Source organism: Misgurnus anguillicaudatus, chromosome 15 (genome assembly GCF_027580225.2).
Source record: "Misgurnus anguillicaudatus chromosome 15, ASM2758022v2, whole genome shotgun sequence".
Taxonomy (NCBI): domain Eukaryota; kingdom Metazoa; phylum Chordata; class Actinopteri; order Cypriniformes; family Cobitidae; genus Misgurnus; species Misgurnus anguillicaudatus.
In genome coordinates, this window is record NC_073351.2 from 16,379,885 (window position 1) to 16,449,983 (window position 70,099).

Here is a 70,099-nt window from a genome sequence, read left to right on the forward strand (position 1 = left end):
AGGGGACACAAAGACATTTTCAAATTGAGAAGTAATAAGTGGTACTAAGACAACAACAGGAGGTACATTTGGCCAACACCAGACATCCAGCCAAATCATTACTAAATATGAATGATATATCGGGAATTGGAAGTGACGGATGAACGCTGACTATTACATCACCAGACACCAATTCAGATTTTAGACGTAACTGGTGTAATGGAACTTTCCTTATGCTCATTTCAATTCCTTGGACAAGGACGGCACTACCGGTTGCCGTTTCATCGGATAATAGCAGCACTCCTTCCAGAATGAATGAGCAAGCTGCACCAGTGTCTCGCAAAATGCGAACAGGTACAGGATCTGAGAGACCAAGATTGGAGATTGAGCCATTATGCATAAAAGGCTCATAACTGGTTTTGCTAGAATGAAGAGAAACCTCAAAAAATCTAAGTAAGTTGAGCCGACACTAAACCAACAGGCTTGGCATTATACTTCTTTCTCAGAATGGGACAATTTGCAATCATACAGTATGGCCCGAGGCTTTACAATAGTAACAGACCCAGTTACAAGTCGGATTGCCACAATACAATAAGATTAAAGAATAGCATTACATCAAATGTAACAAGGTCATTTGGTAAATTGCACCTAAACTTTGCCTTGGCACAATGTAAGTGTAATATCAGGCTTTTATCTATCTGTATTAGTGTTAAATTTTTTGGCTTATAAAAATGTTTATTACCATAAAAATATTTTTTATGGGGGAGATTCACAAATAGTGGACTGCAGCTGGAGTCAGTGGTTCAAGAACCACTACGCATAGACATATGCAGGACATGGGATTCAGCTGTCGCATTCCTTGTGTCAAGCCACTCTTAAACAACAGACAGCGTCAGAAGCGTCTTGCTTCTGGACTGCTGCTGAGTGGTCCAAAGTTATTTTCTCTGAAAATACATTTTGCATTTCCTTTGGAAATTAGGGATCTAGAGTCTAGAGGAAGATATGAGAGGCACATAATCCATGTTGCTTGAGGTCCAGTGTAAAGTTTCCACAGTCATTGAGGGTTTGGGGTGCCATGTCATCTGCTGGTGTTTGTCCACTGTGTTTTCTGAGCTCCAAGAGCAACGCAGCTGTATACTAGGAAGTGCTGCTGACCAACTTTATGAAGATGCAGATATCATTTTCCAACAGAAATAACACCTGAGCAGTGCCATAGACTGATCGACTACATTGCCACGCCACATTGCTACAGTACTTCTGGCAAAATTAGCCCCAACTGTCATGGTCTTCAATTGACAGAGAGTTAGAGCCCAGATGCAGGCAGCAGATGGACACAAACAAAGTTTATTGAATACAAAAAAAAAAAAACCCACGAGGGGGCAAACAACATAAGGCTAGATAACTAAAAAACAGACTAGACAGGAACAAACATTAACTAGACAGGAACTTGACTTTAAATACAACTAGACATACAGACTTGACAGTAATACAAAACACACCAGCACAGGACAGCAAACACAGGGCATTAAATAAGGGAGCAAATCAAGAGGGGAACAGGTGACATGAATAAAACAATAACAATGTGATTAACGAGGAGACAGAGGGTGGGGTTAGGAGATGATACAAGGAAGCACACATGTGGGACTGTTATGATCCTGACTCAAGACTAAAAAGCATGAACAAGAAACCCAGGATCATGACACCAACTAAGTATTTGTCACGGGGTGACAAAAGACAGGCGGAACTATCTTTTGAAGAGGATGTTTCCATGAGAAATCTAATGAATCTATATTGAATTAGCCTGTTGTTGCCTGCATTCTTCCGACAGGGATTGTGTATGTGGAGATTAACCCTTTTGATGCTCTATTCCTTCAGCCCAGTTATGTCTATGGTTGACCATCTCCTCTGTTGTGATTGAGGGGAAAAGTGTGGAAGACGGAACCTCAACCTTGTGAATACAGCGCTGTTTGTGCTTACTCCACTTATAGCTGCCCACGAGTCGCTCTGACGCTCATTCGCCTTCTTCCATTCCCCTACTGCTGTTCTAACTTGGCGGGAAAAGAGTGACTTACCTGCATACTCACCATCACCTGATTTGAAGTCGGCCGGTTGAGAACTTGGTCTAGAAAGAGCATTTTCCTTGCATACGTTTCACAATCAGGATTAGAGGTGATCCCTCGAGAATGTAATTTGACCCCTTCTTGCTGTGTTCATTCGTCTGGGCAGAGAGCTGTATTCAATTACTCACCTTTATCTGCCCTGAAAGAAGAAGTGTTGTTACCTGTATTCTTACCATTACCTGGTCTAAGGTTGATCTATTACAGGCACAAGGTGTCTCCCGTTTTTCCATGTCTTTTAGTTTGGAAAGAGAGCCATACTCGTCCACTCACCTTTTCCCGCCCGAAAGTGTCACGGTTGGTATAAACCGGATTGTGGGGAAAATAATAGAAGAACCCAAACGCAAAGGATGTATAAAATAACTAAGATTTATTTACAAATAAACTGAAACACCCACAAGGGGGTAAAACGGAAGGAAACAAAAACACTGTGCTGGAACACAAAATAAAACAGAACACGAGAAGAACTCGGATAAGCACTGGTGAACATAAACACAGTATCTACAACAAACAACGCACGCACACCACACAGAGAACACAAGGGCATTAAATAGACAGCACATCAATGGGGAACAGGTGAACATAATTAATCACTTAAGACATGATTACATAAGGGAGTAGGGTAAAAGTGACAAGACACTGGGAACACGTGTTACACATACATGATGTGAAACAACACGTATTCCCACATAAAACAATGCTGCCCTGGTCCTGCCCTCCGGATAATAACCAAGATCAGGCAAGACCATGACAGCCACAAAACACTGGGAACACGTGTCACACAGATATAATGTGAACACACGTGTTCCCACGTACACACACTGCTGCCTTGACCTTGCCCACAGAACATAGACCTGAACCTATACTAAGGTCTGGCAAGATCACGACAGCAACAAGACACCGGGAACATGTGGAAGCCACACACAGAATGTGATCCCACATGTCCCCACACCGAACATGATACTGCCACGGTCCTGTCAGATGCACTCAGACCTACATCTAGGGTCTAGACAGGACCGTGACAGTACCCCCCACTTAAAAGACGGATACAAGACGTCACAAACAAAAACAAACAAAAACATTAAACACGAGGAACGATAGACTTCACAACAGAAGACAACCACGACAACAATACCACAAACAACAAGGGTAAACAAACATAGGTAACAAACGGATTGGGGTGATGTAACAAAAATAATACATGATGAAGGGGAGGTGGGGAAAAAACAGGGGGAACAAAATGTCCATGGGGAACATGATTATTAAAGTCCCGCGGCTGAAAAGCCGACTGATGACGTGTCCCCGGCTGCGCCGGCGAATGATGTGTCCCCGGCTGCGCCGGCGAATGACGTGTCACCGGCTGCGCCGGCTAGTGACGGGTCTCCGGCTGCGCCGGCGGGTGACGTGTCTCCGGCTGCGCCGGCGGGTGACGGGTCTCCGGCTGCGCCGGCGGGTGACGGGTCTCCGGCTGCGCCGGCTGGTGACGGGTCTCCGGCTGCGCCGGCTGGTGACGGGTCTCCGGCTGCGCCGGCTGGTGACGGGTCTCCGGCTGCGCCGGCTGGTGACGGGTCTCCGGCTGCGCCGGCTGGTGACGGGTCTCCGGCTGCGCCGGCGGATGACGTGTCCCCGGCTGCGCCGGCGGGTGACGAGTCCCCGGCTGCGCCGGCGGGTGACGTGTCTCCGGCTGCGCCGGCGGGTGACGTGTCTCCGGCTGCGCCGGCTGGTGACGTCTCTCCGGCTGCACCGGCGGGTGACGTGTCTCCGGCTGTACCGGCGGGTGACGTGTCTCCGGCTGCACCGGCGGGTGACGTGTCTCCGGGTGTGTCGGCGAATAACGAGTCTCCGACTGCGCCGGTTCCGAGGCCCTCTTCGTCCTTCTCCTCCTCCCTTTCGACACAGGGAGTGCCGGTCCGAGACTGGCCCCGGGAGTAGTATCCAGCACCGGGGAGATGGGAGTCGATCTCCCCATCCTGACAGCTCGGGTCATCATGTCCCTCATAATGGACTGAGTCTGGCGGGATCCAACCGATCCGATTGGTCGCCGCCTGGCATTACCCTCGGGCCCGCATACGAGTAAGTCATAACACTCGTAACCCGACTCATATGCGGGGCGGGATCTCCTTCCCCGTATCGCCAGGCGGCTGCCAGCAAACATCCCTGCTGGGTTCAGTTTGGTGCGTGCGTTCTGTCACGGTTGGTATAAACCGGATTGTGGGGAAAATAATAGAAGAACCCAAACGCAAAGGATGTATAAAATAACTAAGATTTATTTACAAATAAACTGAAACACCCACAAGGGGGTAAAACGGAAGGAAACAAAAACACTGTGCTGGAACACAAAATAAAACAGAACACGAGAAGAACTCGGATAAGCACTGGTGAACATAAACACAGTATCTACAAACAACGCACGCACACCACACAGAGAACACAAGGGCATTAAATAGACAGCACATCAATGGGGAACAGGTGAACATAATTAATCACTTAAGACATGATTACATAAGGGAGTAGGGCAAAAGTGACAAGACACTGGGAACACGTGTTACACATACATGATGTGAAACAACACGTATTCCCACATAAAACAATGCTGCCCTGGTCCTGCCCTCCGGATAATAACCAAGATCAGGCAAGACCATGACAGCCACAAAACACTGGGAACACGTGTCACACAGATATGATGTGAACACACGTGTTCCCACGTACACACACTGCTGCCCTGACCTTGCCCACAGAACATAGACCTGAACCTATACTAAGGTCTGGCAAGATCACGACAGCAACAAGACACCGGGAACATGTGGAAGCCACACACAGAATGTGATCCCACATGTCCCCACACCGAACATGATACTGCCACGGTCCTGTCAGATGCACTCAGACCTACATCTAGCACGGATGTCCGACAGGACCGTGACAGTAAGAAGTATTATCATTACCGGTATCCTTACCATTGGCTGGTCTAAAGTTGATTTATTACAGGTGTAAGCTGTGTTTATTGGTTGGAAAGGAGAGCCACACTCGCTTACCAACCTTTGTCTGCCTGAAAGAGCTGTCATTACCAGTATTCTCACTATCACCTGATCTAAACGTTGATTCATTACAGGCGTAAGCTGTCCCCTCCTTGCTGTGTCATTAACTGTATCCTTACCATTAACTGGTCTAAAGTTGATCTATTACAGGCGTAAGCTGTCTCCCTTTTGCTGTGTCTAGTTGTTTGGAAGGAGAGCCATACTCGTCTTCTCACCTTTGTCTGCCCAAAGGAAGTGTCATTACCTGCATTCTCACTATCACCTGATCTAAACGTTGATCCATTACAGGTGTAAGCTGATCCACTGGAAACATGAGTTGTCCCTCTCTTGCTGATCTCTCTGTTGGGAAAGAGACTCATACATATCTCTGTTGGAACTGACTGGATGGCCTTCTACATATTTACCCTTGTTTGGTTTGGAGTCTATCCACTGAAAACGTGAGTTGTCTCTCTCTTGCTGATCTCTGTTGGGAAAGAGCCTCATACTTACCTCTGTTGGAACTGACTGGATGGCTTTGCTTGGTTTGGAGTCGATCCACTTGAAACGTGAGTTGTCCCTCCCTTGCTGATCTTTCTGTTGGTAAAGAGCCTCATACCTACCTCTATCATAGATAAAGAGCTGCCCCCCCCCCCCCCCCCTTACTCGCTGTTCTATCTGGCTGGAAGGAGAGACATACAGGTACCCGTCTACTTACCTTTATCTGCCTGCATGAAGTGTCCTCAACTGAGTTGTTGGCTCTTTTGTTGAGTGGCTCCAAAGGAAGGCTTCCCGGCCCTATCCCTACCTCATTCGACACACCTTGGCTCGAGAAGTGACCTGTCAGGGTGCTGAAGAGGAGAAATCAATGTAAAGGATTTTATTTAGAAAACATTGCTTTTAACTAAATAAAGATGAGTTTTGTACTTTTAATTACTTGTTTGTCTGGTCTTTGTGTACTCTGGGAACTTCTCAAGGTGGTGCAGGAGCTAGGAGCAGGATATAAGGTGTTGGTTGTCTGCCCCGACCTGTGACATATTGAGTGCTGTAGATGCTCATACTTTTCAAGTTCATACTTTTTAGTTGGCCAAGATTTCTAAAAATCCTTTCGTTGTATTGGTTTTAAGCAATATTCCAATTTTCTGAGATACTAAATTTGGGATTTTCCTTAGTTGTCAGTAATAATCATCAAAATTAAAAGAAATAAACATTTGAAATATATCAGTATGTGTGTAATGAATGAATATAATATACAAGTTTCACTTTTTGAATGGAATTAGTGGAATAAATCTACTTTTTGATGATATTCTAATTATATGACCAGTACCTGTATACACTCACCTAAAGGCTTATTAGAACCTGTTCAACTTCTCATTGATGCAATTATCTTATCAACCAATTACATGGCAGTTCAATGCATTTAGGGGTGTGGTACTGATCAAGACAATCTCCTGAACTCCAAACTGAATGTCAGAATGGGAAAGAAAGGTGATTTAAGCAATTTTGAGCGTGGCATGGTTGTTGGTGCCAGACGGGTATTTCACAATCTGCTCAGTTACTTGGATTTTCACACACAACCATTTCTAGGGTTTACAAAGAATGGTGTGAAAAGGGAAAAACATCCAGTATGCGGAAGTCCTGTGGGCGAAAATTCCTTGTTGATGCTAGAGATCAGAGGAGAATGGGCTGACTGAATGAAGCTGATAGAAGAGCAACTTTGACTGAAATAACCACTCATTACAACCGAGGTATGTAGCAAAGCATTTTTAAAGCCACATCATGCACAACCTTGAGGTGGATGGGCTACAACAGCAGAAGACCCCACCGGTTACCACTCATCTCCACTAAAAATAGGAAAAAGAGGCTACAAATTGCATGAGCTCACCAAAATTGGACAGTTGAAGACTGGAAAAATGTTGCCTGGTCTGATGAGTCTCGATTTCTGTTGAAACATTCAGATGGTAGAGTCAGAATTTGGCGTAAACAGAATGAGAACATGGATTCATTATGCCTTGTTACCACTGTGCAGGCTGCTGGTGGTGGGGGGGATGTTTTCTTGGCACACGTTTGGCTCCTTAGTGCCAATAGGCCATTGTTTAAATGCCACGGCCTACCTGAGCATTGTTTCTGAACATGTCCATCCCTTTATGACACCATGTACCCATCCTCTGATGGCTACTTCCAGCAGGATAATGCACCATGTCACAAAACTTGAATAATTTCAAATTGGTTTCTTGAACATGACAATGAGTTTACTGTACTAAAATGACCACCACAGTCACCAGATCTCAACCCAATAGAGCATCTTTGGGATGTGGTGGAATGGGAGCTTCGTGCCCTGAATGTGCATCCCACAAATCTCCATCAACTGCAAGATGCTATCAATATGGGCCAACATTTCTAAAGAATGCTCTCAACACCTTGTTTAAATCATTGCCATGTAGAATTAAGGCAGTTCTGAAGGCGAAAGTGGGTCAAACATAGTATTAGTACGGTGTTCCTAATAATCCTTTAGGTGAGTGTATATATGAAATATGTCACAACACAGGACTGTTTAGCTGGTAAGTTTAGCATATAGTACAAACTAAAACGATTATATATACTGTATACAGAGGTTAAGGAAGGGTCAGAACTCAGTGACCACATTTGGCCTTTTATATAGTAGTACACTTTTTAATAAATAACCTGATAAGATATAGTGGTAATAATGTTGGCAAGTAAAAATAATGTACTGTTTCTACTGTAACATAAAACAACAGGTACATTATACAGATAAATCAAGTGGCTTTTATGCAATTCATAAACATAAAACAGATATTAAGATAAATATAGATTCCATACAGTAGCATAATTATTTATTAATTATGACCTTTCAAACACAAACAAAATAGCAACCAAATTGTAATCACAGTGTAAACTGATTTATTAAGGTTATTTTAAATGTAATTTAAATTTGCATTATTCTAAGTTTGACAATTTACAATACAGTTATATGCTAGTATGAAAAAAAAAACAGACTAACTCTTGCTTCTGCCTCATGCCCTGCCCTATGATGTCACAGGCTATGTTAGCAACAATTCATCCATAACAATTATGTCTATAAAAGTGCACACACTATATCAGGTCTACTGCAATTGGTAGCTGGATGTAAATTCTGTCTTTGGGATGCTTATCTTTCTGTACACACTGCTTATCCATCACCTTCATGCAAAGGCGGAAAACACACTTTGTCAAATGATAGGAGATCCTAAATACCCGCTGCTGTCTAAGGATGGAGACATAACTATTGGAGCACTTTTTTCAATTCACAGTAAAGAAATATTACCTTCGTTTGAATTTACACAAAAACCCCAGCTTATATCATGCTCCAGGTTTGTTATATTGAAAATATTTGAGAAATATTAGAAGAGAGTATATGTATACAAAGTGGTGTGGGTTTTTTCTTTCTTTTTTTTTAAGAAACTACATTGCTGTTATACATAAATAATCCTTTTACTAACTACCGAATAATTAGAAAAAGCACAAATGCAATTATCCTGTTCTTTTACATAGTATTTATTTGATTGTTTATTAATTAATATTCAGCTTGTTGATTTAATGTTTCACAGTGTGAATTTAAGAGATTTTCGGATTGCACAGACTATGACCTTTGCAATCGAGGAGATTAACAGAAGTGAAACTTTACTTCCAAATGTTTCTATTGGCTATAGAATATATGACAGCTGTGGTGCAAGACTGTCTACTATGGGTGCAATTACGACATTAATGAATGGTCAGGAGTTTGCAGCAGGAGACAGATGTAATGGACAACCTCCTATACATGTTATTATAGGGGAAACAGAGTCTACCAACACAATGATTGTGTCCAGAACCACGGGACCTTTCAAAATTCCAGTGGTAAGAGGTAATGACATCAAATATTTAATATAAATCCCAGACTGATGACTCTTTCATTCTTTCCTGTGCTTTGTGTTTCAGATAAGTCACTCATCCTCATGTGAGTGTCTTGGTAACAGGAAAGATTTCCCCTCTTTCTTCAGGACTATTGGTAGTGATTATTACTACAGTGAAGCACTTGCACTCTTGGTCAAGCAGTTAGGCTGGTCTTGGATTGGAACTGTCAACAGTGACAATGATTATGGGAACTTTGGGATGGCCAAATTTTTAAAAACAGCCCAGGAAGAGGGGATTTGTGTAGAGTACTCTGTGAAATACTATCGAACAGAGCCTGAAAAACTCAAAAAAGCAGTAGAGGTTATAAAAAAGGGGACTGCAAAAGTGATTGTTGCATATATTTCATTTCTTGATATGGGATTACTGATTGAGCAGTTAAGCATTCAGAACATTACAGGCCTTCAAATAATTGGTTCAGAAGCTTGGATAACGGCAAAGGATTACATCAATCCAAACAGTTTTCGTGTACTGGGAGGGTCACTGGGGTTTGCAGTAAGAAAAATCTATATTGAAGGACTTGCAGATTATGTTTTAAAAGCATTTTGGGACACAGCTTTTCCATGCTCAGGAAGAGTTGACAATTCATCTCAATATGCATTGAGTTGCAGCAAATATCAGCATCTACTCGTGCTGAAAAATTACAATGAAGATGTGCCTGACCAAAGATATGCAAGTAATGTTTACAAAGCAGTGTATGCTGTGGCTCATGCACTACACAGTCTGCTGAAGTGCAAAGAACAAGAAGGTTGTGAAAAAGGTCTAACATTAAAACCACAACAGGTAAAACAATTAATAGAAGAGAGACACAGATATAAAATATGTTTTCTCTATGTAAAGCACTTTGAATTACCTCTGTGTAAATGTGCCATGCACAAAAAACACAGATCCAGTAAATAGATGTTAAATATCTCAACTTGCCTAATAATAATGTTCATATCTGTCTTTTCACTAGGTGGTTGAGGCTTTAAAAATAGTAAATTTCACAGTAAAATTTGGAGATCGTGTGTGGTTTGACAGGTTTGGAGGTATAGTGCCCCTGTATGAAATTGTAAACTGGCAAAAAGACTCAAATGGTTCAGGACAGTTTAAACCAGTGGGTTACTATGATGCCTCATTGTCCCCTGACCAGCGCTTTGTACTTAACACTAAAAACATAATCTGGGCTGGAGGACAGCTGGAGGTAAATGTCCTTAAATAATCTGTTTATTTAAACTAAAAGAATGCAAAATGTAACCAAGACTAAGTTAGTGATTGCATTGTTTTATACTTAAATGATAATTTGGTTTATTATAGTTTACTATTATGTAAATTTTCACCAAACATCTGACCACTATTCATTTGAATAACCTGTTTTATTTGTTTAAACTGGGAGAAAAATCTCACCGGGTTAAAGCGTTCGACTTACAGTATACAGTATATACTTAAAGTAAAAAAGGATTATTTTTAAGTGTAAAATTTTATAAACCTTTTTTTATTCAGACAAGAACATGTAATTTCCACACACAAAACCATAATTGATTTGAAAGATGCTAATGTGGCATGAATTTTTATAAACAAATACTTTCATGAAGTTAAGATTACAATTAACAGATAACAGTTCTGTCATGGTATCTCTCTCCAATATTTTTGTCTAAGTAAAATCTTTATTTAGCTTTAAGATCAAACAGCCCAAATAACAAAGGTTTAAAAAAACATATGAACAGTTTCGTTGCAAAACGAGATAAATCCATTTTTTAACATTTTTGTCAAAACATGTTTAATATTATGTTATCATGTTATTATTTTGTTTTATGGTGCTACTTAGCTGTATTTGTTAAGTTATGAAGGTTTAAATCGAAACAAACCAACTGCAGTTGAATTGAAATTAATTGGAATGCACAACCAAAAAAACGAGATTTCTGAACAATTAAAAAACGATGGTTATCTCGTTTTGCAACGAAACTCTTCATTTTTAAAATTAAATGAAATCCAAATGACTGCTTACCTGAAGGTTAATTTTTTTAATCTTTAATTAAAAATTTTCCCTTAGAAACCAAAGTCTGTGTGCAGTGAGAGTTGTCATCCAGGCACTAGGAAGGCTGTACAGAAAGGAAGACCTGTCTGCTGTTATGACTGTATTACATGTGCAGATGGAGAAATCAGTAATGAGACAGGTAAACGTCTGCTCATATTAAAATCCCAAACACAACAGTGTTTCCTTATACTGTATATAATGCAGTTTGTTATTAAAGAAGATTAAAGAGACATTCATTTCTAACTACAGTGATCACAACTTCCTTTCCAGATTCAAATAACTGCCAGCAGTGTCCAGGGGAATACTGGTCTAATACTGAGAACACTGAATGTGTGTTAAAGGCTGTAGAGTTTCTGTCATTCACAGAAGTTATGGGTATAGTGTTAGTTTTTTTCTCTCTGTTTGGAGTAGGAATAACTGTACTGGTGGCCATCCTGTTTTACAGTAAGAAGGACACTCCCATAGTAAAAGCCAACAACTCAGAGCTGAGCTTCCTGTTGCTCTTCTCATTGTCTTTGTGTTTTCTCTGTTCACTTACTTTCATTGGTCGCCCCACTGAGTGGTCCTGTATGTTGCGTCACACAGCGTTTGGGATCACTTTTGTTCTTTGTATCTCCTGTGTTCTGGGGAAAACAATAGTGGTGTTAATGGCATTCAAGGCCACACTTCCAGGAAGTAATGTCATGAAATGGTTTGGGCCTGTACAACAGAGACTCAGTGTTCTTGTTTTTACACTTATACAAGTTCTTATCTGTGTGCTTTGGCTAACAATATCTCCTCCTTTTCCCTATAAAAATATGAAACATTATAAGGAGAAAATCATTCTTGAATGCAGTCTGGGTTCTACTATAGGTTTCTGGGCTGTGTTGGGTTATATTGGCCTACTGGCTGTCTTGTGCTTCCTTCTGGCTTTTCTGGCTCGGACGCTGCCTGATAATTTTAATGAAGCTAAATTCATCACATTCAGTATTCTCATATTCTGTGCTGTATGGATCACATTCATCCCATCATATGTCAGCTCTCCTGGAAAATTTACTGTAGCTGTGGAGATTTTTGCTATTTTAGCATCAAGCTTTGGTTTACTATTCTGCATATTTGTACCTAAATGTTATGTCATTGTGTTTAAGCCTGAGAAAAATACTAAACAACATTTGTTGGGAAAACACAAACTAAATCTTACTGAGAAATAAAATAACAAGGAAATAGTGTGGTTGTTATTATATGTGCACATATACAATAAAAACAATAAACAGCATAGAGTGAGTCTATGTGTTGGTTGTATTTCATTAACTAAAAGAGGTATCATGATAATTGACTAGTGTATAAGGAATCATAAATACTGTTAATACTAATACTATTTAAGATAATGAAAGAATCATTCTACGAAACGTGTATCAAGTGTAACAGGGTGGTTGGTTTGAGCCCTGCCTAACAAGAAAAAAGCAACAAACAATGTACTTTAATAATACATTACATTTATATAGTGCTTTTCTGCAGACCGTCTAATCTGAAAGACGGTGCTTTTTTTGACAGTATAGTGTCCCCACCACTATATTAGGGTGTTAGGACCCACACAGACCACAGGGTGAGCACACCCTGCTGGTCTAACTAACAACTCTACCAGCATCAACCTGGCTTCCCCAGGTGGTCTCCCATCCAAGTACTGGGCAGGCTCAACCCTGCTTAGCTTCAATGGACAAGCTGTCTTGGGCTACAGGGTGATATGGCATGCCTACTTTTGTTTTGGGTGGCTACAAGGCTCCAATGTCACTTCCAATTAGTGATGTAATTTTAAGCAGCAGTACATTATTTATAGATAAAAGTTATTGTGACCGGGTGGAAAGTCAAACTAAGGGACACAATCACACATTATTTAAACAGAAACACATATAATCCTAAAAAAATGTCTATTTTGTCATATTTTTAGATGCAAATGTCACCAAACACATATTTTGACACGACAAGCCACACACATGACAGGCGACATACATGTTTTGATGAGCTTTGAATTCGTGCCTCCCCAGAAGAGAAGTCACCGCAAGCCACTGAATTACCTATAATAAACCAAAAACAAGGAAGACAGTAAACAAACAAAAGGAACACAATGGCAAAACAGAATATAGACTAAATGAATTATGAACAACACAAAGGTGTATCTCTACAAACTTGGTATTGTTTCCAGATGCATGCTCTGAATGTACCTCCAAAATATGGAGCTGGTGTCATCTAGTGGTCAAAATTTTCATAACAAAATCACATCTATACCTCAGAAGTATTTGGGTCAATGACATATAAGGATTTTTATCAGGCCAATTCTACAATACAACAAATAATATTTGTTGCACTTGCTTAAACATTAAGAATGTTGTGTAGACATAAATCTAAACATAAATAGAATTTTTAATACTTTCAGTTTGATAATTTACAATTGTCTATATAAATAAATCAGACTCTCACTCTAGCTTGTTCTGCCTCATGCCCTACCCTGTGAGGTCATTGCCTACGTTAGCAACAATTCACCCATAACAATTGTGTCTATAAAAGTGCAGGATCAGGTCTACTGCATTTTGTAGCTGAATTTAAACTCAGTCTTTGGGATGCTTATCTTTCTGTACACACTGCTTTTCCATCACCTTCATTTAAAGGTGGAAAACACACTTTGCCGAATGATGGGAGACCCTAAATATCCGCTGCTGTCAAAGAATGGAGACATAATTATTGGAGGACTTTTTGCAATTCATAGCAGAGAAACTTTACCTTCATTTGAATTTATACAAAAACCACAGCTTTTGTCATGTTCTAGGTTTGTTATATTGACAATTTTGAGAGGCAATAGAGCAGATACTGTAACTATTACAAATGTCACATTTCAGACCTCAACTCAAAATGTTCAAGTGAATGGTAACATAAAAATTGTTCAATTAGCACATCTGTTGATTATCATATGTGACAACATTATTTTCCCTTAAATTTACTTTTTATGTGCCAAATGAAAAAATTAGATGCAACTAAAAAAGTCACTAAAGAATTTTATGTGAGGTCTGAATTTTAAAAAATGTATAAATTAATTTATTATCCTAGCATAACATCTGGAATATATGAGGTTTGGATTGTGAAAACGTTAAAAAGCATAAATGGGCACATTTTGTACTTTTTCACATTATGTATTTTTATTCATTAAGTTTCTACTGTATATATACCTTACTGGTTTTATGTTTCACAGTGTGAATCTAAGAGATTTTCGGATTGCGCAAACTATGATTTTTGCCATTGAGGAGATTAATCGAAGTGAAACATTGCTCCCAAACATTTCGATTGGCTATAAAATCTATGATAGCTGTGGATCGAGACTGTCCTCTATGAGTGCAATTATTGCATTGATGAATGGTCCAGAGTTTGCAACAGAAGACAGCTCATATGGACAGTCTCCTATACATGCTATTATAGGGGAAACAGAGTCTGCCACCACAGTTATTCTGACCAGAACTACAGGACCTTTCAAAATTCCAGTGGTAAGAGACAATAACAGTAAATGTTTGACACAAATAACACACTTATGATATGACTGTTTTACTATTCTCTGTGCTTTCTTTTTCAGATTAGTTACTCTGCATCATGTGAGTGTCTCAGTAACAGGAAAAATTTTCCTACTTTCTTCAGGACCGTTGCTAGTGATTATCACCAGAGCAGAGCACTTGCATACATAGTCAAACACTTTGGCTGGACTTGGGTTGGAGCTGTGAACAGTGACAATGATTACGGGAATAATGGAATGGCCATATTTCTGAATACAGCACATGAGGAGGGGATTTGTGTAGAGTACACTGTCAAATTTTACAGAACAGAGCCTGAAAAACTCCAAAAAGTGGTAAACATCATAAAACAAAGCACTGCAAAAGTCATTGTGGTATTTATTTCACTTATTGAGATGGGTTTGCTAACTGAGCAGCTAAGTATGCAGAACATTACAGGCCTCCAAATGATATCTGGTGAGGGATGGATAACTGCAAAGAGTTTGATTACACCAAACAACTTTCGTGTGCTGGGAGGATCACTGGGGTTTGCATTTAAAAAAAACAATATTGAAGGTTTTTCAGATTATGTTATAAAAGCATTCTGGGACACAGCTTTTCCATGCTCACGTGGAGATCAAGCTGATTTAAATTGCAGCAGATATCAGGATCTACTTGTACTAAAGAATTATAATGAAGATGTGCCTGAACAAAGATATACAAGCAAAGCTTACAAATCAGTGTATGCTGTGGCTTATGCACTACATAGTCTACTGAAGTGCAAGGAAAAAGAAGGTTGTGAGAAAGGCCTAACAATACAACCACAGCAGGTAAAACTATTTAAAGTAAAAAGGACAAACTGTATAGCATCCTCTTTAGATACAGACAGATGTGTTAAATATGTTACTTTACCTTACTGATAATGTTCCAATACTATCTTTCCAATAGGTTGTTGAGGCATTAAAATTTGTGAATTTCACAGTAAAGTTTGGAGATCAGGTGTGGTTTGACAGCACTGGGGGTGCTGTTCCCCAGTATGAAGTTGTAAACTGGCAGTTGGACTCTGATGGGTCAATTCAGTTTAAACCAGTGGGGTATTATGATGCCGCTCTGCCTTCTCACCAACGGTTTTTGCTTGACACTAAAAGCATAATCTGGGCTGGAGGACAACTAGAGGTAAATAGCAATAACCTGTTTGATTTCTTTAAAGTGGATGTAATGCAAAACAAAGTACGCAAAGTATTGTACATTGACCTACACAAAAGGTGCCCTTCATCAACTGCTCAATCTTCTGCACCTACAGTTCAAATAAGAACATTTGATTTCTACACACAAAGCAACATCTGGTTTGAAAGAAGCTAATATGAGATCTCTAAAAACAGTATATTTTCTTTTCTCAGAGATTAAATTTTGAGAATGACATCATGTCATCTGCACTATATTTACTGGGCAATGCAAAGTGGCAAAGAGGTTTAAACAAGCACATGAAAGAAACAAAAGATGGCAAATCTGTTTAGAGGAAAAACACAGTACTACAGATTAGCAAATAGTGAACCATTTATTTATTTACAGTAACATTTTTTAGTTTATATTATTATAAAAAATATTTTTTGTTATTGTTGTTGCTCAAAATACATTTGTATAAATAAATACACTGTATAAATAATTTTTTTTATTTAAATGTAGAAGCCAAGGTCTGTGTGCAGTGAGAGTTGTCCTCCAGGCACAAGAAAGGCAGCACAGAAAGGAAGACCTGTCTGCTGTTATGACTGTATTACATGTGCAGATGGAGAAATCAGTAATGAGACAGGTAAACGTCAGACAAAATCAAGCTTCCAAACACAATGGGTTAACTGCTCTATTTGTGTTCTCCTCCTGCTGTTTAAGATGCAGTTTGTTATCAAAGGAGTTCAGAAATAATTTATGTTTCTTTCTAACTCGTGGTTGCAACTTCCTTTCCAGATTCAAATAACTGCCAGCAGTGTCCAGGGGAATACTGGTCTAATACTGAGAACACTGAATGTGTGTTAAAGGCTGTAGAATTTCTGTCATTCACAGAAGTTATGGGTATAGTGTTAGTCTTTTTCTCTCTGTTTGGAGTAGGAATAACTGTACTGGTGGCCATCCTGTTTTACAGTAAGAAGGACACTCCCATAGTAAAAGCCAACAACTCTGAGCTGAGCTTTCTGTTGCTCTTCTCATTGACTCTTTGTTTTCTCTGTTCACTTACTTTCATTGGTCTCCCCACTAAGTGGTCCTGTATGTTGCGTCACACAGCGTTTGGGATCACATTTGTCCTCTGTATCTCCTGTGTTCTGGGGAAAACAATAGTGGTGTTAATGGCATTCAAGGCCACACTTCCAGGAAGTAATGTCATGAAATGGTTTGGGCCTGCACAACAGAGACTCAGTGTTTTTGCTTTTACACTTATACAAGTTCTTATCTGTGTGCTTTGGCTAACAATATCTCCTCCTTTTCCCAATAAAAATACAAAATACTATAAGGAGAAGATTATTCTTGAATGCAGTCTGGGTTCTACTGTTGGTTTCTGGGCTGTGTTGGGTTATATTGGTCTTCTGGCCGTCTTGTGCTTCATTTTGGCTTTTCTGGCTCGGACGCTGCCTGATAACTTCAATGAGGCTAAATTCATCACATTCAGTATGCTCATATTCTGTGCTGTATGGATCACATTTATTCCAGCTTATGTCAGTTCACCTGGAAAATTTACTGTAGCTGTGGAGATTTTTGCCATTTTAGCATCAAGCTTTGGTTTACTTTTCTGCATTTTTGTACCTAAATGTTACATTATCCTGTTTAAGCCTGAACAAAATACAAAACAACATATGATGGGAAAAACACAAACTAAGTCCTACTGAAAAATTAAATAAATTTGCTATATTAACATTGTAGTGGTTTATATTGTTTGTTTACAGGCAAAATAAGGAAAAGGAGCAAAAAACTGACAGTGGTCAAGGTCATAGTCAATTTATTTATAGAGCACATTTGAAAACAAACCATTTATGCACTGTATATACAGTATGTGCTGTAAATATGCCAGACAAATAGGATAGATGATAATAGAAAGAAAAAGAGAATATTAAGATTCATGTATAGAGTTGGAGGCTCTTCCTACTTCCTCTTTGAAATGGCAATTATCAAATTTTTTTAAGCCCATCCATTATCAGAAAAAGAAAAAAAGTGCTCTTAATCTCAGCTCCATACCTGAGCAGAAATGTTGCTGATTGATAAAATGCAAATTAATTTTTAACTTTTATGAAATTATTTTTTTCTGGATTTTATTGTTATTCTGTCTATCACTGTTCAAATAAACCTACCATTAACATTTTTAGACTGATCTTTTCTTTGTCAGTGGGCAAATAAATCAGCAGGGGATCCAAAAAAAATAATTCAAACTCAATGAAACAGTGCTCAACTCCAATGAAAAAGAATGTATGTAATTGTATAGATGAGGCAAGGCAAGACTAGGTGGTGGATCCAACTGCAGTGTTGATTTTATTAATAAATAAAAAAAGTACACAAACCAAGACTAGGAACAAGAAGACGTGATATCAAACAAACATTAACATGAAACATTAGAAACGATTGACAACCAGAAAAAGAACAAACAGGGTATTTAAACTTTACAAGAACCAAACACGAAGCAGAGACAATAAATGAGACACAGTGCAAACAATGAGGGGTAATGAGTCCACGAATAGGGTTATGGGAAATGTAGTGCATAATGATATATGAATGTCCAAGGGGGTGTGTCCTCTGGTGGAGCAGGAGAGCATTTCAACTGATAAGTAACATAGCCCCCCTCCTAAGGAGCAGCTTCCAGATGCTCCTCTATGAACTCAGCAGGCGGGATGACAGGCAAGGCCCGTGTAGTGGCCAGGGGGCGGAAAGCGGCCAAGCTTGTGTAGTGGCCAAGGATCAGGGAGCCAAAGCGGGGCCGGCAAAGCAAGGAGCCAGGTGCTGGAAACAATGGTGGTGATGGTGGATTAAGGAACCCAGGTGGAACTGAAAACCAGGGCAGTGCCGGTGGCAGCAGGAACCTGGGTAGAAAGAGAAATGGATAGAGAAGTTAAAGAGTTCAGTGGGATCAGTCATCTTAGGCAAGACAAAGTGTTCAAAGAGCTCAGGATACAGGCCTTATAGTCAAGCCAGGAAATTCAGACTCAGTGGCTAAATGAAGTGGCTCGGCCGTGGGGGCGGCCATCTTGTGAAGTGGCTTGGGGATGGTGGCGGCCAACTTGTGAAGTGGCTCTGGAGTGGTGGCGGCCATCTTGGGAAGTGGCTCATGCCAGGTGGCGGCCATAGAGAGTAAAAGAAATGGACACAGCGACCCCATTGGATTCAACGGAGACAAGTTTCGATTAGAAGCACGCACTTCCTGGGTGTCGAGCGTACTGCGCAGACTCAAACTGAGCTTAATGACGTAGATGTCATGTGAGCAACCTGTCTGACAATTGTAAGTCTTCTAATAGCTGTGCCACGGGAAAGCTGAATCACCCACCGAATCTTGCAGAGAAGGCGAGCGTGAACAGGAGCAAATTTTGGTTAGTATTTTGATTAATAATCTCCCTTGACTTTATGCCTTCACGTCCACCCGATTGCCTCATAGTCAGTAAAAGATTGCCTGTGAGCTTCGCTCCCAGTCCATACGGTAATTTCTCTACTGCGCGACAGAAAGTCGCAGGTTATGACGCAATCGTTAGCCTATTTTTACAAAAACTGCTTCTACTGGGCCATAACGTAAGATACATGGTAATGGAGACTTTTATATATTTTTGTGTTTCTTTAGAAATAATTAATGGACAAATGGAGTCTTTAAACGCCTCAGATGTAAAGTTATTCACTGTCAAAGTGATGCCAAAATGAATGGGAGTCAATGGGATGCTAACAGCAGATGGGTGTTCGCTAAGCAATGGCGGTGTCCAGGGAAGCTTCAATAAAATATGAAACCCTGCCCCCCTGGTGGCAGCCAACTTGGGAACTGGTTCAGGTGTGGCAGCCATCTTTGAAACGACATGACATCAAACCTTAGCAATGCATGAGAGCACTCCAACTGACACGTTACAGTAATCCAGTTCCCTGAGTTAGGGAACAAGACACGTTGCATTGTCACATCTCAGTCATGCCTGCACATGCTTCTTTAAAAGTACAGAATAAAACATTGAGTCAATTTGTTGCAATATTTACAAGCTTTTTGCTTTTTTGCTGCTGTCACACTGACCAAACACCTAAGGTTACAAAGCATTGCCATGAAAAGCGAAAGTGTTTTCATGTCAATCAGAGTTGTTTTTTCTAACCAGCACTAGCACTTTTCATAGGGGGCGAGGCACAGCAGCTCATTTGCATTTAAAGGTACACACACAAAACCAGCACGCTTTTCTCTCACCTTTTAATTTACAGTAATAAATTATCTGTGGCGTATTCTGAGCTGAAACTTCACAAGCACATTCTGGGCACATCTGAAAAATTGTAAAAAGAGCCCAAATATGTCCCCTTTAATGATGTTGTTTACAAAGCCATACGATTTTGGCTCTTAAATTTAAGTGACAGGAACATGAAGGCGGAACTGTGACACAATGCAACCTGAAAAAAATAAACATTGCAAACTGGCACATGTCCTGCCCAATGAGGCCATTGGCTACATATAAGCAATGTCTATAAATGGGCAACTTTTTTATCAAGTCAGATGTGTTTGGCAACCAAAGCTCAATGTTGAGGATGCTTATCTTTCTTTGCACACTTCTTATATATTACCAACACGCAAAGGCAGAAAACAATGCTTGTCGATTGATAGAGGACCCCAAAAACCCGCTGCTGTCCAAGGATGGGGACATAACTATTGGGGGGCTTTTTGCAATCAGAAGTATAGAAATATTACCTTCATTTGAGTATAGACAAAAACCTCAGCCTCTGTCATGCTCCAGGTATGTGACTTTAAAATTATTTGACAAACATTTCAGCAAACAATGTATTTAAATTAAGCATTTCTTCTTATATTTTGCAGTTTTTATATAAATTGATTTAGGAAAATAAGTAAGCAAAAATTTAAATTTTCACCTCCATAACCTGTTGATTTATTTAATTTTTATTGTGCCTCCTGGTTTAATGTGTTCACAGTGTGAATCTAAGAGATTTACGGATGGCTCAAATCATGATCTTTGCAATTGAGGAGATTAACAGAAGTGAAAATTTACTTCCAAACATTTCGATTGGCTTTAGAATCTACGATAGCTGTGGATCAAGACTGTCCTCTATGAGTGCAACTATGGCAGTGATGAATGGTCAGGAGTTTACAGCAGGAGACAGATGCAATGGACAGACTCCTATACATGCTGTTATAGGGGAAACAGAGTCCTCTGCCACAGTGATTTTGTCCAGAACTACAGGACCTTTTAAAATTCCAGTGGTAAGAAGCAAAAAGAGTTTGACACAATTAACAGATAAATGACTGTTTCACTAATTTCTATGCTTTCCTTTTCAGATAAGTCACTCAGCCACATGTGAGTGTCTCAGTAATAGGAGAGATTACCCTTCATTCTTCAGGACTATTGCTAGTGATTATCACCAGAGCAGAGCACTTGCATACATAGTCAAACACTTTGGCTGGACTTGGGTTGGAGCTGTGAACAGTGACAATGATTACGGGAATAATGGAATGGCCATATTTCTGAATACAGCACAGGAGGAGGGGATTTGTGTCGAGTACTCATTTTACAGAACAGAGCCTGAAAAACTCCAAAAAGTGGTAAACATCATAAAACACAGCACTGCAAAAGTCATTGTTGCATTTCTTTCACGTGTTGAGATGGTCTATCTGCTTGAGCAGCTAAGTATTCAGAACATTACCGGCCCCCAAATGATTGGTGTAGAGGCATGGATAACAGCAAAGAGTTTGATCACACCAAAGAGTTTTCATGTGCTGGGAGGATCACTGGGGTTTGCAGTGAGAAAAATTGACATTGATGGGTTTTCAGATTATGTTATAAAAGCATTTTGGGACACAGCTTTTCAATGCTCGGAGGGAGATGGAAATTCATCTCAAGATGAAGTAAATTGCAGCAGATACCAAGATTTACTGGTGCTAAAAAAGTATAATGAGGATGTACCTGAGCAAAGATATTCAAGTAATGTCTATAAAGCAGTGTATGCTGTGGCTCATGCACTACACAGTCTGCTAAAGTGCAAAAAACAAAAAGGTTGTGAGAAAGACCTGACAATACAACCACAGCAGGTAAAAAAATATATGCCAGAGTAAGATCAAAAGATTAATGTTATGAATACTTGTTGGGCAACTTGTTAAAATTAATTGGAGAAAATGTCCAATGTTTAACTAGGTGGTTGAAGCTCTGAAAAAAGTCAATTTCACTGTAAAGTTTGGTGATCGTGTGTGGTTTGACAGCACTGGTGCTGCAGTAGCCCAGTATGAAGTTGTGAACTGGCAGCAGGACTCAGATGGATCAATCCAGTTTAAAGCTGTGGGTTACTATGATGCCTCACTGCCTCCTGACCAGCGCTTTGTACTTAACACTAAAAACATAATCTGGGCTGGAGGACAACTGAAGGTAAATGTCAACAACCTTGTCTGTTACAAATATTAAAACCTCCCTTAAAGAATATTAGCATTAGATGTTTAAAGCAAACAAACAAAATTATATTTCAAATGATCTATGCTGAGGAGACAGAGTGTTCATTTTCATTTTATAAAATAATTTTCAAATCATGGCCTTGTATTCATGAAACCTTTCTAATTGATGCTTTAAAGAAACAACGTACTGTCAACAATTTTACCATAATATCTATTTTTGAATAAATTATAGCCATAATGTTATTTTCCATGTAGAAGCCAAAGTCTGTGTGCAGTGAGAGTTGTCCTCCAGGCACTAGGAAGGCTGCACAGAAAGGAAGACCTGTCTGCTGTTATGACTGTATTACATGTGCAGATGGAGAAATCAGTAATGAGACAGGTAAACAGACCATTTCAAAGATCCATAGAAAAATGGGTTGCTGCTCTTTCTGTGTTCTCCTTTTACTGTTTAGGATGCAGTTTCTTTTCAAAGGAGTTCATAAATAAAATACTTTCCCCTTTAATCTCTAACTATAGTGAACTTCCTTTCCAGATTCAAATAACTGCCAGCAGTGTCCAGGGGAATACTGGTCTAATACTGAGAACACTGAATGTGTGTTAAAGACTGTAGAGTTTCTGTCATTCACAGAAGTTATGGGTATAGTGTTAGTCTTTTTCTCTCTGTTTGGAGTAGGAATAACTGTACTGGTGGCCATCCTGTTTTACAGTAAGAAGGACACTCCCATAGTAAAAGCCAACAACTCTGAGCTGAGCTTCCTGTTGCTCTTCTCATTGACTCTTTGTTTTCTCTGTTCACTTACTTTCATTGGTCGCCCCACTGAATGGTCCTGTATGTTGCGTCACACAGCATTTGGGATCACTTTTGTCCTCTGTATCTCCTGTGTTCTGGGGAAAACAATAGTGGTGTTAATGGCATTCAAGGCCACACTTCCAGGAAGTAATGTCATGAAATGGTTTGGGCCTGCACAACAGAGACTCAGTGTTTTTGCTTTTACACTTATACAAGTTCTTATCTGTGTGCTTTGGCTAACAATATCTCCTCCTTTTCCCTATAAAAATATGAAATACTATAATGAGAAGATCATTCTTGAATGCAGTCTGGGTTCTACTGTTGGTTTCTGGGCTGTACTGGGTTATATTGGTCTTCTGGCTGTCTTGTGCTTCATTTTAGCTTTTCTGGCTCGGACGCTGCCTGATAACTTCAATGAAGCTAAATTCATCACATTCAGTATGCTCATATTCTGTGCTGTATGGATCACATTTATTCCAGCTTATGTCAGCTCACCTGGAAAATTTACTGTAGCTGTGGAGATTTTTGCCATTTTAGCATCCAGCTATGGTTTACTATTCTGCATATTTGTACATAAATGTTATCTCATTCTGTTTAAGCCTGAACAAAATACAAAACAACATATGATGGGAAAAACACAAACTAAGTCCTATTAAAAATGAAATAAAAAGGCTGTATTAACATTGCAGTGATTTATATTGTTTGTTTACAGGCAAATATGGGACAGGAGCAAAAAACTGACAGTGGTCAAGGTCATGGTCAATGTATTTATAGAGCATATTTGAAAACAAACAGTTCATGCACTGCATCTATGTGCTGTAAATACACCAGACAAATAGAACAGATAATAAAAGAAAAAGAGAATATTAGATTCATGTTTAGAGTCAGGGTTTCCCTCAGCACTTTGCAGTTCAGGTGGCCCACCTAAGCTGGGAAACCCCATCGCCTTAACTAGGTCATCCAAAAAAAAAAAAAATTTCCTGCAAAAAAATCTGTCAAGTGCATCTCAGAGAATAGCGCGAGTGGGCACGCGCGCCACACGGCCGAAATGAGAAAGACGTGGTACGGGTGGTCACTGTCTGGAGTATAACTAGCCAGTTGATAAAACATCTCGGAGAATGGGGCGGACGCACTTCACACGGCGAGCATGCACGGGTGCCACACGGCCAAAATGAGATAAAGACGTCGTCCGTCATGTCTGGAGGATAGCCAGTTGATAAAACACGTGTCCGTGAGAACTGTAAGTGGACTTATGTTTTGAGTTTATTTAAGCCTGTTATTGTTTTAGTCTATAGTTCTTGCAAATTTAAAGTAAGTTAGCTAGTGATTTTGTTGTTTGAGCCACTTGCTAGCTAGGTTTCACATGCCTGTTAATTAGATATAATTGTTGAGCTCCTTTGCTCACATTATTTATGTGCATTATTTAATTGCTACAGTAGTTACATCCCTTTAAGATCGTGTAATTAATAGTAAGAAATAATAAGTTTTTACAATTTTTGCGCTATCTATCATCGTTCGCCAGACGTTCTACAACATCTGCTTTAGTTTGTGTTTATTAACCCTTTAGTTTCATTTCATCACGCAGCTATTCCTGTTAGACCTAAAAATATTTAATTAATTAATAATCTAGTATGTGTTTATTTTCTGTCATAGTTTCTTCAAAATTAAGTTTTATTTGAGTGTTTTAAATACAAATATTTGTATTTTTATCATGACGCGTACACCCCATTGCACGCCCTAGCCCCGCCCACCTGCCCAACCCTACCACCTTAACTAACAAATTTTCTGTGGGAAACCCTGAGAGTTATATTAAATAATATCCTGGTGGTTATTCCTCTTTGAAATGGCAATGAAAATTACCAATTTTTTAAGCCCATTTATTATCAGAAAAAGGAAAGAGAGTGCTCTCTATCTCAGCTCCATACCTGAGCAGAAATCTTGCTGATTTATAGGTGATCAAATACTTAATTTACTCATCAAAATGCAAATCAACTTGTAATTTTTCTGAAATGCATTTTTTTCTGGATTTTATTATTGTTATTCGCTCTCTCAATGTTTAAATAAACATACCATTAAAATTTTTAGACTGATCTTTTCTTTGTCAGTGGGCAAATGTACAAAATCAGCAGAGGATCAATTTTTTTCCTCACTGTATAGTGTAAACTCAATGACACATCGCTCAGCTCCAAAGAAAAAGAATGTATGTAATCCAGTTCCCTGAGTTATGCGGCTTTCACATAGGATGCGGTGTGCGCTGCGCTCGCCGCTGGGTTCGGCGCAGCCAAGCGATTTGTGCTCTGATGGCCAGACCAAAGTAGGCGGGGTTTTCAATAAATTACTACAGTGTTTATATTTGCGTTAAATAGTCGACGAGGAATACAGAGACTGATGTTGCTCGTCTCCATTTCACGTAATTTTAAGCATACCTACAACAAGCTGCTTGACTTAAAACACACCTGACATGCCAACTTGAATTGCTACGTGTTTCCACGAGACGGCTTTCCTTCCGATGTCTCTGTAGGAGCATAAACTTGTATAATAAAGCCCTTAGAATCCCGAGTATAAGCTTTCGTCCATTTTGCTTGTTTGGATGCCCCGTTTCTATTGGCCGCGCGGGTAATCGTCACAGAGCGCAGCGCAAAAGTTAAACTATGTTGAACTTTGACCGCGGCGTGAGCACAAGCTGCGCTCGCGCTTTGCTCGACGCAACAAAAAACCGCCCTCGCGCGGCGCAAGCCATTGAAATGAATGGGTTTCATAGCGCAGCGCACACCGCATCCTATGTGAAAGCCGCATTAGGGAACAAGACACGTTGCATTCTCACATCTCAGCTCAGTCATGCTTGCACAGGCTTCTTTCAAACTACAGAATAAAACATTGAATGCAGGCACCCTTTTAAGGGCTCTGCGGTGCACAATGCTGGATCACATTACCTTAAAAAATTTTTTAAACACATATTATTATTAAATAAAGTCAATTTGTTGCCATATTTATAAGCTTTTTGCATTTTAATGGCTATCACGCTGACCAAACACCTACAGGTTAGCACTTTTCTTAGAGGGCACGGCACAGCAGCTCATTTGCATTTAAAGGTACACACACAAAAACAGCACGTTTTTCTCTCACCTTTTAATTTACGGTAATAAATGATCTGTTGGGTATTCTGAGCTGAAACTTCCCAAGCACATTCTGGGCACATCTGAAAAGTTGTAAAAAGGGGCAAAATAGGTCCCTTAAATGTTATTGTTTACAAAGCCATACGATTTTGGCTCTTAAATTTAAGTGACAGGAACATGAATGCGGAACTGTGACACAATGCAACCTGAAGAAAAACATTGCAATCTGGCACATGTCCTGCCCAATGAGGCCATTGGCTATAATCATTCATACATATAAGCAATGTCTATAAATGGGCAACTTTTGTATCAAGTCAGATGTGTTTGTCAACCAAAGCTGAGCTCAGTGTTGGAGATGCTTGTCTTTCTTTGCACACTTCTTATATATTACCAACACGCAAAGGCAGAAAACAATGCCTGTCAATTGATAGAGGACCCCAAAAACCCGCTGCTGTCCAAGGATGGGGACATAACTATTGGGGGGCTTTTTGCAATCAGAAGTATAGAAATATTACCTTCATTTGAGTATAGACAAAAACCTCAGCCTCTGTCATGCTCCAGGTATGTGACTTTAAAATTATTTGACAAACATTACAGTAAACAATGTATTTAAATTAAACATTTCTTATTATATTATGCAGCTTATATATAAATTGATTTAGGAAAAATAAGCAAAAAAATAAATAGGTTTTCCACCATAACATGTTGATTTATTCAGTTTTTATTGTGCCTCCTGTTTTAATGTTTTTACAGTGTGAATCTAATAGAATTACGGATGGCTCAAATCATGATCTTTGCAATTGAGGAGATTAACAGAAGTGAAACTTTACTCCCAAACATTTTGATTGGCTTTAGAATCTACGATAGCTGTGGATCAAGACTGTCTTCTATGAGTGCAACTATGGCAGTGATGAATGGTCAGGAATTTGCAGCAGGTCACAGATGCAATGGACAGACTCCTATACATGCTATTATAGGGGAAACAGAGTCCTCTGCCACAGTGATTTTGTCTAGAACTACAGGACCTTTTAAAATTCCAGTGGTAAGAAGAAAGAACACTATTGTGTGACACAATTAACAGGTAAATGACTGTTTCACTAATTTCTATGCTTTCCTTTTCAGATAAGTCCCTCAGCCACATGTGATTGCCTCAGTAACAGGAAAGATTTTCCCTCTTTCTTCAGGACTATTGCTAGTGATTATCACCAGAGCAGAGCACTTGCATACATAGTCAAACACTTTGGCTGGACTTGGGTTGGAGCTGTGAACAGTGACAATGATTACGGGAATAATGGAATGGCCATATTTCTGAATACAGCACAGGAGGAGGGGATTTGTGTAGAGTACTCTGAGAAATTTTACAGAACAGAACCTGAAAAACTCCAAAAAGTGGTAAACATCATAAAACACAGCACTGCAAAAGTCATTGTTGCATTTATTTCACGTGTTGAGATGAACAATCTACTTGACCAGCTATATATTCAGAACATTACAGGACTCCAAATGATTGGCGTAGAGGCATGGATAACAGCAAAGAATTTGCTAACACCAAAGAGTTTTCATGTGCTGGGAGGATCACTGGGGTTTGCAGTGAGAAAACTTGATATTGAAGGGTTTTCAGATTATGTTATAAAAGCATTTTGGGACACAGCTTTTCAATGCACGGAGGGAGATGGGAATTCATCTCAAGATGAAGTAAATTGCAGCAGATACCAAGATTTACTTGTGCTAAAAAATTATAATGAAGATGTGCCTGAGCAACGATATTCAAGTAATGTCTATAAAGCAGTGTATGCTGTGGCTCATGCACTACACAGTCTGCTAAAGTGCAAAGAACAAGAAGGTTGTGAGAAAGACCTGACAATACAACCACAGCAGGTAAAAAATATATGCCTGAGTAAGAGCAAGAGTTTAATGCTATACTTATTGGGCAACTTGTTAAAATTAATTGGAGAAAATGTCTAATGTTTAACTAGGTGGTTGAAGCTCTGAAAAATGTAAATTTCACTGTAAAGTTTGGTGATCGTGTGTGGTTTGACAGCACTGGTGCTGCAGTAGCCCAGTATGAAGTTGTGAACTGGCAGCAGGACTCAGATAGATCAATCCAGTTTAAAGCTGTGGGTTACTATGATGCCTCACTGCCTCCTGACCAGCGCTTTGTACTTAACACTGAAAACATAATCTGGGCTGGAGGACAGCTGAAGGTAAATGTCAACAACCTTGTCTATTAAAAAATATTAAAACCTCCCTTTAAGAATATTAGAATTAGATGTTTAAAGCAAACAAACAAACAAACAATTTTACCATAATCTTTTTTAAATAAATTATGGCCATAATGTTATTTTCCATGTAGAAGCCAAAGTCTGTGTGCAGTGAGAGTTGTCCTCCAGGCACTAGGAAGGCTGCACAGAAAGGAAGACCTGTCTGCTGTTATGACTGTATTACATGTGCAGAGGGAGAAATCAGTAATGAGACAGGTAAACTTCAGACCATTTCAAAGATCCATAGAAAAATGGCTTGTTGCTCTTTTTGTGTTCTCCTCCTACTCTTTAAGATGCAGCTTCTTTTCAAAGGAGTTCATAAACCAAACACTTTACATTTTATTTCTAACTATAGTGAACTTCCTTTCCAGATTCAAATAACTGCCAGCAGTGTCCAGGGGAATACTGGTCTAATACTGAGAACACTGAATGTGTGTTAAAGGCTGTAGAGTTTCTGTCATTCACAGAAGTTATGGGTATAGTGTTAGTCTTTTTCTCTCTGTTTGGAGTAGGAATAACTGTACTGGTGGCCATCCTGTTTTACAGTAAGAAGGACACTCCCATAGTAAAAGCCAACAACTCAGAGCTGAGCTTCCTGTTGCTCTTCTCATTGACTTTGTGTTTTCTCTGTTCACTTACTTTCATTGGTCGCCCCACTGAGTGGTCCTGTATGTTGCGTCACACAACATTTGGGATCACTTTTGTCCTCTCTATCTCCTGTGTTCTTGGGAAAACAATAGTGGTGTTAATGGCATTCACGGCCACACTTCCAGGAAGTAATGTCATGAAATGGTTTGGGCCTGCACAACAGAGACTCAGTGTTTTTGCCTTTACACTTATACAAGTTCTTATCTGTGTGCTTTGGCTAACAATATCTCCTCCTTTTCCCTATAAAAATATAAAATATTATAAGGAGAAGATTATTCTTGAATGCAGTCTGGGTTCTACTATAGGTTACTCTGCTGTGTTGGGTTATATTGGTCTTCTGGCTGTCTTGTGCTTCATTTTAGCTTTTCTGGCTCGGACGCTGCCTGATAACTTCAATGAAGCTAAATTCATCACATTCAGTATGCTCATATTCTGTGCTGTATGGATCACATTTATTCCATCATATGTCAGCTCACCTGGAAAATTTACTGTAGCTGTGGAGATTTTTGCCATTTTAGCATCAAGCTTTGGTTTACTATTCTGCATATTTGTACCTAAATGTTACATTATCCTGTTTAAGCCCGAACAAAATACAAAACAACATATGATGGGAAAAACACAAACTAAGTCCTACTGAAAAATGAAATAGAAAGCCTGTATTAACATTGCAGTGGTTTATATTGTTTGTTCACAGGCAAAAAGGGGAAAGGAGCAAAAAACTGACAGTGGTCAAGGTCATGGTCAATTTATTTATAGAGCACATGTGAAAAGAAGCCATCTATGCTCTGCATGTATGTGCTATAAATACTGTATACCAGACCAATAGGACAGATAATAAAAGAAAAAGAGAATATTAAGATTCACGTTTAGATTTATATTAAATTATCTCCTGGTTCTTCCTGCTTCCTCTTTGAAATGGCAGTAAAATAACCCAATATTTTAAGTCCATTTATTATCACGAAAAGGAAAGAGAGTGCTCTCAATCCCAGCTCCATACCTGAGCAGAAATCTTGCTGATTTATAGGTGATCAAATACTTAATTTACTCATCAAAATGCAAATCAACTTGTATTTTTTCTGAAATGCATTTTTTCTGGATTTTATTGTTGTTATTATGTCTCTCAATGTTAAAATAAACATACCATTAAAATTATAGATTGATCTTTTCTTTGTCAGTGGGCAAATGTACAAAATCAGCAGGGGATCCATTTTTTTCCTCACTGTATGTAAACTCAATTTTCGTTCACACACAGCGCTTACCGGTAAATTACCGTTAATCTTACAACCTGTCTTACTGGTAAATTGGGAGCACTGATTTACCGGAAAGGTTCTGTTCACACATGACATGTTAACTGCAATTTACCAGTAAACTACCAGTAAAGACTGTATGTGTGAAAGGGACTAATGTCACATCACTCAACTCCAATGAAAAATAATGTATGTAATCCAGTTCCCTGAGTTAGGGAACGAGACACGTTGCATTCTCACATTTGTCATGCTTGCACAGGCTTCTTTCAAACTACAGAATAAAACATGAAATGCAGGCACCCTTTTAAGGGCTCTGCGGTGCACAATGCTAGATCACATGACCTTAAATTTTTTTTAATACATATTATAATTAGATAAAGTAAATTAGTTGCAATATTTACAAACTTTTTGCTTCTTTACTGCTATCATGTTGACCAAACACCTACGGGTTACAAAGCGATGCCATCAAAAGGGACGGTGTTTTTTTCATGTCAATCAGAGTTGTTTACTTAACCAGCACCAGCCCCTTTTTTAAGGGGCTAGGCACAGCAGCTCATTTGCATTTAAAGGTACACACACAAATACAGCACGTTTTTCTCTCACCTTTTAATTTACGGTAATAAATGATATGTGGCGTATTCTGAGCTGAAACTTAACAGGAACATTCTGGACAAATCTGAAAATTGTAAAAAGAGGCTAAATATGTCCCCTTTAATGATATTGTTTACAAAGCCATACGATTTTGGCTCTTAAATTTAAGTGACAGGAACATAAATGCGGAACTGTGACACAATGCAACCTGAAGAAAAACATTGCAATCTGGCACATGTCCTGCCCAATGAGGCCATTGGCTACATATAAGCAATGTCTATAAATGGGCAACTTTTGTATCAAGTCAGATGTGTTTGGCAACCAAAGCTCAATGTTGAGGATGCTTATCTTTCTTTGCACACTTTTTATATATTATCGACACGCAAAGGCAGAAAACAATGCCTGCCGATTGATAGAGGACCCCAAAAACCCGCTGCTGTCCAAGGATGGGGACATAAATATTGGGGGGCTTTTTGCAATCAGAAATATAGAAATATTACCTTCATTTGAGTATAGACAAAAACCTCAGCCTCTGTCATGCTCCAGGTATGTGACTTTAAAATTATTTGACAAACATTACAGTAAACAATGTATTTAAATTAAACATTTCTTATTATGTTTTACAGCTTATGTATAAATTGATTTAGAAAAAAATGTAAGCAAAAAATAAATAGGCTTTCCACCATAACATGTTGATTTATTCAGTTTTTATTGTGCCTCCTGTTTTAATGTTTTTACAGTGTGAATCTAATAGATTTACGGATGGCTCAAATCATGATCTTTGCAATTGAGGAGATTAACAGAAGTGAAACTTTACTCCCAAACATTTCGATTGGCTTTAGAATCTACGATAGCTGTGGATCAAGACTGTCCTCTATGAGTGCAACTATGGCAGTGATGAACGGTCAGGAGTTTGCAGCAGGTCACAGATGCAATGGACAGACTCCTATACATGCTATTATAGGGGAAACAGAGTCCTCTGCCACAGTGATTTTGTCTAGAACTACAGGACCTTTTAAAATTCCAGTGGTAAGAAGAAAGAACAGTATTATGTGACACAATTAACAGATAAATGACTGTTTCACTAATTTCTATGCTTTCCTTTTTAGATAAGTCCTTCAGCCACATGTGATTGCCTCAGTAACAGGAAAGATTTTCCCTCTTTCTTCAGGACTATTGCTAGTGATTATCACCAGAGCAGAGCACTTGCATACATAGTCAAACACTTTGGCTGGACTTTTGTTGGAGCTGTGAACAGTGACAATGATTACGGGAATAATGGAATGGCCATATTTCTGAATACAGCACAGGAGGAGGGGATTTGTGTCGAGTACTCTGTGAAATTTTACAGAACAGAGCCTGAAAAACTCCTAAAAGCTGTAAACATCATAAAACACAGCACTGCAAAAGTGATTGTTGCATTTATTTCACGTGCTGAGATGAACAATCTACTTGAACAGCTATATATTCAGAACATTACAGGCCTCCAAATGATTGGCGTAGAGGCATGGATAACAGCAAAGAGTTTGATCACACCAAAGAGCTTTCGTGTGCTGAGAGGATCACTGGGGTTTGCATTGAGAAAGATTGATATTGAAGGGTTTTCAGATTATGTTATAAAAGCATTTTGGGACACTTTTCAGTGCTCGGAGGGAGATGGGAATTCATCTCAAAATGAAATAAATTGCAGCAGATACCAAGATTTATTGGTGCTAAAAAACTATAATGAGGATGTACCTGAGCAAAGATATCCAAGTAATGTCTATAAAGCAGTGTATGCTGTGGCTCATGCACTACACAGTCTGCTAAAGTGCAAAGAACAAGAAGGTTGTGAGAAAGACCTGACAATACAACCACAGCAGGTAAAAAATATATGCCAGAGTAAGAGCAAGAGATTAATGTTATGAATACTTGTTGGGCAACTTGTTAAAATTAATTGGAGAAAATGTCCAATGTTTAACTAGGTGGTTGAAGCTCTGCAAAAAGTAAATTTCACTGTAAAGTTTGGTGATCGTGTGTGGTTTGACAGCACTGGTGCTGCAGTAGCCCAGTATGAAGTTGTGAACTGGCAGCAGGACTCAGATGGATCAATCCAGTTTAAAGCTGTGGGTTACTATGATGCCTCACTGCCTCCTGACCAGCGCTTTGTACTTAACACTGAAAACATAATCTGGGCTGGAGGACAGCTGAAGGTAAATGTCAACAACATGGTTTGTTAAAAAAATATTAAAACTTCCCTTCAAGAATATTAGCATTAGATGTTTAAAGCAAGCAAAAATAATATATTTCAAATGATCTATGCTGAGCAGACAGAGTGTTCAAAATGTATAAAATAATTTTCAAATCATGCCCTTGTTTCTATGAAACCTTTCTAATTGATTTTAAAGAAACAACGTACTGTCAACAGTTTTACCATAATATCTGTTTTTGACCAAATTATAGCCATAATGTTATTTTCCATGTAGAAGCCAAAGTCTGTGTGCAGTGAGAGTTGTCCTCCAGGCACTAGGAAGGCTGTACAGAAAGGAAGACCTGTCTGCTGTTATGACTGTATTACATGTGCAGATGGAGAAATCAGTAATGAGACAGGTAAACTTCAGCCCATTTCAAAGATCCATAGAAAAATGGGTTGCTGCTCTTTCTGTGTTCTCCTTTTACTGTTTAGGATGCAGTTTCTTTTCAAAGGAGTTCATAAATAAAATACTTTCCCTTTTAATCTCTAACTATAGTGAACTTCCTTTCCAGATTCAAATAACTGCCAGCAGTGTCCAGGGGAATACTGGTCTAATACTGAGAACACTGAATGTGTGTTAAAGGCTGTAGAGTTTCTGTCATTCACAGAAGTTATGGGTATAGTGTTAGTCTTTTTCTCTCTGTTTGGTGTAGGAATAACTGTACTGGTGGCCATCCTGTTTTACAATAAGAAGGACACTCCCATAGTAAAAGCCAACAACTCTGAGCTGAGCTTCCTGTTGCTCTTCTCATTGATTCTCTGCTTTCTCTGTACACTTACTTTCATTGGTCGCCCCACCGAGTGGTCCTGTATGTTGCGTCATGCAGCATTTGGAATAGCTTTTGTCCTTTGTATCTCCTGTGTTCTGGGGAAAACAATAGTGGTGTTAATGGCATTCAAGGCTACACTTCCAGGAAGTAATGTCATGAAATGGTTTGGGCCTGCACAACAGAGACTCAGTGTTCTTGTCTTTACACTTATACAAGTTCTTATCTGTGTGCTTTGGCTAACAATATCTCCTCCTTTTCCCTATAAAAATATGAAACATTATAAGGAGAAAATCATTCTTGAATGCAGTCTGGGTTCTTCTATAGGTTTCTCTGCTGTGTTGGGTTATATTGGTCTTCTGGCTCTCCTGTGCTTCATTTTAGCTTTCCTGGCTCGGACGCTGCCTGATAACTTCAATGAAGCTAAATTTATCACATTTAGTATGCTCATATTCTGTGCTGTATGGATCACATTTATCCCAGCTTATGTCAGTTCACCAGGAAAATTTACTGTAGCTGTGGAGATATTTGCTATTTTAGCATCAAGCTTTGGTTTACTATTCTGCATATTTGCCCCTAAATGTTACATCATTCTGTTTAAGCCTGAACAAAATACTAAGCAGCATTTGATGGGGAAAACACAAACTAAAAATAAATGAACATAGCTGTTTAACTTGTTTGTTTGTGCACTGTGGGGCAGTAAACTTATCCACAGAAAATGTAAAATTATATCTGATAGTAAGATTTTGAGTTGACTCAATAATCGTCTGAACATTTAGCATTTATGTAAATTTGTTTCTTTATGCAATCAAACATTTTGTGTTAAATTGACTTTCAATAGTTGTAGGATTGTATGTAGGATTACTGTATATGTCAGTACCGAAGAAACAAATCTTAATTATGGTGGAAATGATCAAACCTGATTTATTAAAAAAAAACTTTAATACAACAGATACAACTGAATACACCTGGGGCCGGTTGCACCAGCTGTGCGTGTAACTTAGCTGTGCTTAGTTTCGACGTAAATGGGCACTAAGTTACAACTTAGGCACTACCAGGCTTGTGCACAATTCAGAATTTCAGAATTGGCCTCCATTCAATTCATGAATTGGAATTTGAATTGAATTGACTCCGCCATACAGGAAGTTGAATTGGAATTGGAATTCGAATGACAGGAAGTGGAATTAAATTCATGGCAATTCAAAGAAATTCCACAGTCACACAACAGAAAGAATCTCACATACATTCAGTGTTAGGAAAGTTACTTTGGAAAATTGTTTGTCAACTCGTAATTACTTATGAAGAGCCGCAAGTTCGTCAACGAGTTTTCAAGAACTGTTTAATTCTCTGTGTATCCATCAATTAAAATAAGATTTAACATTTCTTCCTGTTTATTTTCTCCTCCATGTGTGGGATAGATATTTTCAATTTAAAGTGTAATGTTTTGAGTTCGATAACGTTTGCTCTTTCAGTTTAGGCGAGTCAAGAATGAGTTTGAAATTACGCACTGTTCAGACTATTTCCTGTTTACCCATTATCAGGCTTGTGACTGGGTTAAGAAAAATAGACGTCATTTTATGCGACAACGCATTACTTTACGGAGAGCTTACGACCTACTAGCTACGTTCTGCCTTAAGAACAAATGGTGCAACCGAATAAAGTAAAGAGTTAGTTATAAACTAGCTAGTAGTTACTAAGCCTCTAGTTTGGACTTTACGGCCCAGTTTAAGTAAGAACTTATGAACGACTGGTGCAACCCTACCCTGCACTCTAAGTAAGGATGTGTTCATTTTTTTTTATATTGTTTTGTGTAATGCTATTTAACACATTATGGACCAGACTTACTAACAGCCTGTGCCAGCATAAACCTTCATTTTGGGGTTAAATGACGACGGTCAGGATTTGCTGAAGACGCACAATGGGTAACAAAAACAATGATATTACTAAAGGTTTCTATACATTAAGAAACGTGTGATCAGATGATTACATGGTTTTATTTGTATATAGTGCACAGTTAAATGCTACCAGTTGTTTTAAATAAAGCAGTGGTGGGCCATGAGGGCCAGCAAAGCCTTCTCTGCTGACCTAAACAGTATCTGAATCCAGTGGCAGCTGGTGCTAAAAACATTTGAGGGGGCGCAAACACACTCAAAATCAAACTTTTACTGTAGTACTGTTAATAGCCATCCTTCAGGTGATGAATATCATTAGGCTACTGCTTAGCTAAAATGCTGAAAATGTTACAGTTGAAATCAAATGCACAAAATAAATGTACTATGAATCTGTAATGAACTAATATCAAGGTAATCATTCACACACGCACACGCGCACTCGCACGCACGCACACGCACACACACACACACGCACACACACACACACACACACACACACATAGGTTACGGTACACTTTTTCAATCTCCTTCATTTTTTGATAAATTGTAAAGAGTCCGTCACAGTCAGTTATTATTCGTCATTTCATGTTTTAATTATTTTCATTTTCGTTCACATGTCCATTTCTAATCATAAACTTACAAGAAAAGCAAACAAGTCAAAATGTGTTTATTTATTTGTTTAGAGAACAGATAAACAGAGGCCATGCATCACTTTACATGTTTAACATCACATGAAGCAGATGAATGAATGTTTTTTTTTCTCACAGTGACATCGGATGCGATAAAACACGCGAGCTGTATGCTGAACAGGCAAATATGAACAAATCAAAAACACTACTGCGATTAAAATATCAATAAATGTGTAAAAATCTGAATTGAACTAAACTCATCTGAAACTATTTTATGTAATAAACGCATGCAGGCAGATTAATGCTGACTCTTAGATTTTTTATCTTTACTTTAGACAGGCATCTTGTTGCAATGAATGTAGTGTTTAACTTCAGCAGCGATGCGCAGACCAATCAGTGTATGACATCAAATAATATAGCGAGAATGTTTAGAAACCAGGGCGTCATTTGAGCTACACACTGCCACCAACTGGACATACCTAGGAATTACATTCTCAAGTTAAGTTGTATGGGCAATCTGCCAAAATGGCCTTCATATTTATCTTTATCTAACATTTTCTCCGTCAAAGACTTTTAGTTTACAAAAAACATACAAAAAGAGACATTAGAGTTGAATAATCACAGGCTCGTACGTTTCTTTTTGCTTTTATAGTAATAGCACAAGCACATTTTTTCCCTCACTACAGACTAAGTACATACAGTCCATCAGCTTAATCTGCATGGTTCGTGAAGTTCCCTTAAAAACAGTGGTTTTCTCGTGGGTGCTTTTTTTAAACTCTACAACAACAAAACTAACAACAACAAAGTTGACCAAGCCACGGAATATACCGGATTACATATGAGCTCTCAATCTCATTATGTCCACGCAACACAAGCTCAAACGTGCCACAAAATTTCATGTCGTGCACGTCTATCAAGCATTCAGACTTTAAAATGGCAAACAGAGAAAAAATAAAACTCAAGACTTAAATGATATCCAGCTAGCCAACACCGTTTGCCCTGAGAAGTGGTGGAGCACACAGACTGCCATCATTTGACTCCGTTGGTCGATTTGGTCCAAGCTTCTTAATCCTTTATTTATTCATCAATTAAATACCTTGTATAGGGTGATTTTGTAATGATAAAATCATATTTTCCTTCATCTCAAGATATTACACTTGCTTTCACTGATCAGTACTGTAGCAGTTAACACAGCAATCTGCAACAAGGTATGATACTCTGAGAACGGTCCAATCACAGGAGGTAAAAAACATTAAAAACAATATTGATTCGCTTACAACATAAGTGGGAGGATTTGGGGCGCACAGTCCTGCGCCCCAGGGCGGACCCGAAACCAGCCAATTAGAGCTCAACCTCAGGTCACATGTTTTTACCCTTTTTACTGACCTACATAGACACTCATTAGGGGTGCGCCCCAGACACACAAACATGACACACACACAACGAACTCAGTTTTGATTTTTAATTTTTTTTAATGAATTATAACATGACTAACAGTGAAATAGTACAACTGAACGATTTTATTTTGTATTCATTTGCACTATATATTTTACTTTTTGGTAACATGTTAAAGTAGCTTTCCTCTCTGGCCAACATTAAGTGACCAGCCGCCACTGTCTGATCAGATTTCAATTTGGTGTCATTTGGGTTCCTGCGAACGTTCTTCAGCTTAACGCAGAGTCACAGAACATTATTTTATATGTCCCGGCTATAAACAAAACTGACAGTGATGTATGCCACGATTGATTTTAAAGTAAAACATCCCATTGAAATCCTTGATTTTCTTCAGCATAAAAATCGGGGTGAGAGCATGTGACAGACAGATAGCTGAACACATTGACATGTTTGCCGGTGTCCACTGCTTCGGTCGAATGGACATTCTCAGCCCTAAAACAAATTAAAACTTGTATCCCAGAAATACTACTTGACAGTCTCGACTTTCAGGATTAGCCTCCACAGTGATAGAAAAGGACTTATTGTTGTACAGAGTGATTTAACTCTTCTTGAGGAAAGAAAGGAAGATGCTAATTTGGTGAGTTTAATGTATTTTATTTAGTAAGCTAATAATATTTGTAAAATGTAAATTATGTGAATATCACTTCTTAATAGTAAATCCTTAAAAAACTTTTTGCATTATTTTTGAAAAATAGACTGTCAACAGAGTAATTTGTTTTACTTTTGATTCTTCAAAACACTTTTTAAGCTTTTTCAAGAACCATTTATGCAATTTCTTTAGCAAAAAAAAGAGCTTGACTTCATTTCAAATACCTTTCAAATGGGTTTCTGTATAATATTAGCTGCGTCTCATTTTGTGTCCTTTTCAATAAAGGAAAATTTGACTGTTATTCCTTTAGGTGTAAAATACAGTCATTTCCCTGTTACTCTGTAATTAAACTGTTACTGTGTTTTTAATGCTGTGACGTCATAATGATGGTATTACAAGATGTATTTATTCAGATAGGACACCACTGAAGGCCTAGGTGTAAAATGCATGGACCACCACTGAAATAAAGGCATTTTTATTAAATTGGGCCCTTCTTATGCAGGACCTTTGATATTAAAAGTAGGATTTATAAGTCATATATGTGCAGCATGTGAACAAAGTTGCTCATCCATTATCAGAGTCACCAATTTTGAAAATCATCAAAAAATTCATTATTTTATGAGTGCAATTGCATATTACTACGAAGCTTAATATTTTTCTTCAGCATCAAGATCTGAGGACCTGCAAAGCTCCCTTTTGAGGTCATGTGTCATGTTATGATAGAGCATCTATTTTCCTTTCCCAGGAAACCATGGTTACATACATAACCGAGACGTTTTAGGGAGTGTGTGACCCCACCCTAATTATTAACAGGTATCCTTTATTACCCTTGATTAGTCTGTGTATATATATCAAAGTGTTTGCATTTGTCATTGATCAATTACACTCACCTAAAGGATTATTAGGAACACCATACTAATACTGTGTTTGACCCCCTTTCACCTTCAGAACTGCCTTAATTCTATGTGGCATTGATTCATCAAGGTGCTGAAAGCATTTTTTTTAGAAATGTTGGCCCATATTGATAGGATAGCATCTTGCAGTTGATGGAGATTTGTGGGATGCACATCCAGGGCAAGAAGCTCCCATTCCACCACATCCCAAAGATGCTCTATTGGGTTGAGATTTGGTCACAATGGGGGCCATTTTAGTACAGTGAACTTGTCACGGAGTGACTTCAAACAGCGGAACCTAAAATGGCGGAAATCTTTCCACCCCTGACCATTGTCCTTGAAACACCCAGCCAGTTCCGGCAACTCCAGGGAAACAAATCTGGGGATTATTAGGAACAGGTGTGCAAGAGCGAACATGGCGATTGGCGATTAGACATCACAGGAAGAGGAGGCATATAAATAAGGCATCAAGGAAAAAGGAAGAGAAGTTTATTCCGGCAACGCTGCGGGTGAGACGGAAGTGTTTGGTGTGTTGGAGAGGTGAATTAACGTGGACATTGCAGGCTGGGCGAAGTCGAAGCAAAGGATTTGGGCTGAAAAAGGATAGAGATAAGTGGTTGATTATCCAGTCTGAAGTCTTTGTGCTGATGTGATTGTTTATTCTGAAAAGATTGTGCATGTTGAAAGGACACATTTGAGTTTGTCTTGTGTTGCCTTGTCAGTCATACCTTTGCTAATTCTGCACCACAGTGTATCCTCTGTGTATTCGATCAGTGTGTGAGCGGCCCCACCTGTGTTGAGGAACGGTGGGTGAGCTGGAACCCAACGCGAAGAGGAAGGAGTGTGCTAAAAGGTCGTAGTCTCGACGTACTTACCTGGTCATCCTCTGCACTGGCCCTTTCACTAACCAGGACTATTCTCTGGGCCAACGTTGTGATACTGACCCTAATTCACCGTGAGTGTGTGGAGTGCAGTGGGTGAGTCTTTTGAAGTGTGGACACCTGAGGAATTGTAGTGTTGTGCTGTGCCAGTGTTGTCAGCGATCACTCCCTAGGTCACAGAGAAAGCCCTGTATTAGAAGAAGTGAACTGGTGAAGCTGGGTGGCTGTTATACTTATATATACCCGACTGCGATCCATCAATCTCCTTCCCCCGCGTGGTGGCGGCGTGGCGACTATACAAAGTAAGGAACTGCTGTGAACATTGTGTTGAGTATTGCAAAAGAGAGAACTTGAAATTGCTCGCTGTGTGGAAAAAGTGTATCTGCTGTCTTGTGTATACACCCATCTGTGGAGTGTGTCCAGATGTCTGTCCATGTCTAGATCTCCTGCCCCGCTGTCTGAAAGTAAGAGGAGTTGAAGCGGTTGGCTCGCTTGGCAGTACATCACATGGTGTGGCATCTTACCTTAACCTATTCACCTTCGCGATCCCATCTGTGGGCGGCTAAGCTAAATATTTCAGCAGCATCGACCAGTGTCTCCATCACACCTCCAAACTTGTCGCTTTTCGGCGACAATCGCCGTTTTCTTGGTCAATTGGGCCATTTACGTGAATCGCGTAGAACCGGAGAGTTTTTTTTTATTGGGGGGGGGGTGTTAGGCAGACCCTTCATCTAGAATTGCGAAACATTATTGGATAATTCGTATAATTGACATTTCTCTGGGCCAATCGGAATCTTAGAACTTGATTTTCTCTGGGCCAATCGAAATCTCAGCACTTGCTTCAGAATCTTGAAGCACACAGCGCGCGCAATCTGAGCTGCTAGACACTGGATGAGACACCTCCGGCTACCGCAAGTCTGATGGAAACCCGACGTGACCTTAACGACGAGAAGGAATCTTATGCTAAATTCGAGGTAAGTCAAAAGCTTTTTGTAGCAAACATAACAGCTATTTGTTTCCTATTTGATTTTTTTTACCATTTTATAATCTATTCAGACGGTCTCCAAATCATTGAATCTGATTAACGTTAGACCATTAGCATCTCGCCAGCTAGCATCACGCTTAAAAGTGACTAAGATTTACTAACAGAAAATGAAACGCTTTTATATGCTGATTTGACATTTTGGTGGTATCGTTACTGACTGTCAGCAATAGAAAATATTACAAGTAGAGAGATTCTGAGTACATAAATCACCAAACTTAAGAAACTCAACAAAACGGAGAAAATACCTTTCCACGATAACTTCAACAAAGATGCCAGGGACCATTATTTCGATAAACTGTCATCCATTCAGAACAACGAGCTTACTAAGTTACATTAAGTCGAACTGCTGCCTCCAACCTCATATTTGGTTATAGTAAACAATGTTATTTATGGTAGTGAACAATTTAAACACTATAAACCTGCTGAAGCCAATGCTGGGTACAGGATTTATTTAGATTTAGATTTAACTGTTACTTTCTGTATATGTTTGCACTAGTTAGACAAGGCTAAAACTTGTTATTTGCTAATACTAACTTAAATTACAGTGTTTATTTACATGTACAGTATATAAAATGTACTGTACGGCTTACTTACATGATTGCAAGGATGGTCAAGCATTAAAAAGTATTAGCATAAGGCCTATTCTACATTAAATAAAATGTATAATAACAATAATAATCATTACAACAACAATAATGATAATAATATTAATAAATGTATCAAATAAATATAAAACGTAACTACACTCCAATCCTGATATTGGTCAGCTCCAACCCCACTTCAATACACTTCAAGCACACCAGAGAAACCTAAAAAATCATTCTATGTGGTAAGGTTTGCAACCTCTTCTATTATGAGACTTAAATTTGGCATATTTCTCGAAACACTGATCAGTCCTTGTACCAATGAGATTGGCTATTTTATGCTGTGATTTTTTTCCATTTCAGAATGAGGGAGCTTAATGAGGAGGACTCATTATATATAGCACAGCTAGACTCAACAGGGAGGTGCAAGTGGAGCTGGGCATGGCTCAAGGTGGAAGTGAAGCAGGAAGTGAAGGGAGTTGCGCATACACTACCACTTTCATTGTGTTTCAAAAAAGTAGATAAGGCAGGACATGCCAAATGTACCCTATGTACAAAAGAGATCAACTATGCCAAGAAGGGGGTGCATGCCCTAACATCCCACTGTGACACAGCCAAACACAAAGAGAAAGTGTTCAGCGTTTTGACAAACAGGGCTATTTGTAGTCCCGCTGAAAATGCCGTTCCTGAGACTCAGGGACCAGAAGCAATAAGAGAGAGGGAGAGAGGGAAATTGCCTGTGTCCATGTTTCAGCGTATTGCAAATGCAGAGGTTTAGTACCTAGCTACTATTTATACAGAAAATTGAATGAATTGTTTATTTGAATTTACATTATGAACACTAGCACTTTGAGATTGTTTTTTCAATGTAAAGAGCACTACATATATAATGCATTATTATTATTATTATTATTATTATTATTATTATTATTGAATAGAAATGTATTTTGATATTCATTGCATATCAGCCATACAATATGGAGACACACTGTTTTATCATAGTAGAACTATGTAGGATAGTTTGCAAGGTTACATTGTGATTTTAATTTTCTTTGCTTTGAGGCAATGGTTCTGGGCACTTTGGCAGAGCACTCACTGCCATTCACAATGGCTCCTGTCATCGTCGACCTTGCGCAGACGCTGGCCAAGGACAAAGTTGCACTTAGTGGTATGAAGCTGTCCCGAACATCAGCAAAGTACAAAATGGTTCATGGCCTGGGGAAGACACTCTCTGACCGCATCCTTAGCAACACTGGGAAGTTACCATTCTCCCTCAATCTTGATGAGGCCACCTCAAGTAGTGACAAAAAGGTAATAATATTAATAATAAGTCAAAGTATTTATACAGTGCTTTTGACATTTAAAACAAATAAAGGAGAACGTTGTCCGTTTTTAACCCACCTGAGTGCTGTCATTAGGGAAAATAATGAAACATTTGGCCACAATATTTACAGAGTATAGAATGGCAGCTAAAGTGAACCTATAGGGACAGACATAAAGGGAAACTGTAAGGGAAACTTAAGGATGTCTGTCCGTCCCCATAGGTTTGCTTTAGCTGTCATCCTGATGTTCTGTAAATATTGTTAAAAAATTCTCATCATTTTTCCTACTGACAGCACTCTGTAACCTCGATCAACAGAAATATGAGTTAAAAAACGGCAGACGTTCTCCTTTAACAATGGTCTTTTCATTTATACAGGTGCTTTCTATTTTGGTGAGCTATTATAACCCAGAGAGGAAGGCTGTTGATGTGGAGCACCTTGGGTCCTTTGAAATAGTTAAGGTCACTGCAGCAATCTTGGAGAATGTCCTGGACAAGTTTTTCACAGACAATGATATCCCGTGGTCCAACTTGGTGAGCATAATGATGGATTCCTGTGCAGTTATGCGAGGCAGCAAGACGGGCCTGGAAACCAGAGTGCGACACAACCACTGCCCACAGCTTCTAGATATTGACGGGGACTTGTGCCATCACATTCATAATGCGTCAAAAAGATTTTACAGTCCTTTCAACGGTCACCTTGAACAGCTCTTCAGTGACCTTCATGTTGATCACAAGTGGGCTTCTGACCAGGTAAATTCATACAGGAGTGTTAGAGCACTTGTATAGCTCTTTTCCACCTTGACAGCACTCAATGGCCTCTTATTCACCAATTTACTCCCACTCACACACCAATGGCAGCAGCCATATATAATTTGGGGTTTCAGTCTCTTGCCCAAGGACATTTGACATGTGGGCAGGAGGAGACAGGATTTGAACTGCTGACACTTTGGTCATTTGATGGCCATTAGATGGCCTTATTATTGTCTTCTGATTCATGAATATTATATGGGACTGAATCATAACTTGAGACATGTGTTCTTTCTGTTTTTCAGCGGGCTTACCTTCAAGAGATCTGTGAATACATGAGCATTCCTGGATCAACTCCAAAAAGATTCATAGAGCATCGTTGGCTGTCATGTTATGATGTTGGACTCAGCACTCAGACCATGCTTCCCGCTTACAAGGTCCTGTACTTTGGATTCATGGATGAAGAAGACAAGGCTCTATACAAAGAACCCTTGGAACAACTCTATGCTGCTCACCATCTGAATGAAAAGGCCAAGAGGCGCATTCAGTCTTTTCACAAGGACCTCAGCGGGAAAGGTAAATCAATCCATTGGGGTTGTAGATTGGCTGGATAATGTGGTCAAATTAATGGGAATATCTATGGTGTGTCAACATTGGCCTGCATGTTCACTATCTGACATTTGCTTTGGTAAATCAACAAGCAAGAGCTTTGATATATTCTCTTCCAGGAATGACACTGCAGGGCAGAGACCGAAAGCAGCGGGTGGTCAAGAAACTGTGGCATGAAGACACCAAAACAGAGCTCCATCTCAGTGTCTACACAGGTGTCCTGGCTATTCTGAAAGAGTACGTCATGGTGTTCCAGGTATGTTGAAATACTGTTTCACAACCATGTTGTATCATAAAGCTTGGAAAGTTTTAAATGCCACTCCAGAGGTATTTTAACTTATTTTATGTCTTACTCTGCTTGTATGGTGGAAATTCATATCCATCTGTCTCTTGCACAATATTACTACCTCCTCAGAGTCGTGACACCCTTGTGCACAAGTTGCATGACAAGCAGCTGCAGGTTTTCACCAACTTTCTTGCATGCTTTGTGAAGCCAGAACACCTGCCACCAATCCCTAGGACCCTGGCAGGTCTCAAACTCAAGGGAGACAAACTGCTGCCTGCAAGAGACATGTATGTGTGTCGAGTGGCAGATAGATTCAGACGGGAGCATCCTCAACACCATGTGAGTGTTTTAAAATTAGTTGCCAAACTTTTGGACCAAAGCAATTTTATTGCCAATGATAAAGGGGCACATCTATATCACTGTGTTATTTTCAATATTTATACAGCTGCTGAAGCCCTTCCTGGACCAAGTACTCCAGGGATACATCGCATGTGGGAAATACCTGCAGAGCAAGCTGCCACTGGAGAGCATGACCCTGCAGTGCCTGTCTGCTGTTGACCCTATTGCAAGGGGGCACTCCAAGACTGGATGTCTGCTGAGGCAACTTGCTGAGATGTTAAACCAGTTTCTCCCTGCTGATGTGGATGTTCAGCAAGAGGTGAGCTGGTTTATGCAATTTCCTAATGTTAGTATAAAATGCTTGCTTGTTTGTGTGTGGATGCTTTTGATATTGTTGCCGTTTATTTTTTTAACCCTATATTTTAATGCTGTGGAGGTTAACTGTCCCTGGTGGGATAATTAAATGGTCATCTTATCCTAGGTTCTCCAGTATGGCGTAGACCAGAGTCTGCCAACTTTCAGAGAAGGAGATGATGCTGTCAGCTGGTGGGCAGCTGTCTTTGAAAAGGGAAGGTACCCAGGTCTCAGCATGGCAGTAAAGGCAGCATTGTCGGTGTTCCATGGGCCACTGGTGGAGTCTTCATTCAGTCTTATGTCTGAAATCATTGACTCGAGAAGTAGCAGCATGAACATTTTCACTCTGAGTGCCATCCAAACTGTGAAACACACTTTGCTGACCCGGAAGCAGACTGCATTGCAGATGTTTAAAAGAGAAAACCTGAAGTATGGGCCAGTGGACCAAAGGATGTGCCACAACATCATGTCGGCCGGAACCAAGGACAAAGCTCTGAGGAAGCAGGCAACCCTAAATGCGATGGAACGAAGGAGGGAGTTTGACTGCCAGCCATCCTCAAGTGCTGCCGCAGCAAGAAGAGCTAAGGCAGAAGAGGAGGCTCTGGCCAGAAGGCGGCATGCAGCCAAACAACGCAAGAGAGCTTGTGAAACAATCGTCCAAGCTAAGAAACAAAAAAAATAAATGTTTTTCATGTCTTGTCTGACTCTTGTTATTTTTTATTTCAGTGTCATGCATCACAACACTTACTTGAGTTCCAGGCCTTTCCGTGTTATAAAAAAATCAATGTCAAAACATCCTTGAGGCTTAAAGAGAATGACACATTTAATATTTTAATATTTTTTTAATATTTTTGATTTTTTTACAAAACATGCAGAAATGTGTCATTTGCAGATTAAAATCCCAAAAAACAAGCTGGGGGGCATGCCCCCCTCATCCCCCCACCCCCCGCAACACTGTCACCTTTTTTACTCTGAGGAGTTTGCAGGTCTGCTCCATCCGCCCTTCTGTTTGAAGTGAAGAGGTGTTGTATCTCCCCCTGTATGTCCATTGAAGTATTGTACTGTTGAAAGAAATCTGTGTTCTCTGCTGCCAGTCTGCAGGTTTGAGCCAAGGGCTTTGTGTTGTCGTGGGACTGTTCTACCACATGTTGGGAAGTCAACGCCGAAGTGTTTTCCAGAAGTCTGTCCAAATGAGGAAGGCTAAAAGTTTGCTGTGAGCCTAGACGGCCTTTCCAAACAACTGAGTCCTGAAGAGCTGAAGCCTTATGCACGCTTATCCAAGAGTTTGTGAGTTAAATCCATTCTAGCTAAAAGCCAGGGATACTCACCTGTATACCTACCTGCACGTCCACAGTACTTATTTGTATGCCAAAAGCACCAAAGCCCAGTATACTCTCTCGTATATTTACCTGCACGTCCAAGCACCAAGCCCAGTGTGTCCCCAGTATACGTACCTGTACGCCCGAAGCACCAAGCCCAGTGTGTCCCCAGTATACGTACCTGTACGCCCGAAGCACCAAGCCCAGTGTGTCCCCAGAATACGTACCTGTACGCCCAAGGTCTAAGCCCAGTGTACTTATTGTATACCTACCTGTACGTCCATAGTGCCAAGCCCAGTATACCCCCGTATACTTACTCATACGTCCAAGTTCTAAGTCCAGTGTATTCCCCGTATACCTACCTGTATGTCCATAGTGCCAAGCCCAGTATACCCCCGTATACTTACTCGTACGTCCAAGTTCTAAGTCCAGTGTATTCCCCGTATACCTACCTGTACACCCACAGTACCAAGTCCTGTATACCCCCGTATACTTACCCGTACACCCGAGCTTCAAGTCCAGTGTATTCCCTGTTTACTTATCCGTACGCCCAAGGCCTAAGCCCAGTGTACTAATTGCATACTTATCTGTACACCCACAGCACCAAGCCCAGTACACCCCCATATACTTACCTGCATGCCTAAGGCCTAAGCCCAGAGGACCCATCTGGATACTTACCCATACACCCAAGATCCAAGCTCAAGCCCAGTGCACCCTCTGCATACATACCTGCACGCCCAAAGTCCAAGTCTAGCATACCCCTTGTAAACCTACCCGTACGTCTAAAGCTCCAGTGTACTCACCTGTATACCTTCCAGGGACCTCCAGCTCCAAGCCCAGGGATGCTCCTGAATACCTTCTGGACGCCCACGCTCTCAGCCTTGTGAACGTACCTGATTACCTTCTGGACGTCCAAGCTTCAAGCCCAGTGTACTCCTTACATGCCAAGGTCGACAGTCTAAGGTACTTACCCATTCACGCACTAGTGTGCTTACCTGTGTCCATCCTTTGCGTCCAGGAAGAGAGGAGTCGGAGGTTCACCTGGGAGACAGGGGGGAGAAAGCCGAGAATATTAATCTAAATTCACGTGTGGAGAAAGAAGAAGGGAAGACGAAGTACTTAACTACAGATCCCCGTGAGAGTCAGCAGCGACTCGGATCAAGAGCCCTTCAGTCTCCGAGAGCTCCTTTTTAAGAACCCCCTTTCCCCTTATCCTTTTTAAATAAATAAACCTTGTTTTAATTTACTTGCTCTCGTCTGTCTGGTCATTGGGGTGTTTTTTGGGACCTCCTCGGGGTGGAAACTGAGGGAGGGGCGAGACTCACTTTATTGGTGGTCTGCTCCGACCTGTGTGACAAACTCATTGTCATGTTCAAGAAACCAATTTTTGAAATGATTCGAGCTTTGTGACATGGTGCATTATCCTGCTGGAAGTAGCCATCAGATGATGGGTACATGGTGGTCATAAAGGGATGGACATTATCAGAAACAATGCTCAGGTAGGCCGTGGCATTTAAACGAAGCCCAGTTGGCACTTAGGGGCCTAAAGTGTTTCAAGAAAACATCCTCCAAACCAATACACCACCATCACCACCACCAGCCTGCACAGTGGTAACAAGCATGATGGATCCATGTTCTCATTCTGTTTATGCCAAATTCTGACTCTGCCATCTGAATGTCTCAACAGAAATCGAGACTCATCAGACCAAGAAACATTTTTTCAGTCTTTAACTGTCCGATTTTGGTGAGCTTTTGCAAATTGTAGCCTTTTTTCCCTATTTGTAGGGGAGATGAGTGGTAACCGATGGGGTCTTCTGCTGTTGTAGCCCATTCGCCTCAAGGTTGTGTGTGTTGTGGCTTCACAAATGCTTTGCTGCATACCCCGGTTGTAGCGAGTGGTTATTTCAGTCAAAGTTGTTCTTCTATCAGCTTGAATCAGTCGGCCCATTCTCCTCTGACCTCTAGCATCAACAAGGCGTTTTCGCCCACACGAACACCACATACTGGATGTTCATCCCTTTTTACACCATTCTTTGTAAACCCTAGAAATGGTTGTGCGTGAAAATCCCAGTTACTGAGCAGATTGTGAAATAGTCAGACCGCCCCGTATGGCACCATCAACCATGCCACGCTCAAAATTGCTTAAATCACCTTTCTTTCCCATTCTGACATTCAGTTTGGAGTTCAGGAGATTGTCTTGACCAGCACCACACCCCTAAATGCATTGAAGCAACTGCCATGTGATTGGTTTATTAGGTAATTGCATTAATGAGAAATTGAACAAGTGTTCCTAATAATCCTTTAGGTGAGTGGATATGTTCGGATGTTACGTACTGTTCCATGTTCATGTCATGCAATGGTTTATATAGATACAGTTTCTTTGTTTAGGTTTTCAACAAACATTACAACCTGGTATTCAACAGACATCAATGTGTGACATTGATTATATTAGACCTTCTAGATCTTTGTTCAGTGCTGTACTGACTTATTTTTTTTTTTAGTCAAATCAAATACTTAAAGACGTGAGAGTAAATATACCTTGTAATGATTTCATATTGATCTGACACATCTGATGAACATTACCGATCACAAAAATACATGTTCTGTAAACGTTCCTGAAACTCAAAAAATCTGATTGTCTAATCTTAGACAAAAAAAAACAATAAAAAGCAAGTGATATTTTGATAAAAGATTCATGGTAAACAAGGTAGATCCTCTTGAGGAGTTGTATTCCTGCGAGCATGTACAGCCCAATCAGAACACTCAATTGTGACAACCTGCAACCTAAAATAAGTTGCAATCTGAGATATGTCCTGCCCTATGAGGCCATTGGCTATAATCATTCAAATAAATAAATTGTGTCTATATAAGGCACTTCGCGTATCAGGTCAGATGTATTTGCCAACTGCAGCTGAGCTCACATGGGGATGCTAATCGTTCTTTGCACGCTTATCATCCATCACACAATGGCGGAAAATGCCATTTGTCAGTTGATGGAAGACCCCAGGCACCCACTGCTGTCTAAGAATGGGGACATAACTATTGGAGGGCTTTTTGCAGTCAGAAGTATAGAAACCTTTCCTTCACTGGAGTTTACCCAAAAACCTCAGCCTCTGTCATGCTCCAGGTTTGTGACATTGGAAACTACCTGACAAACATTGCAGTAAAAAAGAAATGTAATTTTTAAAATCACTACCAATTCAGGAATTGTTATTTAAGTCAAATTTTAAAAATCAAAGATATTTTCTGCCACAATCAATAATTATTTAGTTTCTGTTTTGCCTACTGGTTTTCATGTTTTTACAGTGTGAATCTAAGGGATTTTCGGATGGCACAAACTATGATTTTTACTATTGAGGAGATTAACAGAAGTGAAACTTTCCTCCCAAACATTTCAATTGGCTATAGAATCTTTGACACTTGTGCTTCAAGACTGTCTGCTATGAGTGCAACTATGGCATTGATGAATGGTCAGATGTTTACAGCAGGAGACAGATGCAATGGTCAATCTCATATACATGCTATTATAGGGGAATCAGAGTCCTCTGCCACAGTGATTTTGTCCAGAACCACAGGACCTTTCAAAATTCCTGTGGTAAGGGATGATAACAGCACACATTTGACAATTATCTGAACGATGAGTGTTTTACTGTTGTGATTTCTTTTTCAGATAAGTCACTCAGCCACATGTGAGTGTCTTAGTAATAGGAGAGATTACCCTTCATTCTTCAGAACTATTGCTAGTGATTATCACCAGAGCAGAGCACTTGCATATTTAGTCAAACACTTTGGCTGGACTTGGGTTGGAGCTGTGAACAGTGACAATGATTATGGAAACAGTGGAATGGCCATATTTCTGAATACAGCACAGGAGGAGGGGATTTGTGTCGAGTACTCTGAGAAATTTTACAGAACAGAGCCTGAAAAACTCCTAAAAGTTGTAAACATCATAAAACAAAGCACTGCAAAAGTCATTGTTGCATTTCTTACCAGTTTAGAGATGGAAAATCTACTTGAGCAGCTAAGCATACAGAACATTACAGGCCTCCAAATGATTGGTGTAGAGGCATGGGTAACAGCAAATAGTTTGATCACAACAAAGAGTTTTCATGTGCTGGGAGGATCACTGGGGTTTGCAGTGAGAAAACTTGATATTGATGGGTTTTCAGATTATGTTATAAAAGCATTTTGGGACACAGCTCTTCAATGCTCAGAGGGAGATGGGAATTCATCTCAAGATAAAGGAAACTGCAGCAGATACCAAGATTTACTTGTGCTAAAAAATTATAATGAAGATGTGCCTGAGCAACGATATTCAAGTAATGTCTATAAAGCAGTGTATGCTGTGGCTCATGCACTACACAGTCTGCTAAAGTGCAAAGAACAAAAAGGTTGTGAGAAAAGCCTGACAATACAACCACAGCAGGTACAAATATATGACAGACACAAAAGAAAGAGGTTTTGCCTATTTCTATTTGACAGTTAGTTTATTCCTTGATGTTTTCTTGCTAGGTGGTTGAAGCTCTGAAAAAGGTCAATTTTACAGTAAAGTTTGGAGATAATGTATGGTTTGATACCACTGGTGCTGCAGTAGCCCAGTATGAAGTTGTGAACTGGCAGCAGGACTCAGATGGATCAATCCAGTTTAAAGCAGTGGGTTACTATGATGCCTCACTGCCCCCTGATCAGCGCTTTGTACTTAACACTGAAAACATAATCTGGGCTGGAGGACAGCTGGAGGTAAAAAGGCAATAACTGTGTTTGTTAAAACATGTTAAAACCTTACTTAATGACTAAACGCATTGGAAATTCAACCCAACAGACATATGACATAATTTAAAAATTAAAAACTGCAAGCATATTATGCTACAAGGAAACAATGTGTTGTCAACAATTGTAGCATGGGTGCGTGTACAATTGTAAATTACTTAGTGAATAGCTATTATTTATATTTTTATATAGAAGCCAAAGTCTGTGTGCAGTGAGAGTTGTCCTCCAGGCACTAGGAAGGCCGCACAGAAAGGAAGACCTGTCTGCTGTTATGACTGTATTACATGTGCAGATGGAGAAATCAGTAATGAGACAGGTAAACTTCAGACCATCCCAAAAATCCAAAAAAAACTTGCTAGTTGCTCTTTTTGTGTTCTTCTCCTACTGTTTAAGATGCAGCTTCTTTTCAAAGGAGTTCGTAAATGAAACACTTTACATTTTATTTCTAACTATAGTGAACTTTCTTTCCAGATTCAAATAACTGCCAGCAGTGTCCAGGGGAATACTGGTCTAATACTGAGAACACTGAATGTGTGTTAAAGGCTGTAGAGTTTCTGTCATTCACAGAAGTTATGGGTATAGTGTTAGTCTTTTTCTCTCTGTTTGGAGTAGGAATAACTGTACTGGTGGCCATCCTGTTTTACAGTAAGAAGGACACTCCCATAGTAAAAGCCAACAACTCAGAGCTGAGCTTCCTGTTGCTCTTTTCATTGATTCTGTGTTTTCTCTGTTCACTTACTTTCATTGGTCGCCCCACTGAGTGGTCCTGTATGTTGCGTCACACAGCATTTGGGATCACTTTTGTCCTCTGTATCTCCTGTGTTCTGGGGAAAACAATAGTGGTGTTAATGGCATTCAAGGCCACACTTCCAGGAAGTAATGTCATGAAATGGTTTGGGCCTGCACAACAGAGACTCAGCGTTTTTGCCTTTACACTTATACAAGTTCTTATCTGTGTGCTTTGGCTTACAATATATCCTCCTTTTCCCTATAAAAATATAAAATATTATAAGGAGAAAATCATTCTTGAATGCAGTCTGGGTTCTACTATAGGTTTCTCTGCTGGTTTGGGTTATATTGGCTTCCTGGCTGTCTTGTGCTTCATTTTGGCTTTTCTGGCTCGGACGCTGCCTGATAACTTCAATGAAGCTAAATTCATCACATTCAGTATGCTCATATTCTGTGCTGTATGGATCACATTTATCCCAGCTTATGTCAGCTCTCCTGGAAAATTTACTGTAGCTGTGGAAATATTTGCCATTTTAGCGTCAAGCTTTGGTTTACTATTCTGCATATTTGCACCTAAATGTTACATCATCCTGTTTAAGCCTGAACAAAATACAAAACAACATATGATGGGAAAAACACAAACTAAGTCCTTCTGAGAAATAAATTAACATGGTCATTTTACTGTGCAGTGTTTTTATTTATTATTTCTATGGGCACTATTAAACATAACATTCATATGTAAATTTAATTGCAAAGAAATTAAAAATTCATATATGTACAGATACAGCAGATAAACAAACTCACACAAAATATTGCATATATCATTGCCACAGCACAAAACAATTATTGTTAAATGGTACAGTACACTCTAAAAATGGTACTGATAGGTGGCAGGGCTTCTCTTTCAATACTGACAGATTTCAGGTGATCTCCTCGCTTTCTATACCATTTTACACCTTTTTCTCTTCATGTGTTCAATACTTATTACCCGTGTCATTTTACTTTAATTACTATGACTCAACCTGTATAGTTAAATGTTCTGATTTCTTTGTATGAATTTAATATTTGGCTTGATGGCTACATCTGCTGGAAATTTCAATAGCCCCTTACTGATAAAAATGTTAATGTGTTAAATACTTATTTTCCCCGCTGTAATTTGCTAAGACTAGTTTTATTTAATCTCAACTAATGTAAGTGGTGTTACATAACTTTATTCTGTTTTAATCTCAAAGGGATTTTACATTTGGCTTCAATCAGATCATGATTAGATCTTTGAATTTAACGTATAATGCAGAACCTTTCCATTTAAATTTCATTTTACTGTTAGCTGTTCTTTAAATGTCTGTCATTGTTTTGATGAATGTTCAGAAGTTGTTAGATCAACAAACCCTATTATCATTAAAGAGTATAAAAAAAAAACTAGTCTCATAGATTCAATATATACCAACAAAATATTTACTTGCAAAAAATTGAATTATTTTCCTGAGTAAATCATGGTTATATGTTTTATTGTACTCTCATTTAATATATATTTTATCAATTGCAGTTGCAATTTTTCACCACGTTGTGGCTCTCCTAAAGGCCAGACATAAAGAGCAGACTTTCCTGGTTTAAATTTTTCCACTCTTGTTCCTTGGGAATGATTTGTGATCAGAGGTGAAAAAGCAAAATCACAAAGCAACACAAACAACATATTGTAATCTGAAAAACAGGCTGATCCTAAAGCTCTAGTGGCTTGTATCTGCCCACAGGCAAAGTTGACAGGTGTCTGTACAAACATGAACAACACAAATAAGAAATCTTTTAATTAAAGCACAGCTGGAGCCTAAACCATATTAGTGTTATAAACATGTAAATGGGTGAAAAACAAAAGCAATGAATAAACACATGATGCAACTGATTACAGTTGTTAAATCAGGTTTAATTATTTAATTGGTTTTGGTTTCTGAAATCACATGTATGCTTTAAATAAATTTAAACTCTGAAAAAGTGTAATATCAAACTTATAACTTTAGCTTGTTTAAAAAACAAATAATGGTGAAATTTATTCTATTATATACAATGCTATAAAAAACTATTTTGGGATGTATAATTTCAAGAACATTTAACATCAAAAGAAACTTTCTGATTAACAAAATGTTTTATGTGGTGAGAAAAGTTTCTTTAAGCTACGCAAATATATAAAAGAAATGGTTATTCAAGAACCTTTCAGTCATTGGTTCATTTAGCAACAAAAATAATTATTCTAGGCATTGCTTAAAAGGGTTTTTTACAGCAATGCTTAGAAGAACATTTTTTATGTAGAACTTTTTATGTTGTGCAAAAGCCATAGGCCATTACCAGCTTTGTATTTAATGTCCATTTTAGCTCTCTTATTAAGATACAAACCCCAAATAAAGGAAATATTTACACAAAACGTTAAAAAAGACATAATTCTCAGAACAAAATATTTAAAAGGCAAAGAGACTGTTAAATATGGTCACTATACCTTTGCAAACACAAAAATGATTCTAATGGTCCAAATGGTGACCTACACTGAAAAAAATGATTAATTGAATTTAATAAAATTTTTTAAGGTAAGTGGTTGCAATCAATTTATTTAAGCTACATTTAAACAGAAAAGATTAGTAAAGTAAAATAAAATATAAAACTTTTGTTTAAATGTACAGGGGTAACTTAAATAAATTGATTGCAACTACTTACCTTAAAAAAAATTATTAAATTCAATTAATCATTTTTTCAGTGTAAGACTTTTCCACTGTAGTACTGTAGATGTATAATTCAGAATATAGGAAATTGACATGACAAGCAGTGACACCACTGTCTTGAACTGTGACATGCTATACTGCAGGGGTTCTCAAATATTACATTCAAAGGTCCAAATCTGAATTTTCATCATTTTCATTTTCTCATCATTTTCACAGTTAAACTGTTGGTGAGATGGGATGAGAATGCAATGCTGACATTACAGTACAATCACAGTTGCACAGATGTGTATTGCTGTGACGGATCAGAACTCTTAATGTGTAAATTTTAGAGAAAGTTGCGCTACTGTGTCTTATACTGTAGTACATTAACATACATTTTGCGAATAGAGTAATGAAAAACAATGTATGTGGGGCGACTGTTTATGTGCGCAGTTTGGAATTCCCCCTGCGTCTGTGTGTGCGCGCAGGGTTTAAGGGCACTCAATAGTGCAGATATACCACCTGCCACAGTGACAGGTGGTCAAAAAAAGTAAACTTCAGGCCCTGGAGGCAACACACACACACTCAAACTCAAAATCTAAAGAAAGAAGTGGAAACTGTGTGCGTCCGCAACTTCAGCAACGGTGTAGCCTACTCTAAACAGAGCAGGATCGTTTCTCAGGAGCAGATAACTGCAGTCTTTCAAAGTGTAAAAAGCTGATTTGATATCGCACCTGCCTCTTGTTAAATACTCATGTGGCTGGGCAGCACTGGCAGATGCAAATATCTGCATGCCAAGTTCATTTTAGTAGTTTCTCGTAGTAGATTGGTCTCTCTAAGCAAGTTCCCAATTAATCTGTCACAACGTGGCATCATAGTGACCGACTGAAACGTGCTATTTTATAACACCTGATCAATGCATTGTCATAATGCACTACACATTAAAGCCACTGAAACAATTTAAAGTAAGTATATAATATATATAAATTTTATAAATACATTTTAAGTAGTGAACTTTATATAATAACGTTTATATAATAAACTGGCCCCCGCGGCTAAGCCTGGTATTCTCACAAAAGTTTATTTTCTCTATATCATAGTTGCCAAGTCCGCTTATAATACGCAACTTTGGGCTTCTTATTTTGGCAAGTCGCATTAAAAAATCACGGGTTGCGGTTTATTGGGCTTCTTTAAAGGAATAAAGTTGCTTGTTAGGAAATCTGTTTTCTTTACATTTATGGTTGCCGTTTTCTCATTATCCAATACATTGATTGACACTGTCTGCTCACAGCTAATATACTGTAAGTGTTGTGGAGTAATTCGTAAAAACATCCCCCCGAATCCGCCCCCCTTCTAATTGGAGAAAAGTCACGTTCACTGTGCAGGCTGAGCTCGAACTCCGCGAAACTAATTTAAAGTTTAAACTAACGCTGGTCTGTTATGATAGACAAGAGGAGACAGCTGAGGAGATGATGGACAGTGTAATGTATCGACTTCTTTTGTAAGGTAAATATTTAATTTTACAATGCTTTTGTGATGTTTGAATGCATAGCCTATGTAATGTATAAAACAAGTAGTCCACTAATACTAGTAGATACATTGGTTCAAATGTTTTATTAAGCTAAACATGTTACAGCTCCCATTAATGCTCTTATCGTTTCCTCCTTGGTTTTCCTTCTTTTTCTTATTACAACCTCACAGGTGATCGGAGATGTTAATCGATCTTCGATTAATTGTCGATAAGAATTAAATCGATAAAACTTAACGATTGTCGAAAAAGCAAGCACGTGTGTCCGGCGCCTGCGCAAAGCACATACACAGCTGGTAAAAAAACTAACCAAGCATGAAGAAGTTAAACTAGCCATGATCACAATGATGCTCGATGCCAAACACACACTTGGGCTTTTTGTCCTCACTCTAGACGAGGCTGGCTGCTAACGTAACAAAATTGCATCCGCAGAGGATCTGAGAGGGTCCGATGCCGAAAATCTAAACACAGTTAGGATACTGAAAGCAAAGACCCTTTTCAGGGAAGCCTGCAAGATTAGCATAGCAGCGCTGCTAACACTGCTTTACACAGGGAAGGCGTCCAGAAGCCGTTTTTAATAAACAGATTAAAATGAAAAACTTAAATTCTGGCAAGAAACTGTTAAATGTAAACTGTAACTGACTGTTGTTACACTCTGAACTCCCGCAACATATACAATCATTGATCATCATCATGACTGGCTGAAGCGCTACACGCTAAACACTGTTGCGGGTTTTCTAATGGAAGGTTGAAGTCTTCATAACATAAGCATCTTTGCTGAAAGTACGCCGCAGGTCTAAAGCTGAGGTAACGACGGGAAAAGTGCCCTTTCGTGTGCTTCTTGGATATAATTACAACAAGCGGTGTATCGACGACTCAGAAAGCGAGGTGAACAACTAGAAAAATAACACTTGATGAAAATGAAACTTTTATTTTGTCATGGATGCATGCGACTGTGCGGAGTGTCGTTATGAGGCAGAGTTTACTGTGTCTATTAGTCATTATATTTCGTTACGAGATTAAATTGATGATTTTTATCAAAACACCAACTACATTGTCTCATTTTACTCTCTGTATTGACAAGCAAGCCTATTTATAGGATGAAGCCCCACCTACATGGTAAACCATGTTATCATGGACAAATTAACAAGTTTTAATCAATTATATTACATAATATAACACCCAACATAACAAGACTTAAACATTCAGCTAGTACAACTACAATTACCAGAAACAAGAGTTAAACACCAAATTAAATGTCGGAACCAAGAATTCCTAAATTCTCCCCCTCTGTTCCCCCAAAAATGGTAGCTTCCACAGGAAGTGATGTGGCTGTTTGCTTTAAGAAGCAGTTTTACCAAGATTATGGGTTTGCACTGTTACTCCGTACAAAATAGAGTGGGTGGTATTAGAGGTAAGAGGAGAAACAGAAAAGAACAAGTATTTTGGGACACAACAACTTAAATAGCACTCTTCATATTTTAGGAAAGCATCCAACATGTTTGTGTGATTATTGTCAAGAAAAGGAGACGATGGAACATATCCTCACATCATGTGGGAGATTTAATCAAGAAAGGCAAGAAATGATGGCACAGCTACAGAGTATAGAGCAAATAGAAGGAAATGTTAAAAATATTTTATATTCAGTGGAGAAGAGACAAGGCGCAATCTATTTTTTTTTTTTTTGACTATCTAAAAGAAACTTCCAGAGTCGGTGGAAATCCGGGGTCAGTTTCCCTGAGACGGGAGAAAAAAATATTTCAGTGTTACACTTCCTTCTTTTGTAGCGATTCAGCGGGAGGAGAGGAATAGCTTTATTTAAAACACTATGAACCTCCGACCGAAACACTAGGTTTATTTAAGGGAATTTAGGGGAATTCACAGACTTAACTCAAAGGGAATAATAGGTACAATTAACTGTAATTAATTATACAAATTAATAAGATTTATCTGATTTAGCAGAATAAAAATAACAATTAATTAATGCATTCGTCCAGGAATATACTCATAATTGTATATAAAGAAGTTAATTCTGTGGCCTTTAGAAAATAACTTTTTAACTGCTATACATTATTGTTAAGCATGTAGCTTTAGATTTTTCGGCAGATAAATTGACTTTATTAGCTGAGCTTTGAACACAGAAACAATTCAATTGTGAAATGCAAAACCGGTTTATTAAACTACGATACACTACGAAAAACATACGATACGAACTACACATATAAACAGACAAGAACATAAAACATAGAGAGAGAGAAAAGAGGGAAAAATAAGAGAGAGTAAAAGAAGGGCAATATCACTATAGATTTAAACTTCTTCACAAACCATCAGAAACTCTGAAAATCGCCTTAATTAATAAGGGGCAATAACTTAGCACAGCCAATGAACAAGCAATACTTGTGTTGGCTTTTTGTGAACCGCGTGTGTGCACGTCTAGCTGTGTGTGCGCATATGGGAGCGCGAGGAAGAGAGTTCCGCTGAGTTTGTGGTCATGTGACGGAGTCCTTGGATGTGTTGGTTTTGTCCAGGAGTCGAAGTTTGTCCAAGTGGCAGGGTGCCCAAAACTATCCCAAGGGAGGGAAAGGAGGGGTCCCACAGCTGGACCCTGAGCTGTGAGCTCAGCTGCATGCCGTGAACTGAGTGTCGATGAGAACTGTAGGTCAAGGTGAGCTGGGGTGAGGCCTTTTTCACCTCTCCTGGTCCAACCCCCCTAAGGTTGAGAAGACCAATGGGAGAAGCTGTCGTTCAAGCGGGAAGACGAGTCTTTGTCCGCAGCAGACTTATTCTACATAGTTTGTTTAATGCAGAGAGTTTGTTTCAATAATAATTTGGATTCATATTGATTGAGTTTGATATCAGTTCTGGTAAGATGATGCACATCATTGATCAGTAAAGGAAACAAGTGTAAACAAGGTATGGTTTGAAACACACATCATATAATAATTTCATAAATGTGAATAATGTGAAGACATCCTAGTATAAACAAACACTATTGTATTACAAGAAAGTGGTACATGCAGATACGAACATGCAATACGTAATATATACTGTTAAAGCACCTTGTGATCTTTAAACTAGTGAATGGGGTCCTTCTCAGTGGTCTCTTCTGTGTCATGCTATAGACACACAGTCTGTGCTTCCCCACTGTGTTTATCCAGCTGTTTGTCTCAAACAAATGGTCACTCAAAGTCATTAGATCTCACATTCCTCTGGCCTTTGTTTGAAGTTTGCGTTTGTAAAGATTGCTTTTTAATTAGATTGTCACCATAAATGGCAGACAGAGAGGACTCAGAAGAAGAGCAGATCTTCTCCTGAAAGTGTTATGTTCGTACCATATATGGACAGCGGCGTCCTAGATACATATTTTAGAATCCCAAACTCTAAGCTTCAGTCAAAGCCTGCAGGGATAAACGGACGTCTGTTTCTATTTTCTTTGTTATACTAACATGGCATTTATGTATACAATAGCATATCCGAGCGGTGTTCCGATTAATGTGAGTGGCTTTGCTGAGCTGTGCATTGTGTTGCATTGTGGGAGTTGTAGTTTTTCATACAAATGCGCCCTAAAGTAACGTTCTGTCTTTTCTCGGTCAAATAGTCACAAAATTCTAAATTTATTTTACATTTTGACTAGAAATATGACCCACTTTCAATAAAGATTAATGTTTCTACCGGTGAAATGGCCCTTTAAGCAAATAAATTGAAATTATAAGACTTGAAGACTAGAACAAAACACAGCGATAAAAAACGTACTGATAACAAAACAAAAATTCCATAACACCTTTCTGATGTGTACACTGATGTTAAGTTGCCAGCAATGCACAGTACAAGTGATATGGTGGGATGTTTTTAATTTCAAGTTTACACAGTCAACAGAATAACCTGTGACAATTACATTCATTTCAGTTCACATAAAACCCTCAGTCTCTGTGCACCAGGTTTGTTGCATTAAAAATGATTTTGACAAAAATTGGTGTTGATAATGGATTGATGCAAACCGTTTAAGAGTATGTACTGCATATCTACAGTATGAAAGAATGTCATATCAGCAAATTTTCACCTCAGTGGAATGAGATTTTCTTTAGACTTTTTAAGATTATCTGTTATCTGTTGGGTTTCCATGTTTTGTGAGGACATTCCATAGACGTAATGGTTTGTATACCGTACAAACTGTATATCGTCGCTGTCGGGCAGAAACCTTGTATGTCCAAATTTTGTCAATTTCATATTTTCTTCACAAATCGATGCTATTGGTCAGTTCCCACGTGGGTCTGTTACGTTTACAATTTATTAACCAATCTAAAGTCCTGAAAAAGCTTGAGCGCAAACCTCTTAACTCCATTGGACATTTCAACTGTCTGAGAAACCTTGTAACTCCACCTCTTCTTCACTGCGTGGGAGAGCTTCGCTGCATATTTTTCTTCAAGATTGAGAATCGCAACGAAATCCTTATCGAGCAACACTTCCACTGAGGTAAATGTCCTCAAAACACTGGTTATTTATGTTTCAGTTATATGAATTATATAATAACAGTTTTTATATTATGCATAACAGTTTTATCTCGAAGTAAAGTCTAATGCATCGTTTCTGAGGCTGCTAGATTTTTCTTTGCGCTATTCACGTTTCTGAAGTAAATTTAAAGAACACATTGCCTGCCGTTGACTTAGTTAGCCACTATGAATTGGTTTTGTCCTCATGTTTGGTGATATATCTAACGTGATTTTTGTGGGGCTTAAAGAAAAGAAAATCTTGACCCCGCTAGTTCTGCCATTGCAGTCATGAATCATTATGCAAGCTAACTGTTTTTTTGCCTAGTTATTATATGTAAACATGCCTTATATAACGTAGGGAAATGATCGTTTGTCCTTTATTCATTTATGTTTTGCAGCAACCATGTCTGTGTCCTTAAAGGAACTCTGTCAGGTACAGAGTGGAACGATGAACTTGAAAATCAACCATTCTGATGACTGGCATCCACATCTGAGCCACAATCTCTGAAACTCAGACAACAACACAGTCACAAACACAAATACACTCAGTAATGGGCTTAATAAAGAAAGACTTAACTATGATTTCATCTCTGTTAACCTATGATATCAGTTATTGATGTATTTTAAATATTTACGTATTACTAGGCTTATCATACATGTGCACTGAAGTTTTAAAATGTATCTTATATAATACTTGAATTAAATTGAATGTTTTGGATACCACCATTAAATAATTTTGTGCATCTTAAACACAAGTAAAAGTTTTTATTTATTGGAGAAAAAGGGCTGTTTAATTAATATAATAATTCTGTTTGTTAGACACTAACAAGTGAAAATAGTTAGGTTTGAGTACATTTATTAAAACTCGATAGCTGTAATGCTTATGTGCAGAAGGAAGCCCGTGAGCCACGAATGTAAATTTGCGAGCAGATTAAATTAATTTCCACTTATTAGACAGCATAGTCCACTCATCGTGTTTTGTATTACATCACTTATAGATTGTAAACCAATTTAAAATAGAGTTTAGTAAGATGTATGCAACTACAGTCAGCTTTGGTTAACTATTGAAGCCTTGTCTTTTGTCACAAGGCTCAATGTGACCACAGTATTTGTTGAACACTGCTGGCAGCAGCGATGTCTGTGTCCGTACCATTCTTATCAATAAGAGCATAATCTTGTATCTCCCTGCTCCCAAGTCATAAAGCTCGTATCTCCGATGAAACATGACTTTGGGAAAATGTTGTGTTAATGTTGGTACACAACAGTATATGATAGCAATATAAGTTATAATAACAACTTTAACAATACAATGTTTAATAACTTAAAAAAATACAGCGTTTTTTAAATTTTCGGAAAAATAATGGTTTTGGAGATACAAGGATTCCGCCCGACAGCGACGATATTCTATTCCCTTCCCCTAACCCAAACTCTAACCCCAACCATTACAGAAACCTAAGATTTTCAATAAACATCATTCTGTTTGATATATAAGCTTGTTTTCTCATGGGGACCTCACAAATGTCCACACGAGGTCAAAATTTACTGGTATTTCTTTGGACAATTGGTCTCCCCAACAAAATAATTACCAGGCCCACATACACACATGCACGCACGCACACACACACACACACACACACACACACACACACACACACACACACACACACACACCGACGAACATAGAATCACACGCTGTGACCGACGAATTGGAAAACCTAACAAAACGGCACTGCAGCTGGACCCTTCCAGTGCCTGCAGAAGCCCTCCATCCACCACGTAGGCTTAGTGCAGAGCCTGGGAACTACCTGTTCCTTAGCCCTCGATAGTGAACCAGCGAACTGGGGAAGCGTCCTGGACTGGTGGGACTAGGAACACTGCGGAAGCCATCCCCTAAGGAGGTAAACTGGATTGGCATATAGAGGTCTCTGAACAATACATGGTATGACAGAGACGCAGAGCAGGCTTTGCTAAGGGAAAACATGAAAGATTTTAACCCCATGGACTATACCAGGGTTCTCCAACCCTGCTCCTCGTGAAATCGGAGCATTCAGGAGCCAGGACTTATCTGCGTCCTTCATGTTCGCCAGGCACAGCCAGAGGTGGCACTGACGGCCAGGTCGGAAGCCGCACGAAGTTTGGTGAATGCCACCAAATTGTGACCTCCCTCATGCAGATCCTTTTGATGGACCTGCAGCAATGCCATGACATGCAAGGCTGAGGATGCCTCCCCACAAGCCCGGGAAGCAGCACCAGTCAGCCTGGAAGACAGCTTACAGGCTCGTCAGGGGAGAGTAGGCTGGTCCCGCCAGGAGGAAGCGACACCGGCCGGACACAGTTTCATCGCTCCTCTGATGGGATTCCAGTATACCTCTGGCAGCCCCACCATCGAGAAAGGTGAGGGGGAAGGCTGAAACGGCCGGTTCCAGGCAGAAAACTGGGTTTTGCATGACCACGTCAGCTTGTCATGCACCTTGGGGTAGAAGGGCAGGGGGGTGAGGACTAAGAAGTCCGAGGACTTCCAAAGTACCAATCATCTAGGCGGGACGGTTCGAGTGGGGGAGGTTGAGTCTGAAGGAGGGGGCAGGTCCAGATCAGTGTCTAAGGTTGACAAACCCCCCCAATGTTACGGTGGACATTGTCTCCGGTGGAGGTCCGACAGAGGATGAGGACACTGTAAAACATAGGCCACTCGTCTCCATTGGAACCTCTGCTGACGATGGATCAGAGAGTCACTGGACAAACCAGCAGACCGGTTCAGCACCGTTATATGGAGATCATCTTGTCAAGCTTCGCCACTGTACCCTAACCAGTGCTTGGCTTGAAAGGAGGGTGATGCACCTGGAGAAACACCACCCATCTCCGCACATCCACCATAGTCATGCCCTCACAGAGGGGGCACGAGCTATCACGAAATGCCGCCTCTGCGTGCTGGAGCCCCAGACATGAAAGCCAGCGATCATGGGTTTCCCGGAGCAATGAAGACACCGCATCCAGGAACGGAACACGGACGGAGTGCCATCTTTAAAAAGACGCACCCGACCGTGACAAGAGTGAGTGGCTATCTTTAAAAAGACACAAAGCTCAAACATGCTGCTCTTTTAGGACTTTCACTCTTTGTGGAGTTGATGAGGCACAAAAGGAGAGGCAACGCACTCACTCAAACTCAAGCCTAAAACTGAGAGAGAGAGATGAAAGAGAAAAAGAGAGAGAGAGAGAGAGAGAGAGAGAGAGAGAGAGAGTGCTGTGAGTCCAATCAACTTCAGCAAGCAGTGTTGATTTTCCCAGAAAAGAATCTTCGAAGATCAGAGTGCTTCACGAGAGCAAAATACTGCTGACTTTCGAAGCAATATAGCTGATTTGGTATTCTGCACCTGCTGCTTATATGCCCACCTGGCGTGACGTCGTAGTGACCGACTAAAAGGGAACATGATGTAGCCTAGAAGTGTTTCATTACTAAACACAAAAATATATGTTCTGTAAATGTTCCTGAAACTTAAAAAAACATCTCAGGTTACGTATGTAACACTGGTTCCCTGAGAAGGGAACGAGACGCCTCAGCATGACTGATCTGAAGCACGTGTATCAAATACATAATGATGAGATAATGAGATGATGAGCGTGATGCAGCGCGGACCAGGGGTATAAGATCCCATCCCATACAAATACACTCGCTACCAAGTGCCAAAACAAGTGCCTACAGGGATGCAGGGAGTATGGCATGGGGAATTAGAGTTACATACGTAACCTGAGACGTTCCCTTTCGAGGAACTCGAGCTGCATCGCCATAGCAACGCATTGGTGAACGAGATGCCTACGCTTCCATACTAACAAATGCCTGTAGCGTGTATAAACTAAACACAATCAAGGCAAAAGAACCTGGGACCAGTGAAGACCAACCGGCCGCTTCACATATGTCCTGAAGTGAAGCGCCTGACCATAAGGTCTTAAAGGCAGCGATACCCCGTATAGAGTAGCTTCTTAGACATACTTCAGTGTAACAGATGGCTCGGAGTCAGATCAAGGCCATTGGGCATCTGGATTGTAACAGCTCTAAAATTGTGACTTTAGATAACCCTTTCTCCTGATAACACAATCACTCAGATCTCTATCACCTATCAAGGTTGTAAAATGGGGAACAATTCAAACAAATGCAGTCTTCAAAGGAGCTTCAAAGGAATTTCACCAGAGAAACCTGAGAGCCGATCGAATGACAATCGCCAGAGACACAGCAGGGGGCTGTAGCGGTGGTGCTTTAAAGAAAGCGAGGGAAAGATGAATCCATATGCAATGAGGTTTTATTGTAGAAAATCCCAAAAAGGGCCAGCAAACATATCCAGAGGCCAAATCCACAAAACGTAATCCAAATACAGGCAAATGATCAGGGCAGGCGGCAAAACAGGCAAAATCCAAATCACAGGCACAGGTCAGAAACAGGCAGATAACAAAAACAGGATTCAGGTAAACAGGTAACAGATCAACAGACAGGCTGGACATACAAATGTAATAATCAGCGATCACTAACAGGACTGAGGTGGCTTTATATAAAACAAAAAGGAAGTGGGAAGTGAAGTGTGACATGATGATATTTCAAAATAAAAGCCAGAACAGAGCAGGATATCAAAATAAAAGTCCAAAACACAAAACACAACCAGAACACATAATAAAACCTTACAGGGGCGCGGACTATATGTCTCTGAAGAAACCACGTTTAAAGATCACAATGAGCTGTTTAAATGTATATATATATTTTATATCCCTTTACTGCATTAGCGTGTATATGTGATGTAACTGTGTGTTAACACTTTAGATTTTGTTCACTGTAGCATGGTTCATATCTTAGGTACGAAATTATTATTCAACGTGATCTTAAACCCAGGTTTTGTCTTATATCAAATTAATCTACTTTTTATTTCCTAATCATTGCTATGTATCATATTACCATAAGCCGCATCAATTTCATTTAATATTGATTTGAAGAGTTATGGAAACAAACTTTAATCATTATGCAATTACGCAAATGTGATGTCTGAAAGAACAAAGGCTTGTTTCCCGCGCGATCAAACACTTCGCACATTGGTCATTCACCTAAAAGGGGCTGGGCGCGTGAAAGGTCAAAACGGCCTATTGCCCAAGCCATCATTGCTCAGTAGCTCAGTTGCCCGGTGGCTCAGGAGCGCTCAGTCACTCAGTTACTGAGGTAACCCGTCAGCGCAGTTTGGAAACTTGCTGAGACTCGCCCAGAGTCCCTCGGATTCATCATCTTTTCTCTGAGCCCTGTCTCACTCTCTTCGGGACAGTTTTCCTGGCTTTGCACTTCAGTTCGGACAATCTACTCGGAACCATCCGCCATACGGAACAACCTAACAGACTCTGTCATCTTACGAACACACCTGGATTCTCTCTCTCCCTGCTCGCAACCGTGCGCAACAGAAACTTCGCACAGCATCACAAAGAGCCAAATGCAAGTATACGCTTGTTTTACTCGCTGATGTTTAAGCTTTACCCCTTATGAGAATTAAGGCGATCCTTAGAGATTTTCCGATGGTTTGTGCAGATGTTAAGCAATAGTGCTATTGCCAATCTTTTACTCTCTCTCTAGCTTTTTCAATCTTTTCTTTCTCATCTATGTTTTATGTTATTGTATGTGTGTATGTTTAGTTAGTCGTTGTGTGTACTTCGTTTTGTAGTTAATAAACCGGTTTTGCATTTTCACAATTTAATTGTTTCTGTGTTCAATGCTCATGAAATTAAAGTCACTATTTCTGCCTTTTGATCCAGCTACATGCTGCGAGTAGCACTGAATATCAGTAAGAAAGTTAATTTTAAAGGCCATGAAATTACATTTCGTAGACGTTAATATACGATTATGGATATGTCTTCGGTGGACGAACATATTAATTAATTGTTATTATTAATTCTGCTACGCCAGGTAAAACCTGATAAATTTGTATAGTTAATTACAGTTAATTATACATAATATTCCCTTTTGAGCTAAAATCTAAGATTCCCTTGGGAATCCCCATAGTGTTTCGGTCGGAGGTTCATAGTGTTTGAAATAACGTTATTCCCCTCCTCCCGCTGAATCGCTACATCAGATTTATGCAAATGTACACATAGTCATTTGCTGAGGCACAAAAAGCAAGTGTATATGGGATCCCCTCTTATACCCCTGGTCCGTGTGGCAACCCGCTCATCATCTCATTATCTCATCATTGTTTATTTGATACACGAGCTTCAGATCAGTCATGCAGAGGCATTCCCCAAAGTGTTGCTATGGCGACGCAGCTCAAGTTCCTCGAAAGGAAATCTGATTCTCTAATCTTAGAAAAACCAATATAAAGCAAATTATATTTTGTATATAAAAGATTCATGGTAAACTAGGTAGATCCTCCTGAGAAGTTTTATTCCTGCGAGCATGTACACACCAATCAGAACACTCAATTGTGACAACCTGCAACCTAAAAAAAGTTGAAATCTGGCATATGTCCTGCCCTATAAAACCATTGGCTATAATCATTCAAATAAAAAAATTGTGTCTATAAAAGGCACTTCGCGTATCAGGTCAGATGTATTTGCCAACCACAGCTGAGCTCACATGGGGATGCTAATCTTTCTTTGCACGCTTATCATCCATCATCATCACACAAAGGCGGAAAATGCCATTTGTCGATTAATGGGAGACCCCAAGCAACCACTGCTGTCTAAGGATGGGGACATAACTATTGGAGGGCTTTTTGCATTCAGAATTATAGAAACATTACCTTCTTTGGAGTTTACCCAAAAACCTCAGCCTCTGTCATGCTCCAGGTTTGTGACATTGGAAACTACCTGACAAACACTGCAGTGAAAAGATGCATTGCAGCATATTCATGAATGTACTTTGTAAAATCACTACCATAATATCAGGAATTGTTATTTAAGTCGAAATAATGTATAAAATTTAAGAAAATCAAATATATTTTCTGCCACGATCAATAATTATTTAGTTTCTGTTTTGCCTACTGGTTTTCATGTTTTTACAGTGTGAATCTAAGGGATTTTCGGTTGGCTCAAACTATGACCTTTGCTATTGAGGAGATTAACAGAAATGAAACTTTACTCCCAAACATTTCAATTGGCTATAGAATCTTTGACACTTGTGCTTCAAGACTGTCTGCTATGAGTGCAACTATGGCATTGATGAATGGTCAAAAGTTTACAGTAGGAGACAGATGCAATGGAAAGTCTCCTATACATGCTATTATAGGGGAAACAGAGTCCTCAGCCACAGTGATTTTGGCCAGAACCACGGGACCTTTCAAAATTCCTGTGGTAAGAGACAATAACAGCACACATTTGACAATTATCTGAACGATGACTGTTTTACTGTTTCTTGTGATTTCTTTTTCAGATAAGTCACTCGGCCACATGTGAGTGTCTTAGTAATAGGAAAGATTTTCCCTCTTTCTTCAGGACTATTGCTAGTGATTATCACCAGAGCAGAGCTCTTGCATACATAGTCAAACACTTTGGCTGGACTTGGGTTGGCGCTGTGAACAGTGACAATGATTATGGAAACAGTGGAATGGCCATATTTCTGAATACAGCACAGGAGGAGGGGATTTGTGTAGAGTACTCTGTGAAATTTTACAGAACAGAGCCTGAAAAACTCTTAAAAGTTGTAAACATCATAAAACAAAGCACTGCAAAAGTCATTGTTGCATTTCTTACTAGTTCAGAGATGTCCAATCTACTCGAACAGCTATATATTCAAAACATTACAGGCCTCCAAATGATTGGTGTAGAGGCATGGATAACAGCAAAGAGGTTGATCACACCGACAAGTTTTCATGTGCTGGGAGGATCACTGGGGTTTTCAGTGAGAAAGATTGATATTGGTGGGTTTTCAGATTATGTTATAAAAGCATTTTGGGACACAGCTTTTCAATGCTCAGAGGGAGATGGGAATTCATCTCAAGATGCAGTAAATTGCAGCAAATACCAAGATTTACTTGTGCTAAAAAATTACAATGAAGATGTGCCTGAGCAAAGATATTCAAGTAATGTCTATAAAGCAGTGTATGCTGTGGCTTACGCATTACACAATCTACTGAAGTGCAAAGAACAAGAAGGTTGTGAGAAAGACCTGACAATACAACCACAGCAGGTACAAATATATGACAGACACAAAAGAAAGAGGTTTTGCCTATTTCTATTTGACAGTTAGTTAGTTCATTCCTTGATGTTTTCTTGCTAGGTGGTTGAAGCTCTGAAAAAGGTGAATTTTACAGTAAAGTTTGGTGATCGTGTGTGGTTTGATACCACTGGTGCTGCAGTAGCCCAGTATGAAGTTGTGAACTGGCAGCAGGACTCAGATGGATCAATCCAGTTCAAAGCAGTGGGTTACTATGATGCCTCACTGCCCCCTGACCAGCGCTTTGTACTTAACACTGAAAACATAATCTGGGCTGGAGGACAGCTGGAGGTAAAAAGGCAATAACTGTGTTTGTTTTTAAAACATGTTAAAACTTTACTTAATGACTAAAAGCATTGGAAATTCAACCCAACAGACATATGACATCATTTTCAAACATTATTTCCTTATTTCCAAAAAATCATTGCAATAACATAAGCATGCATGTGTATTATGCTTTGAGGAAACAATGTGTTGTCAATAATTGTAGCATGGGTACATGTGCATGTGTAAATTACTTAATAAATAGCTATTATGTATATTTTTATATAGAAGCCAAGGTCTGTGTGCAGTGAGAGTTGTCCTCCAGGCACTAGGAAGGCCGCACAGAAAGGAAGACCTGTCTGCTGTTATGACTGTATTACATGTGCAGATGGAGAAATCAGTAATGAGACAGGTAAACTTCAGACCATCCCAAAAATAAAAAGAAACCTTGCTTGCTGCTCTTTTTGTGTTCTCCTCCTACTGTTTAAAATGCAGCTAATTTTTAAAGGAGTTCATAAATAAAACACTTATCTCTAACTATAGTGAACTTTCTTTCCAGATTCAAATAACTGCCAGCAGTGTCCAGGGGAATACTGGTCTAATACTGAGAACACTGAATGTGTGTTAAAGGCTGTAGAGTTTCTGTCATTCACAGAAGTTATGGGTATA

At 39.4% G+C, this 70,099-nt stretch overlaps 9 protein-coding genes across 9 annotated transcripts in view; all 9 read left to right on the forward strand.

Annotated features, from left to right (window-relative positions):
* Window positions 1–8,082: 8,082 nt before the first annotated feature.
* On the forward strand, window positions 8,083–12,265 carry LOC129419276 (extracellular calcium-sensing receptor-like). The gene is made up of 6 exons (XM_055174365.2): window positions 8,083–8,478; window positions 8,716–9,004; window positions 9,086–9,841; window positions 10,014–10,241; window positions 11,091–11,214; window positions 11,346–12,265. Exons 1-6 carry the CDS (start codon window positions 8,273–8,275, stop codon window positions 12,263–12,265), a joined length of 2,523 nt encoding a protein of 840 aa, XP_055030340.2. The 5' UTR covers window positions 8,083–8,272.
* A 1,407-nt stretch (window positions 12,266–13,672) lies between these two features.
* Window positions 13,673–17,463, forward strand: LOC129419275 (extracellular calcium-sensing receptor-like). Its single transcript, XM_073853462.1, has 6 exons — window positions 13,673–13,878; window positions 14,299–14,587; window positions 14,674–15,417; window positions 15,536–15,763; window positions 16,274–16,397; window positions 16,550–17,463. Exons 1-6 carry the CDS (start codon window positions 13,673–13,675, stop codon window positions 17,461–17,463), a joined length of 2,505 nt encoding a protein of 834 aa, XP_073709563.1.
* A 2,756-nt stretch (window positions 17,464–20,219) lies between these two features.
* Window positions 20,220–24,423, forward strand: LOC129419274 (extracellular calcium-sensing receptor-like). Its single transcript, XM_073853463.1, has 6 exons — window positions 20,220–20,529; window positions 20,723–21,011; window positions 21,087–21,836; window positions 21,940–22,167; window positions 22,446–22,569; window positions 22,723–24,423. The coding sequence occupies exons 1-6, from the start codon at window positions 20,267–20,269 to the stop codon at window positions 23,634–23,636; spliced, it is 2,568 nt and encodes an 855-aa protein (XP_073709564.1). The 5' UTR covers window positions 20,220–20,266; the 3' UTR covers window positions 23,637–24,423.
* A 2,028-nt stretch (window positions 24,424–26,451) lies between these two features.
* LOC129419448 (extracellular calcium-sensing receptor-like) lies at window positions 26,452–29,896 on the forward strand. The gene is made up of 6 exons (XM_055174587.2): window positions 26,452–26,657; window positions 26,850–27,138; window positions 27,219–27,974; window positions 28,073–28,300; window positions 28,450–28,573; window positions 28,729–29,896. The coding sequence occupies exons 1-6, from the start codon at window positions 26,452–26,454 to the stop codon at window positions 29,640–29,642; spliced, it is 2,517 nt and encodes an 838-aa protein (XP_055030562.2). The 3' UTR covers window positions 29,643–29,896.
* A 1,287-nt stretch (window positions 29,897–31,183) lies between these two features.
* On the forward strand, window positions 31,184–34,502 carry LOC129419666 (extracellular calcium-sensing receptor-like). Its single transcript, XM_055174834.2, has 6 exons — window positions 31,184–31,389; window positions 31,584–31,872; window positions 31,953–32,705; window positions 32,808–33,035; window positions 33,309–33,432; window positions 33,589–34,502. The coding sequence occupies exons 1-6, from the start codon at window positions 31,184–31,186 to the stop codon at window positions 34,500–34,502; spliced, it is 2,514 nt and encodes an 837-aa protein (XP_055030809.2).
* An 8,366-nt stretch (window positions 34,503–42,868) lies between these two features.
* Window positions 42,869–45,175, forward strand: LOC141349757 (uncharacterized). Its single transcript, XM_073853935.1, has 6 exons — window positions 42,869–43,122; window positions 43,511–43,885; window positions 44,188–44,458; window positions 44,611–44,747; window positions 44,907–45,116; window positions 45,158–45,175. The coding sequence occupies exons 1-6, from the start codon at window positions 42,877–42,879 to the stop codon at window positions 45,173–45,175; spliced, it is 1,257 nt and encodes a 418-aa protein (XP_073710036.1). The 5' UTR covers window positions 42,869–42,876.
* Window positions 45,176–45,287: 112 nt separating this feature from the next.
* LOC141349783 (uncharacterized) lies at window positions 45,288–46,327 on the forward strand. Its single transcript, XM_073853960.1, has 2 exons — window positions 45,288–45,435; window positions 45,598–46,327. The coding sequence occupies exons 1-2, from the start codon at window positions 45,307–45,309 to the stop codon at window positions 46,150–46,152; spliced, it is 684 nt and encodes a 227-aa protein (XP_073710061.1). The 5' UTR covers window positions 45,288–45,306; the 3' UTR covers window positions 46,153–46,327.
* Window positions 46,328–49,716: 3,389 nt separating this feature from the next.
* On the forward strand, window positions 49,717–52,944 carry LOC129419415 (extracellular calcium-sensing receptor-like). The gene is made up of 6 exons (XM_055174551.2): window positions 49,717–49,916; window positions 50,096–50,384; window positions 50,460–51,215; window positions 51,302–51,529; window positions 51,752–51,875; window positions 52,031–52,944. The coding sequence occupies exons 1-6, from the start codon at window positions 49,717–49,719 to the stop codon at window positions 52,942–52,944; spliced, it is 2,511 nt and encodes an 836-aa protein (XP_055030526.2).
* Window positions 52,945–67,594: 14,650 nt separating this feature from the next.
* LOC129419263 (extracellular calcium-sensing receptor-like) overlaps window positions 67,595–70,099 on the forward strand; it is a 3,309-nt gene continuing 804 nt past the window's right edge. Inside the window, exons 1-6 of the mRNA XM_055174350.2 lie at window positions 67,595–67,800; window positions 68,016–68,304; window positions 68,384–69,139; window positions 69,230–69,457; window positions 69,719–69,842; window positions 69,990–70,099. The exon at window positions 69,990–70,099 is cut by the window's right edge and continues 804 nt beyond it. Coding sequence (XP_055030325.2) covers window positions 67,595–67,800; window positions 68,016–68,304; window positions 68,384–69,139; window positions 69,230–69,457; window positions 69,719–69,842; window positions 69,990–70,099 — 1,713 coding nt within the window. The remainder of the gene's footprint in view (window positions 67,801–68,015; window positions 68,305–68,383; window positions 69,140–69,229; window positions 69,458–69,718; window positions 69,843–69,989) is intronic.

Coding starts and splice junctions, on each gene's coding strand:
- LOC129419276 (XM_055174365.2), top strand. CDS start 8,273: ATGCTTATCTTTCTGTACACACTGCTTATCCATCACCTTCATGCAAAG. Junction 9,005..9,085: donor GACCTTTCAAAATTCCAGTG/GTAAGAGGTAAT, acceptor TTTGTGTTTCAG/ATAAGTCACTCATCCTCATG. Junction 9,842..10,013: donor TAACATTAAAACCACAACAG/GTAAAACAATTA, acceptor TCTTTTCACTAG/GTGGTTGAGGCTTTAAAAAT.
- LOC129419275 (XM_073853462.1), top strand. CDS start 13,673: ATGCTTATCTTTCTGTACACACTGCTTTTCCATCACCTTCATTTAAAG. Junction 15,418..15,535: donor TAACAATACAACCACAGCAG/GTAAAACTATTT, acceptor TCTTTCCAATAG/GTTGTTGAGGCATTAAAATT. Junction 16,398..16,549: donor AGAAATCAGTAATGAGACAG/GTAAACGTCAGA, acceptor CTTCCTTTCCAG/ATTCAAATAACTGCCAGCAG.
- LOC129419274 (XM_073853463.1), top strand. CDS start 20,267: ATGGGCAACTTTTTTATCAAGTCAGATGTGTTTGGCAACCAAAGCTCA. Junction 22,168..22,445: donor GGGCTGGAGGACAACTGAAG/GTAAATGTCAAC, acceptor TTTTCCATGTAG/AAGCCAAAGTCTGTGTGCAG. Junction 22,570..22,722: donor AGAAATCAGTAATGAGACAG/GTAAACAGACCA, acceptor CTTCCTTTCCAG/ATTCAAATAACTGCCAGCAG.
- LOC129419448 (XM_055174587.2), top strand. CDS start 26,452: ATGCTTGTCTTTCTTTGCACACTTCTTATATATTACCAACACGCAAAG. Junction 26,658..26,849: donor CAGCCTCTGTCATGCTCCAG/GTATGTGACTTT, acceptor ATGTTTTTACAG/TGTGAATCTAATAGAATTAC. Junction 28,301..28,449: donor GGGCTGGAGGACAGCTGAAG/GTAAATGTCAAC, acceptor TTTTCCATGTAG/AAGCCAAAGTCTGTGTGCAG.
- LOC129419666 (XM_055174834.2), top strand. CDS start 31,184: ATGCTTATCTTTCTTTGCACACTTTTTATATATTATCGACACGCAAAG. Junction 31,390..31,583: donor CAGCCTCTGTCATGCTCCAG/GTATGTGACTTT, acceptor ATGTTTTTACAG/TGTGAATCTAATAGATTTAC. Junction 33,433..33,588: donor AGAAATCAGTAATGAGACAG/GTAAACTTCAGC, acceptor CTTCCTTTCCAG/ATTCAAATAACTGCCAGCAG.
- LOC141349757 (XM_073853935.1), top strand. CDS start 42,877: ATGGTTCTGGGCACTTTGGCAGAGCACTCACTGCCATTCACAATGGCT. Junction 43,886..44,187: donor ACAAGTGGGCTTCTGACCAG/GTAAATTCATAC, acceptor TCTGTTTTTCAG/CGGGCTTACCTTCAAGAGAT. Junction 44,748..44,906: donor AGTACGTCATGGTGTTCCAG/GTATGTTGAAAT, acceptor CTACCTCCTCAG/AGTCGTGACACCCTTGTGCA.
- LOC141349783 (XM_073853960.1), top strand. CDS start 45,307: ATGACCCTGCAGTGCCTGTCTGCTGTTGACCCTATTGCAAGGGGGCAC. Junction 45,436..45,597: donor ATGTGGATGTTCAGCAAGAG/GTGAGCTGGTTT, acceptor ATCTTATCCTAG/GTTCTCCAGTATGGCGTAGA.
- LOC129419415 (XM_055174551.2), top strand. CDS start 49,717: ATGCTAATCGTTCTTTGCACGCTTATCATCCATCACACAATGGCGGAA. Junction 51,216..51,301: donor TGACAATACAACCACAGCAG/GTACAAATATAT, acceptor TTTTCTTGCTAG/GTGGTTGAAGCTCTGAAAAA. Junction 51,876..52,030: donor AGAAATCAGTAATGAGACAG/GTAAACTTCAGA, acceptor CTTTCTTTCCAG/ATTCAAATAACTGCCAGCAG.